Source organism: Cryptomeria japonica, chromosome 8, assembly GCF_030272615.1.
Source record: "Cryptomeria japonica chromosome 8, Sugi_1.0, whole genome shotgun sequence".
Taxonomy (NCBI): Eukaryota; Viridiplantae; Streptophyta; class Pinopsida; order Cupressales; family Cupressaceae; genus Cryptomeria; species Cryptomeria japonica.
The window spans coordinates 254,221,722-254,293,810 of record NC_081412.1 but is presented as its reverse complement, the minus strand read 5'-3'; positions in this window follow the sequence as shown (position 1 = coordinate 254,293,810).

Genomic DNA, 72,089 nt, shown 5'->3' with positions numbered 1-72,089 from the left:
TAGACCTAAATAAACCTATATCTCAACATGCCTCACTCCCTCCAGTCAAAATTTTGTCAACCCTGCCTGTGAGCACTGTTCCAGCTAATAATGGTCCTAATGTGAGAATGAACATGGGAAATAACCCTACTAGTAACCAATTCCAGAGAAGACCCATTAACTTGGAATTATATAGACAACTTTTCTTTGAAGGAATCCAAGGGTACCCTAACCATGTTCCTACCGAATTGAGGGATAGGCTTCACAAGTTTGCCGGTAAGAATGCTATAAGTGCAGAAGAGCATCTAAAATATTTTGGTGACCTGATAAATGACTATGAGATAGTAGATGAAGATGTTATCATGAAACTATTTGTACAATCCTTGGTGGATGATGCAAGGGATTGGTATAGAGGTCTGCCTATGAATAGCATTGGCTCTTGGGAGGATTTTAAGAATTGCTTTCAAGAAAAATATGGTGATAAAACAAATGTGAGCTTCATGCTCAATGAGTTCAATAACATTAGGAAGTCTGATAATGAAATTATCATAGATTTCAATGCAAGATTCTAGAAAGCAATGCATAGGCTTTACCAAGTGATGAGACTAGATGATAAAACGTGTTTGAACACTTATTATAATGCTTTTGATTCTAAAATGGCTTACCTATTGAGGGATAAAAACCCGCATAGCCTGAGAGATGCTTTTAGAATCGCCATCAATGTGGAAAGTAATAGGAAAACATCTAGAAAGGTGGGAAGGAGGACCGATGGAAGACTATGGCAAGCATCAAAACAACAACCTAATAAAGTTGCCAAGGAGGATGACAAAATAGAAAAGTTGACGACTGCCATGAAAGATCTTACTGCTAAAGTAAGTAAAAATAATAAGCCTCATTACAATTGGAAAGATAGGCCTCCTAGATTACATGATATGCCTTACAACACTACTTGGAAAGATGGCAAACCACAGAATGATAAGTTAAAAAACACTCAAAGCCAAGACACCCTGGATCCTTTGAAAGGAGGAAATATACACAATATGGAAAATACTCCTTGGTGCATGGTCTATGATGGACCACATTCTCCTCATCAGTGTGTTGTAGCTCAAGCTCTTGAAGAGTCCATGAGAAAAGAGGGTGAGCCTAATATTAACATGTTTGACACTGTTATTGAAAGTGATAATGAGTCTTCACAAAGTGAATCTTGTTAGAATATTTAATCTTTACTTAGCTTAGGTTTATTTGTATTTAGTTTAGGATATTACTTTGGAATTCCTACATATAATTTGTCCTCTAGTACATGTGTGAGGACAAGTCATTTCTTTTATTTTCCTTTATTAAGGAATATTAGATTTCCTCCATAAGAGGATGTGGACACATGGCACACACATTTTATGAATGGTGGCATTCATAGATTTGGGAGTTACTTTGTAACTCCTCTCCTCATCTCTATTTAAGAGATGTCTCCTCTCTCATTTCTTCTTAATGACAATATTGTAAAGAGCTTCTTGCTCTCTCTCTCTCTCTCTCTCTCTCTCTCTCTCTCTCTCTCTCTCTCTCTCTCTCTCTCTCTCTCATTTTAGGCATTGCCTCATTCATAATATCACAAGGGGTTTTTCTTTGCTTTTCCCCTTTCAAAAGTTCTTGTGCCTCCTTCTTCAGATTTGGGTGATGCTCCAAGGTGTTTGCTTTTCTCTTGGTAACAATTACTTCATCATAAACTTTCTTGGATTTTATTTTCCTTTCCTTGCTCTTGTATTTCCTTTCATGGTATCAGAGCAGGTTTCTAATCCTTGTTTTAAGTTGACATTGATGAAGGTTACCATTCTGTGGAGTTCACCTTGTTGGAGGCATTCTTGAGAGGAGAAGAAGTTCTTTTTCTAATATTTTCTATTGTGCAGGTTTTGGTGTCAAATTTTAACTTTTTTTTCAAACTTGTTAACAAGTTTGCCTGCAGGTTTAATCTTCTATTCTAGTTTTTTTATTAAAAAAGGGCTTTGGAAGGCTTGCCGCCAAAGTTCCTTCTTTTTAGTTTAAATTTGTGTCTTTGGAAGGCTTGCCGCCAAAGTTTCTGGTTTTTTTTAGTGTGCATAGTTTGGAAGGTTTACCGCCAAACTCAGTCTCCTTAATCTATTTGGTCGGCTTGCCGCCAAATCTGATTTATTATTACATTGCATTAGTTCGCATAATTTGTTTCTTTGAGAGGAAAAATTTAAGTTTCTAATAGTCGTTCTTATCAGAATAACCATTATCTTTAGCTTTGATAACTGTGTATTCTTATATCTCTATTATATTTTGTCTCTTCTGTTTATATTTCAAATCTAATATGTAACTTTCAAATCTAATCTGTAACTTTCTGTTTATATTTTTTTAGAGATACTTTATCTAAAACTTCTACGTCTCTTCACCAAAAGGATAATCTTTATTTAAACTTAAATTTGTTGAGGATTAAGCTCAAACTTAAATTTGTTCTTCTCATTGTAGTTATCTTTGATTGCTTTCTTGAAAATCAATCTCAGATCAAAATCATTCTCAGATCAAAATCAAACAAAATAGTTTCATCCCTGGCTTAATCATTCCTGGATCAAAATCAATCTCATATCAAAATCATTCTCAGATCTAGACTAGTGTTTCCAGGGGGTACAACCACGTCAACTGGAGCAACCAAATCTCTTATCATCACCCTCGAAATAGTGTCTATTAGACTTGCTGCAGTCTTTGGGTTTATTCAAAGACACCAAACCAACTCGTGCTGCAGCTCCAACCTTATACTTTGCAAGTCCTGTGAGATTGTAGCCGAATTAGAGACCTGTTTTAAGCTGGTGGCGAGTCCTGTGAGATTGAGCTCCTCCATGTGCCTCTTGTTTTCTTCCAGCCGCTGCCTGCGAACCTCTTCATAATCGTTCTTAGGACCCATTTGGTTTCGCCTGCAAAGTCAATAAGCCCGCGCTTATTCGCTACGAAAAAGAGGCGCTGATACAGAAGAAAAAGGCACACCAACACCTGCGTGTAATCCTCCAGTATATCGCATATTTTCTTGTCGTAGATTACTTTCTTCTCAGCCTTAGTACCCTAACTTCTTTCCTGCGTTTTTAGAGCCTTTGGAGAGCGTTTTTTCTTTGCACCTCTGTCATAACGTCTCTGCACTGTAAGTTAGTTGGGGTAGGATTTCTCAGGGCACTGTAAATTCCCTGCAAGAAATCATTTGTTTAAACGACTTTGTTCTCTTTGTTCCATATTCTCTGCAAAGTAACGTCTCTGTTCTCTCTGCACACCTCTACCAATCTGTTTGTCTTCCTTTCACATCTCTGTACTCTGTGCCATATGTTTGGTAACTTCAAAATCTTCAAATAAAATAAGTATAAGTTTCAGTTAAGTTTAACACTCATATTAAAAAAAAATTTCATATATAAACTTTTAATATATCTAACATTCACGTATCAATTTTTTTTATATTAAAGTTTATAAAGTTAAATAGTTTTTTTTTTTCAATGCTTTTAAAAAGTAAAGTTTTTAAAAAAAAGTATTTTTCAAATAATTTTTTTTTTCTTACAATATAAAGTTTTTATTTTAGAATTTAAAATTTAAATTTGTTCTTGAATCTTTGAAAATAACATTTCTTGATTAATTTAAAAAAAAAAAAAGGTTATTATTGAATTTTAGTTCAATTTTTAATCAAGGAGGTTAAATTTTTTTTTATTTTTATCCAAGAGGGCATTTTTTTTTCAATATTAAGCATAATTTGTTCATTATTTTGCTATCATGTCTACATTAATTCCGGAAATTAAATTAAATAGTTCCAATTATCATTCATGGAAAACACATATCTTGTTTATTTTTCGTTTCAAACACCTTTTGGATGTTGCGACTGATAAAACCTTTGAACCCGCTACAACTGCTCCTCAAGCTGACCTAGATAGATGGAAGGCTCAAAATGAGGAAGCACTTGGTTTAATTGGTATTTCAATGGTTCCTGATTTGTATGTTTTAATTGGAAATTGTACAAAAGCGCATGAAGCTTGGGAAATTTTAAAAACTACTTATGATAGCTCAAATGAATCCCGAAAAATTCAACTTCAAGATCAACTTGAAGATCTAAGGTATACGGATTTTAAAACTATGGATGAATTCTTATTAAAGTTTGATTCTGCTAATAGTCAATTAACTGGTTTAGGAGTTACTCTAGCTGATTTACGTTTAATTCATCTTATTCTTAAAAAATGTCTTCCTCGTCAATTTCAACAATTTATTACGAATATTCATGCTCAACTTGCTATTCCTAGCTTAGCTACTCAATTAACATATGATATTTTTTGTAATTTATTGCGTCAAGAGGAAGCTAAATTAATTCAATTTGGTACTCTTAAAAGTAGTGAACATGCTTTTATGTCTAAAAATCAAAATCATAATAATACTTTTAGATCCAATAATAATAAACATAATCATAATCATAATAATAATCATAATAATAATCACAAATCTTCTAATTATCAATCTCATTCTAAATCCTATCATAACAATTCTCATAATAATAATCATAATAATACGTACAATAATCAAAGGAATAATTCTCAAACAAGACCCCATTGCACATATTGTGGGAAAGATGGACATATTACTAATAATTGTTTTAAGAAACAAAATGGTAAAAAGCCCATGAATCAAAATAATCAAAATAATCAACATAAACCTCATTATAAGAAAGGTAATAATAATGGTAATTCATCTCGTCATGCATTTACATGTACTTATAATGTTTCTCAACCACTTGAGTGGATTATTGATTCTGGTGCATCTCAACATGTTACTTCTCATAAAGAATGTTTTGAATCTTTGCATCCCGATACTTCTAATATTCTTGTTCAATTAGCTAATAATCATAGCTGTAAAGTTGAAGCTATTGGTGATGTGAATGTTCCTAATGGGAAATTACATGATGTTCTTTATGTTCCTGAATTAAAATCAAATTTGATTTCAGTTCCTAAACTTTGTCAAGATTATAAGATCAACTTTTATAGGGGCATATGTTATATCATTGATCCAAACACTAATCATGTTATTGCTACTGCTAAAATGGATAGTGATAACTTATTCAAGTTCTATGAATTTGCTCCTCCAAAGTATTCTTTGCTTACTACTGTTGATTTTACTATATGGCATGAAAGACTTGGCCATCTCAATTCTGATTATATTTCATTGATGCAAAAAGCAAATATGGTTGATGGATTGCCTAGTATTGTTCCTTCTCAAATTGTTTGCAATGGTTGCATGAGTGGTAAGATGCATAGGGAACCCTTTCCTCATGGTCAATCTTGGAGGGCATACACTAAATTACATCTAGTTCATAGTGATCTCTTGGGTCCCATGGAGAATCCCTCCATCCAAGGTTCAAGGTATGCACTTACCTTTGTTGATGATTTTTCAAGGAGAACATGGATATATTTCCTTCATAGTAAGGATCAAGTGCTTGATGTGTTTATTGAATTTCATATGTTTGTAGAAAGGCAATCTGGTTCTAAAATTAAGATTCTTCGTACTGACAATGGAAGAGAATATGTCAATAATGCATTTAATGCTTATTTGAAATCTTTTGGAATTAAACATGAGCTTACCATTCCTTATACACCACAACAAAATGGTGTGGTAGAACGGAAGCATAGGACAATTGTTGAAATGGCTAGATGTTTATTGCATGCTAAAAATATGGATTACAAGTTTTGGGCTGAAGCTATGGCTTGTGCAACTTATTTAATTAATAGAACACCTACCAAATCCTTAAAGGATAAAACTCCTGAAGAAGCTTGGTCTGGTAGAAAGCCTAATTTGCAGAATTTAAGAATTTTTGGTTCCATAGCTTATGTTCACAAACCTAAGGAGAAACGAAAAAAATTAGATGCTAAATCTTCTCCTTTTATTTTTGTTGGTTATGATGAAAATACTAAAGGTTATAGAGTTTACAATCCTATTACTAACAAGGTAAAAGTTGCAAGAGATGTTTGTATTGCAGAAAAAGGCATTCATGATTGTTCTAAAGTGGAGGATGATGAACTTGGTCAAACCAAAGTTGTGCTTGTGGAGGACCAACCTCCTTCTCTTAACCCTACTCCTAATGCATCTCTTTCTATTCCTTCTAGTGATAGTGATGATGATAATAATAACTCTACTCCTCATGACTCTTCTTCTAGTGATGAATCCATTACTTCTAAAAGAAGACCTAAATGGTTTAAATCTTTAATTCAAGATAGTGATGAATACTTAGCTAGAATGGATAAACTTCAAGCTAGGAGAGTTAATTATTATAATTATGCTTTAATGACTACTATTATGAATTCTAATGATCCTAAAACATTTGATCAAGCTAAAAATCAACCGCATTGGCAAAAAGCAATGAAGGAAGAATATGATACTTTAACTTCTAACCAAACTTCGGATTTAGTTCCCTTGCCTCATGGTAAAAATCTTGTTTCTTGCAAGTGGCTTTATAAAACCAAATTGAATGCTAATAATCAAGTTAGTAAATTTAAAGCTAGATTAGTTGCTAGAGGTTTTTCTCAAATTGAAGGCTTAGATTATACTGAAACTTTTGCTCCTGTTGCTAAAATGCCTACAATTAAACTTGTGCTTGCTTTAGCTTCTAGAATGAATTGGCCTATTCACCAAATGGATGTTAAAAGTGCTTTTCTTAATGGTGATTTACATGAGGAAATTTATATGTCTCAACCTCCTGGTTTTATTAAAGAAGGTAATGCACACTTAGTTTGTAAATTAAAGAAATCAATTTATGGATTAAAGCAATCTCCTAGGGAGTGGTATTCAAAGATTACTGAATTCTTTCTTTCTCAAGGGTTTATTAGAAGTAAAAATGATCCTAACTTGTATATTAAACATAGTGAAGATGATATTATAATTATTATCTTGTATGTAGATGATTTGATTCTTACTTCAAGTTCCAATACTTTGATTTCTGATATTAAGTTTCAACTTAATCAAAAATTTCAAATGACTAATCTAGGTCTTCTACATTATTTCTTAGGAATGCAAATTTGGCAAACCTCTAAAGGAATTTTCTTATCTCAAAGTAAATATGCTCAAGATCTCATAGATAAGTTTAAAATGAATGATGCTCATCATGTTTCAATTCCTATTGAATTAGGTACTAAGTTAATGCTTGATATGCAAACTCCTCTTGTTGATCCTACTTTGTATAGACAATTAGTTGGAAGTTTAAATTATTTAACTCTTACTAGGCCAGATATTGCTTATAGTGTTGGTTTGGTTTCAAGATTCATGTCTAAACCTCAACAAACACACTTTAAAGTTGCTAAAAGAATTTTAAGATATATTAAAGGAACTATTAATGTAGGTTTGTTTTATGATGCGAATTCTGATTTTACTTTAAAAGGTTTTACTGATTCCGATCTAGGTGGAGATCCCAATGATGGGAAATCTACTTGTGGTTATTGTTTTTTTGTTGGTTCAGGAGCAATTTCTTGGAATAGTAAAAAGAAACAATCTACCTCTCTTGGATCCACTGAAGCTGAGTACAAAGGATGCACTAATGCTTCCAAAGAAGTCTTGTGGCTTAGAAGACTACTTGAAGATTTGGGTCTACCTCAACACGAACCAACTCCATTGTATTGTGACAACCAAAGTGCCATTGCCTTGGCTAAAAATCCAGTTTTCCATGCAAGGACAAAACACATTGCTCTCCAACACCACTTTATTAGAGAACAAATTGAAGACAAGCAAGTTTCACTCCTCTATTGCAAGGGGGAAGACCAAGTTGCAGATATTTTGACCAAGCCACTTTGTAAAGAAAAATTCCAATTTCATTGTAAAAATCTTGGATTACAACCCATTGAAGGGTTTGATGTAAGCTCCCCAAGTAAAGCTTAAGGGGGGGTGTTAGAATATTTAATCTTTACTTAGCTTAGGTTTATTTGTATTTAGTTTAGGATATTCCTTTGGAATTCCTACATGTAATTTGTCCTCTAGTACATGTGTGAGGACAAGTCATTTCTTTTATTTTCCTTTATTAAGGAATATTAGATTTCCTCCATAAGAGGATGTGGACACATGGCACACACATTTTATGAATGGTGGCATTCATAGATTTGGGAGTTACTTTGTAACTCCTCTCCTCGTCTCTATTTAAGAGATGTCTCCTCTCTCATTTCTTCTTAATGACAATATTGTAAAGAGCTTCTTGCTCTCTCTCTCTCTCTCTCATTTTAGGCATTGCCTCATTCATAATATCACAAGGGGTTTTTCTTTTCTTTTCCCCTTTCAAAAGTTCTTGTGCCTCCTTCTTCACATTTGGGTGATGCTCCAAGGTGTTTGCTTTTCTCTTGGTAACAATTACTTCATCATAAACTTTCTTGGATTTTATTTTCCTTTCCTTGCTCTTGTATTTCCTTTCATAGCGAGTGTGATGTGCTAAATTGTAATAAATATTACCAAGGGCATCTGATGGTTGACTAGCATCCCACTTTGAATGTGGTAACCATTGAAGATGAAGAAGTTCATCTCTGAAGACCCAGTGATGAAAAGGTAAAAAATCTTACCAAGGCTGCCATAGCCAAAGCCAAGAACAATTACAATCTGAGAAGTAGTAGAAGGGATGGAGATTAGGGTGAACCTGGTTCCTTTTTTATGAAAGAAGTATCTCAAAAAAGGATAAGAAGTAATGGCACCTTGCCTCAAGATGGTCAGGCAAAAAGTGACCAACCCAAAGATGTAGCCAAGAGTGCAGATAATAACACTACTGGTGATTCACAAGGGACTGTGACAGCTAAGAAGGCAAATCAACCTAAAGTAGAAAAAGCCAAAATGAATATTGAGTTAATTAACAGTTCCACTTTTGATATGACTCAAGCTCTGACCCAAATTAAGGTTACAGTCCCATTGGTAGAATTACTGAAAATAAAAGAACATAGAGAAGCTACTCTATCTTTATTTTCTAAAATATCTAATAATAGTGCAGCTTTGCCTTCAAGTACAATGAAGGATGAAAAGGATCTTGAGCTACAAACTCCAGAGGTATATGTTGGAATAACCATTACACAAGAACCTTCACAAGTTGATTCTTTCTATGTAACTTTGTTAGTGAATAACCAGTTAATTAAGAACTGTATGATAGATTCTAGTGCTGCTACAAATGTGATGTCATATGATGTCATGAAAGAATTGGGATTGTCAGTAAGTATAGTGTATGGGAAGTGTTATGCTATGGACAACAGAGAAGTACTAGTAATAGGTACAATGAATGATATAGAGGTAAAGATAGCAGCATTTCTTGAAGCAACATATAAGATGGATGTCATAGTATCTGATACAAAACCTCATTATGGCATGCTATTATCTAGACAATGGGCTACAGCAGTGGGGGGAAATGTTTAGTTAGATATTTCATATGCTACAATCCCAATAAATGGAAGTCGTGTCAAGCTGTATAGAGAACCACGTGCTCCTAGGGTACTTGAGAAGATAGACCCTAATATGTTGAATTGCATGATTGATGTGGATCTTGATAACTTCAAAATACAACCAATTTTACCTCAGCTGAAAAATATTGATCCTATTATTGGTGAATTGGAATCTCAGCAATAAGGTTTGTGGGACATGTATTTTGATGGAGCTTTCTCTAAGGAAGGATATGGAGCAGGAGTTCTTTTTGTGTCCCCATCAGGTATAACTTTCAAATACTCTTTTCTGTTAGCTTTTCAGTGTACAAATAATACTGTTGAGTATGAAGCCTTGTTATTGGGGCTTGAAGTTGCAAAGAAGCATGGGATTCAGTTGTTAAGAGTATTAGGGGATTTAGAGTTGGTTGTTTCTCAGGTTAGATCTAAGTATGCATCTAAAAATGATCGCTTGAAAAGATATAAACATGCAGTTTGGGATGTGATCGAGCATTTTTGTGCATTTTCTATTAACTGGATAGAAAGATCAAAGAACATCATGGCTGATTTCTTAGCTAATGTTGCATTAAAAAATGATGATGTAACGCTAACCAGTGTATCTATAGTTGAGATAAAAGCTAGGCCTGCTATTCCTGATAACATATATAATTGGCAAGTGTTTGCGGATGATGAAGATATTCTTAAATTCATAGTGTGTTGATGACTATGATGGACAGAAAATTGATTGCAATGCGTTAGTAGAAGTGGTGGAAAATAGAGAAATAGTGTTTGGTAATGACATGGTCCAGTTGGAAACTAATGAAATCCCCAGAGGATTGGTATAATTGGAAGGTATGTTCAGTCATAGTGATAGCCATCTGCATCAATAGTCAACCACTAAATTAGAAGAATTGGAGGAAGTAAATTTAGGGACAGAATCATTCCCTAAGTTGGTCTACATTGGAAAGAAATTGTCTCCTCACATTAAAGCTAACCTTATTAATTTATTGAAAATTTATAAACATTTTTTTGCTTGGTCTTATGAGGACTTGAAGGTGTATAAGCAAGATCTTTTTCAACATGAAGTCCCTTTGCATCCAGATGCTAAGCCTTTTAGGTAGAAGAAAAGGCCTATTAACCCCCTTTTGGAAACTAAAATGCAACAAGAGTTAACTAAGTTGAGGGAAGAGGGGATCATCAAGCCTATAAGACATTCATCATGGGTGTCTAACTTAGTCCCAGTTAGAAAAAAGAATGGGGATATAAGGCTCTGTGTTGATTTCAGGAATTTGAATGTTGCTTCCCTGAAAGACAACTATTCTTCTCCCAATATGGAGGCAATGTTGTAGAGAGTAACTGGTTGTGACCTATTGTCTATGATGGATGGCTTTTTCAGGATACAATCAGGTATTAGTGAAGGAGTACAAACAGTTCAAGACTACTTTTACTACCCCTTGGGGGACTTATGTGTATGTAAGGATGCCATTCGGTTTTAAAAATGTTGGAGCTACCTTTTAGAGAGCAATAGATGTGGTGTTCAAGGAATTTATCAACATTATCATGGTTGTGTACCAGCATGATTTAACATGTTTCTCCAAAAGGGCAAATGATCACTGTGGGCATTTGGAAAAGGTTTACAACAAAGCTCTAGAGTTTGGTGTCTCTTTAAATCCAAAAAAGTATCATTTTGTTGTTACTGAAGGGAAGCTTCTTGGGAACATTGTATCCAAGGAAGGGGTTAGGATAGACCCTGAGAGGATTGAAGCCATAAACAATGTACCTGAGCCAAAGAGTGTCAAAGGTATCCATTCTTTCTTGGGCAAGGTGAATTTTGTTAGAAGGTTCATTGCCAACTTTGTTGAAATAGTCAAGCCTATTGTTAGATTGCTTAAGAAAGACAAAGTTTTATTGGGATGAAGAAGCTGCTAAGGCTTTTGGTCAAATTAAAAGAGCTATTTAGGAGGCACCAGTGTTAAAATCCCCTAATTACAGTAAGCCCTTTTCTCTTTTTTCTTTTGCTTCTTATCATACAGTGGCTACAGTCCTTCTTCAAAAGGATGTTGAAGGATATGAACACCCTATTTCTTTTTATAGTAAATCTCTACAAGCTGCAGAGCTTAAATATGAAATCATGGAGAAACAAGCATATGATTTGGTCAAGGCTATAAAAGCATTTAGGCCATACCTTGTAATTGCACAAGTAGTTGCTTATGTCCCACATGCAACTGTCAAGGACATTTTATCTCAGTCCGAGGTCACTGGTAAAAGGTGCAGATGGATAACCAGAATTCAAGAGTTTGATCTAGAGATTAAGATTACTAAATTAGTAAGAGGTTTAGGTCTTGCTAAGTTAATAGTTGAATCAAATCTCCTTGATGTAGAGGTTAATAATGTTGAAACTGAGAATATCCTAGTCACAAGTATTGAGACACAACCCTGGTATTCAGAGATAGTACATTTTTTAAGGGATGTAACATACTTAGAGGGAATGACTCCCAATCAGAGAAGGACATTGAGACTAAAGTCTCAAAAGTATGTCCTTATTCAGGGTGATCTATATTGGCGAAATAGAGATGGGGCATTGTTGATGTGCTTAGACAAATCCCAAGCTAAAAGGATGCTAACTAAAATGCATTATGGAGTGTATGGAGGCCACTACTCTGCTAAGACCACAACTGGCAAGATAGTCCAGGCTAGATACTATTGGCCTACTTTGTTCAAAGATGACCATGAGCATTTTCGAAGGTGTGACCCATGCCAAAAAATTTCTTCCAAATTAAAGTACGAAGGAGCTTTGCCTCTCAACTCGGTTATAGTGGAAGCCCCTTTTGTCTAGTGGGGGATTGATTTTATTGGGGAAATAATTGAGAAGTCAGGAAGAGGTCACACATGGATCATAGTGGCCACTAATTACTTCACTAAGTGGATTGAAGCTATACCTACTAAAAGAGCCACTAGTAAAGTTGTCATTAATTTTTTTATGGATAATATTATAACAAGATTTGGTGTTCCTGTGAAACTGATAATGGATAATGCCATGAGTTTTAGATCAGAAGAGTTCACTAAATTCTGTACCAGTCATGGAATAATCATGTCTTATTCTTCACCATACCATCCACAAGCTAATAGACAAGCAGAATCCAGCAACAAAAGCCTTTTGAATATTATCAAGAAAATCCTTGAGGAAAACAAAAGGTCTTGGGATCAGAAATTAAAATTGGCCTTATGGGCAGATAGGATTACTATTAAGAAAGCAATTGGTGTATCACCATTTGAATTGGTTTATGGCACACAATCTAGGGTGCCAGTCAATAACCTTCTTCCCTTATGCAAGTTCCTACAAGATGAGGATATGGAGTTGTCAGAACCAATGTAAGACAAAATGATTCAAATGGTGGAAGTGGAAGAAATCAAGAGTTTAGCCCATAAAAGAAATTTGAAGATTCAGTTGCAATCCAAATATCTGTTTGACAAAAGAACCACATTAAGGAAGTTTCAAATTGGTGACATGGTTCTTCAATGGAATGCAAGAGGGCAAGATAAAGGAAAACACAAACAATTTGAGTCACTATGGATAGGCCCTTCTATTGTTTGTGATCATAATAAAAAAGATTCATATTTCTTGCAGACATTGGATGGTGAAGTAAAGGAATTCCTAGTGCATGGACAATTCTTGAAGCATTACTTATCTTAAGTCCATGCATAGTAGGTTTTAGTCTATATATAATTAGGTTTGTTTCTATTGGTTGCTTTTGGGCTTGTTTTTGGTCTGTTCTCCAGAGTTTTTTGTGTTCTTGTGTTGATCTTGCAATCAACCATCCCCAATCAGAGCCGTTGTTCTCACTATTTTTACTATTGGGTGATTTTATTCTCTAAGTCCATTATAATCTGCAAAAAATTGTGCTTTGTACTTCATTTTTTGCCTTTGAGGGTTTTTGGTCTAAGGGTTTAAGGTTCTACAATTTACCCTTTTCTATCTGAAGTCCATGCATTTTATTTCCATGTTACTTTTTCCACTTAGGTGGAAGGGTCGCTCCACTATGAAAAGAGGTCCCCCCTTTTACATTTATCCTAGGCAAGTCCTTAAATATTATTTATTTTTACACCTTCCCCTAAGTTTTATTTCCTTGTCAGGTTTCCTAAAGATCATGCAGGTTCTAGTTGATCTGACGGTGCGTGCGATCTCACGAAAGGAAGATGTGCAGAGCTTACCCTTTGTGAAGTAGCGAAAATGTAGCGGGCCCAGGTAAAGTGGTCACAAGGAAGGCTAATGGATGAGTATCTCCCAGAAGATCTAATGGACCACGTTGTTTCGTAGCCTAGAGATGGATGAGGTTTATCCTTCACGAAGCAGTGAAAGAATGGTGGACCCAGGCAGGTGAGTTAAAGAATGAAGTTAAAGACCGAGCACCTTGCTCAAGATCTAAAGGTCCGCATTGATTTTCAAAGCAAAGCTATTAAATACTTATCTTTCACAAGTAGTGAAAGCCTGGCGGGCCCCAAAAGGTAAGTGAATCCTCCGGTTAAAAACCGATCATCTCCAAGAAGATCTGGTGGTCAGCACTTTTTTGCTTCGTGAAGATGTTCAAAGTTTATCTTTCGCGAAGTGGCAAAAAGGTAGTGGGCCCAGTGAAAGGGTTGCTTGTAAGGTAAAAAGGGTGCATCTTAAGATAGATCAAATGGTTTGCGTTATTTCACTGGGCAAAATAGCATGAGGTTTATCCTTTGCAAAGTAGCAAAAGGTTGGTGGGCTTGGCAGATAGACTATTCCTGGGTTTTAACAGTTGGATGCCTGGCTGAGGTTAAAGGGCCCACTCCGATTGAGTGGTGATGGTGATGAAATTCATGGCTAGGTAAAACAGGTGGCAGTTCAGATGTGGAGTCCGATGAAGTTCTTGAATTAATGAATGGTTGACATGTAAGAGCTATCTGTCGGCAATCAATAGGGAAAGTGGATTTCATGCAGAGGGCCTACTCTAAAGGTTAAGGGATGTTAAAGGCCGCACATCTCGAAAGTGATCCAATGATAAGCGTTGTTTCGCAGCCTAAAGATGTAGGGTTTTTAACCTTTGTGAAACAACAAAAACCTTTAGCGGTGATGGTTGTGTGCGGTTAGTGAAAAAGATTAGTGATCATCATGGAGAGTAAAGATCGAGTGGATGGTAGAAGATCCAACGGCCAGCGTTGTTTTGCATGAAAGAGATGCACGAGGTTTATCCTTGGCGAAGCAACGAAAGGAAGGTGGGGCCCTTTTTTAAGTAGGATGACCTAGGTAAGGTAAGAGACGTACATGTTCTTCAGGATTTGATGGATGGCATTGTTTCACATGGCAAAGATGTGAGGTTTTTAAACTTCATGAAACAGCGAAAAGCCGAGACACTGAGAATTTCTTTATGGTCCCTTGGAGCCTTTTTTCAAATTCAATTGCAAATTGATTGCTAAAGCATGTGGATTAATGTCTCAATTCAAAGCTCTATTGCCATATTAAGCCTCACATCAATTGAATTTTAGTGTCATTTCAAAGAGTTTTGCAGAGGAACCATTGCGCAGAGTGAATTTATTCAAGCAATAAGTTCTACACATTGTTTAACTGTTACAATTCGAATTGATATCATTGGGTGCTTAAATTCTCATAGGTTTTTTTGAGTTTAAATTGAAATAGTTGTAATTCAAAGATGGCACCTCGAAGAGATTTCATAGGAAAGGTAAATTATCAGGATAGAACTATATGTGATGATTTCCTAGAACAATTAACCATGTCTACAAATGTCGCTGCTAAAATAAAAGAATTAGTGCCCAAGGTCCCCCATCTAAGAATTGGAGATGGTTGATATGACAAAGGGAATTCGTTCAGGGATTCTCAGATAGGGATATCAGGTCTGGGGCTCTTCAAAGTGGGATTTGGCTAAAGACATTCCTCTACTCCAATGAACAGTATATGGGAGTTAGATGTGGGAAAACTCATAGTCCCTGGGGTTTTCATGGATGTGGATTTGTTAACTTAGATTGCAAATAATTATGACCCTATTGCCAGATGTGTTAGAAATGTGAATGGGGGGTCATTGATTGAGATAAATGATGATGAGTTTAGGAAGGTGTTTAAACTCAGTGAGGTATCAAATTATTTTGAGCCAATCAATTTTGATACACTTGCACAGGTATACAATGTGCAGAGAGATCACCTCAGAAGTGACCCTTTGAAATAATTTTTTGTCAAAATAGGAGGATTAACTGTTGTAGGCCCTAGTACCATGAAATCCTTCTCTCTAAATCTTTTTACTCTAAGGGCTAAATGGATGTATTGGTCACTATGTTAGATTTTTCAGGAAGATGCTGAAACCACCATGCCAACTCACTACATGCTAATGATAGCATAGATTTTGAACCCCTCTTTGGCAGTAACTTTTGATTTTGCACCTTATCTCACTGATGCAAATCATGCAAGGCTGATAGGGATTAAAAATGGTAAGGTAGACAAACCTTTTGGGTGGTACTCTCTTCTTATGTACATGCTTTTATTTAAAGGTGCTAATTATTTTACAAAGGAAATGAACCTAGTTAAGGAAAAGGATGGTGAAGAGATGCCTGTGCAATTGTGGAGCACAATTTTGTCCTAGGATAGAGAGGATGATAGTTACTTGAAGTTTCATAGATGTTTTGCATCTAGGATTAGGATCCTCTTATGCCCACAAAACCCTAGGATCCCTAAGGCTCTTTTAGAATTCCTTAGGCCTAAAGAATTTGCTGAAGGTATCAAGATTGTTCACAATTGGGGTGATATATATTTATACCCTATCTCTACTGTGTTCAGAGTCTATGGTTTCAGAGGTACCCCATACTTAATCCCCTATCAAGTCCCATTCAAGATAGGAATTGTAGAGATCCTGAGGCAAATTGTGGGTGTGCAAGAGGCAAAATTAACAAATAGGGGAAAAGGGACCATTTTCCCAACTGTCACCATGGCTCACCAATTTTTAATCACCAAGGGTGGTTGGAAACACTTTGATGATTTATTTCAACCATATAGGTTGTCTACTGCAGTACCAAGGTTTGCTGACCTTGAAGATTTCTTCAATGGCATGTTCAAAAAGAGAGTAGTATGTAAAGGCAGATCTCACCAGTTCCATTTTCCTGAGGATCTAATTATAAATGAATTCAATCTAGATGAGTAGGAATTGAGAAAATAAAAATGGGTAGCATACAAAAAGCCTCTTGATTTTATTCACCAATTTGATAGTGCTTATGACCGTCTGTCTAGTTTTACTCCCTCTAAGGAAAAAGTTAAATTCTTAATTCTTTATTTTGAAGACCTAATGCAAACAATGAAGGAGAAAAGGGAAGCTATAATGATAAATGATCCCAAAAAGGCTAAGCTGGTTCTAGCCAAGCCTGCCTTTGCTAAGGCCATCTCTCCGAGTGATTATGTGATGCATAAGAATCCAAGGTATAGTGTGCTAGTACCGGTAACTGGTGAGACCTCTACTTCAAAAGGGAAGAGAGCAATTGAAGATGTCATTGACATCCAAGACTCCCCAAAAGGCAAAGGGTGGGAAAAGAGGTGCAAATAGGTGAACCTTTATACTCTGTATCCCAATCCCCTATCAATGTGGGAGATGAACAGGAAATGGCCGAGCAATTGTTGCAGTTAGGGAGTCTCGAGGAGATTGCCTACACATATGAGGAAACACAAGAGGGAATTCTTGAAGAGCCACCTAGTGCCAAGATGAACTTGACTGCAAATGAGTTCAAAGGAAAGGAGTTAAACCCTACTATCAAACAAGCTAGTGAGGAGTTCCTGGCTAATAATAATTTTGTTACAATAGGGTCCTTTATGCAATTTGTTTGGAAACAAAACATTGAGAAATTTAAGGCAAGATGTGAGAAGAAAAAGAATGAGCAACCCCACAAAGATGCAACTCTAGTGGAGGAAGAGGTGGAGCAAGAAATGATGGCAGAGTTCAAATCCATTACTCTTGAAAAGGGGAGAGAAATGGTATCAAAGTTTGGTGTGCTAATCCTTCCTGAATGGGACATACTAGATGCCTTAGTGCTTGAAGCAGTAAGGAAAGAAACCAAGCCCCTGGAAAGAGTGACATTCAACAAGGACAATGCTGATTTAGTCATGTGGTCCTTAAAGAGGGATGAAAGCAGAAGGAGAAAGGACACCTCAGAGTCCAGCTACCTTGGAGGTATGATTGTAAAGAGAGTGCAAGACATAGGAGTGGTAAAAGTTGCCTACACAGTTCTAGAAACTACAAAATTCAGTGTGGCAGTGGTTGAGAAGGAAGCTAAGGAGAGGTCTGATCTCCAAGTAAACCTAGAAACAATTTTAGAGGTGTATAATGAGGCCAAAGGAGAGATATCCAACCGAGATAGAATCATTGCTAAATTACAGAGTCAATTGGCAGGGCAATACCAGAAAGGTGAGTCATCTACTTTAATGATTGCATCTTCTCCAGCAAGACCCCCACCCACCAGTCCTATCATCGAATTTCCTCCTTCTCCTATGTCTTTTGGTTTTCAACCAGCTGAGACCATATAACATAAGTTAGAAAAGTTGAAGCACGCTCAAGCCCTATTTGCAAGTAAATATGAGGAAAAGGTTAGGGCCACAATTTTGATTTTTTTTGACATAGTAGAAGCCTCCATTGTGCATATGAACATGAAAAGAATTTTGGATATTTTGATTGAGCTGAATGGAGACAAGGCTACTTTGGAGCGAATTTTGAATAAGTGGATGCCTAGAGAGGTGGATTTGGAACTTATGTGTACATCCTATGATGAGGCAGGGTCTAATGCTAATATTACATCCACTTATGAGTTAGTCAAAGGCATGACCAGGTTGGCAGAAGGAAGAGCTGGTGTAGAGAGGAAGGCTGACTTATACAAGAAGGAATACACTAAACTTAAGTTTGAACTGTTTCCTGGGGGTTTTGTTAGTCCAAATCAGTTGAAGGATAAACAAGTGTGGCTTGATGAGCTAGGAGTTAACTTGTCTCAGAGGGTGAATGAAGTTATCAATACAGATGACACATCTTTGTTTGTCAAGACAATTGAAGAAATGGAGAAGACAAAGTCACATTATGGTTTTTTGGAATCAGAGGTTAAGAAAATTAGAAATACTTGGAAAAGGTTGGAAAAATTGAAAAAGAAAATTGTTAGCTTCTCCTGGCCTACTGATGACGTGTTCCAAGAGTGGACAAGAAAATATGCAGTGCAAGAAGCAGAGGTTCAAGAAGATACTGCAGTGGAATAACAAACTAAAAGGCCGCTAGGATTGAAAATGACTTGTAACTTCTTTTTGAAGAAAAATTATAGTTGTAACAAACTATTCTTAGCAAAGTCTGAAGCTTGTGTTGCATCCATATTATTATAAATGGATAGTAGGACTTAGAAAAAAAATCATCACAAGAGTTTGTAAAGAGACTCTGCCGAAATATCTAGGGTTTTCTAGTTCTCTCTGAAATTACCTTGAGTTATGGAAAATTTTCAAAATGAATATGAATATACAGATCAAAGTTTTTTAGGCCTAAATATTCATTGTCTTCTGGTGTTCATTCATTAATTTTCTGGTTTCATTTGAATAATTTAGGGTTATTCGATTAAGCATGGATTGTAAGGCAGTCTTATAGATATATTTCTGGCTTTTCTCTTTAGGAGAGGAATTAAATATGTGTGAAATATTTTTGTCAGTAAATCAATTGTTTGCTGCTTTGAATTTGATAAATGGTTTTAGTTTAAAGGTAAAGAACTTATATATATGTCAGGCATGCATAGGGTTCATGAAAGCTAAAGTGATGAAATGTATGAGAATGTTCAGTTTTGGAACTCTTGCTTGATTTAGATGACTCTGTAGCCTAGATAAGGCACTAATATCAGTTGTGGAATTCTTTCTATCTTTCTTGGGATAAAATACTAAAAATGAGCATAATTTTTCTTTAATGTTTGAGTTTTATTGAGGTGATGAAGGCCATAGGTTTTTAGCATTGGTTTACTGTGGATCTCAATTTAAAAGTGTGAAAGTATTCATAAAAGGTATACCCACCTGAGCTTTGGATAAGTTCAAAGTGTATAAGGTTTTGTTGAAACCTTGTTATATGTTATTTTGGATTTCTATTTTCTTGGTGTCCTCTTCATATGAAAACAAAGTTATCAAATTTTCTTACAGGGAGGATAGGAGGGAATCAAAATTTGAGAACAAGAAAACCTAGAGACCAAATTAGGCCATGGGGTTCATGAAGTGTAGGAGGAATGTTGATAGGTTGATTTAAGTTATTTTAGGCCTAGGATAGCTCTACTAATTCTATTAGGGACTCTAGAACATCCAAAGTGTCAATTATGCAAAATTGTAAAAGTTGCTAAGCAACATTTCCATTGATTGTAGAAAAGAGGTTCCAATGGCCATAACAATAAAACTTAGATTTTGCCCAATTCCTGTAGTTTTTTGTACCAGTACGATCTGATAGAGGATTTGGTTTAATGAAATTTTGAATTTTTTGTGTAGTGGTGTGAGTTTAGGTTCTAGTAAAAGTGGTCTGACTCCATTTGGCATCATTTAGAGTGACTAGTGGCCAGTTTCCTAGAAATTATCATTCAAAACCCCGATTCATATGGTTTCACCCAAGATGTGGCCCTAACATGCAATTTCCATTGTGGAATTCAATGGCCTCTTTTATAAATTCAAGTTAGGGGAGTTTACATTGAAATTCCAAAAGAGTGGAATCAGGGAGTGAGGGTTGGTGTGATCACCACCAAGCCCTAGGCTAAACAAGACAATATGTTTAGTCTAGACTACAAGGAGGAATGAACAAACAGTCACCAAGGGAGTGTATGGAGACCAGGTTGATGATGGATTTGGTCCATTAGAGGATAGGGGAACATGTCCAAGTGATGAGTTTAGTTTTGTAAACCCATTCTCAAGTGGTTGCTTTGGAAAACAAGCCTAATTAGGCCTATTAGGTCTGTATCCACTGTAGGTGGTTAGGGGTGCTAGAGAAGATTCAAGCCTCAATCTCTTGAGATTGGATATAAATACCAAAAGGGTACTCAAATATTCAAATTTTTCCTAGGGTTCTTTAGAATAATTTTAAACAAATTTGGAAATACCGGTCTGACAGGGCTACTAGAACTAGGCCTAAATAGAGGTTCCTTGACCCAGGTGCACAAAGGAGACTTCCAAAATTGATTGGAAGGTTAGGGTGAGTTATCCTAGTTGTGAAACAATCAAAACCCTCCCTTGGAAGTGCAATTGGTGACTATTTGTCATTAGTGTGTGTAGGACCCTAGTTGTGGGGTTGTATTAGGCCTTGGATTAGGCATAGAGGGGTGATTTTGGGTCTTCTATTCTTCTAGTTGACCACTCTGCATCAGGTGGTATTAGAGACATAAATTTTCTTGAGGGTGGAAGAAGAAGATTGAAAAGATTTCAGATGGAGAAGACACTAGTGATGGGAGAAGGATGACCAACATTGAATTGGCCAAGTTGGTAACAGAGTAAACAACAACAAACAAAGAGATGAGAAAAGAATTGGATAAGTTGAAGGGTAAGCTAGACAAGAAGCAAGGAGAATCTAATGAAGAAGAAGAAGGGAATGATGAAGATGCCCTTTTTCAAGTAGAGAGAGGATACCTGCAGATCAAAGAAGTTTCCTTGAAGCCCTTGAGAGAGTAGGGATCCAAGATGACAAAGCAAGCTTACCTATGTTCACTGGGAAGATGAACCTAGAGGAAGTAATGGATTAGTTGGAGGCCTTAGAGAACCACTTTGAGTGTGAATATGTGCCTGAGAACCAAAAGATGAAGACTGCTAAGTCTAAGATGAAGGGATCCACCCTTAATTGGTGGGACTTCTTGCAAAATGAGAGAGTAGACGAAGCAAAGAACCCCATCTCATCATGGAAGAGGATGGTTGCAGAGGTGAAAAAGAAATTTGTACCAGAGGATTACGAAGTGACATTGCACAAGAAGTTGCATAGCCTAAGACAAAAGGATTTGGATGTGAGTGGATACACTAAGGAGTTTCACAAATTGTCCTTAAAAGCAAAGGTGTTGGAGAATAAGAGGTAAAAGTTGGCAAGGTGCATGAATGTTCTCAAATATGCCATTCAAGATGAACTAAGTCTCTTTAATCCTTAGATAGTTCATAAATGTTATCAAATGGCATTAAGAATTGAAGAAAGGTTCAGAAGAAAGGGAGACCAACAAGGTAGAGGAAGAGGAGGAAACTTTAGAGGAAGAGGAAGATTTGGTGGAAGAGGATCATCTCCTAAACTACAAGGAGAGTCAAGTAATCAGGAATCAGAAGGAGAACCAAGTCACAAGGGTAGTTTTAGAGGAAGAAGACCAAATGGCTGAGGTAGATTTGGAGGTAGAGGAACCAATGTGTTCACTACAAGATGCTTCACATGTAATAAAGTTGGCCACCAATCATTCAAATTCCCAGAAAAGAAAGGTTCTAACAGTCAAGGTGGAGAAAGAAGAGTTCATTTGGCACAAGAAGAGGACACCCAAAGTGTGAACTCACCTTCAAGACATGCAGATCCAGAGCAAGAGGAGTGTTTGATGTTCAAAAGGACCCTCTTGAAGGTACCAACTGTCAAGGAGCCACCACAGAGGAAGTCATTTGTTTAGAACTACTTGCAAGGTAAGTGGAAAGGTATGTAGAGTCATTGTGGACTCAAGGTCAACTAATAATCTTGCTTCAACAAAGATGGTTAGAAAACTTGTATTGGAGATAATTCCTCACCCCTACCCCTACAAAGTCTCCTAGTTGAGCAAAGAGCATCAAGCTTTTGGAAGTGAACAAGTTTGGGTTGACTTTTAAATAGGTGAATATAGAGACAAGATTTTGTGTGATGTTGTAGAGATGGATGCTTTGCATTTACTCCTTAGGAGACCATGGAAATATGATGTAGACTCAAGGCATGATGGGAAGAAAAATGTCTACAAGATGACCAAAGATGGTGTGCAATACACTATGACCCCACTATCGGATGATGGTAAGGACAATCATGTTGTGACTAGTGTCATGTTAGTAGGTAGGGAGGAGTTTATGGAGACAATCAAAGAGAAGGATACCCCATGCTTTGCCATAGTGGTGAAGCCAAGAGAAGAAGTAAGGAAGAAAGAAGAAGACAAGGTACAAGAGAGGACTACAGGTCCTAGAGAGGTGAAAGAATTGTTGGAAAGATACAAGGGTATAGTTGCAGGAAGCAAACCTGAGATCCTACCACCTTTTAGAGATGTAAGTCACTATATTGACCTCATAACAGGCTCTACATTTCCCAACAAAGAAGCTATAAATTGACCCCTGATCAGAATGAGGAACTTGCAAGGCAAGTACATGAGTTGTTAGAGAAAGGATATATAAGGAAGAGTATTAGCCCTTGTGTTGTCCCTGTAGTATTGGCCCCAAAGAAGGAAGGTACATGGAGATTATGTACAGATTCAAGAGCCATCAACAAGATCACAATCAGGTATAGGCTCCTGTAGCGTCGTAAATTGTACGCACTTGCTAGGGTGGTACAATTTCACACCTAGTTTAGCACCCGCCTTGGCGCATTTTGTATTTTGAATTGAATTTCCCCTTTAGCACTTAATTAATTAAATTAATTAGGTCTAAGGTCCTATTTTATCATTTCCTACATCATAAAGTTGGGCCCTTTCATTAAAGTGTGCCCTTTTCATTTTATTCCTCCAATACATCATTTAATCAAAAACCCTAATTAGGTCCTATTTTGAACTTGGGGGCTTGATTTCGGGGGTCAAAAAATCTCGCAATCACCTGTAACTTCGGGATTCTCTCTAAAATCATCATATCCGATAGTCCTAAAAATTTGGTGAAAAGTTGTCGGGACCATGGCGCCCGGAGTGCAACATGGTCCCGGACATTTTTCCCGAAATTTTAGCAGCGAAATCTAATCATAAAATAAAGCTTAACCCCAAGAAATTGGTGGGAGATTCAATCTCTAAGTCGGCCTAAAGTTGAAATTAAGACCTAGGGTTTCATACATAAGAGCTCTCTTTCTTCATTTGAAAGGATCCGATTTTTGGCTTTGAGGGACCTTCTATGCAGCGAAAGAGCAGATCTTTGAAGACTTCAACAACATTCAACATCCTTCTATCAAGCATTTATCAATTTCATTCATCCATTTAGGGCTTGGAAGACATTGAAGAACAATAGGAGATTACTGACTGAAGATTGGCTTGTACTCCTCCCTTGAGGGTTGGGTATGATTTCATGTTGTTTTCATGTCTTTGCATAAGCTTCAATATATCCCTTATTCATGCTTTAGATCACTTTGCATCTTGATTTAGAGCATTTACATTATCATTTACAAGCAATTAGGGTTTACTTTCTAGGTTGCTCTAGTTTGCTTTCTTGCATTTTAGGACCTTGCACACACACTAGGTCTGCACACACAATACATTTTACAATACAAATTGGCTATTCGTGGAGGTGGAAATCACCGAAGCGGGGGTTTGACTAAGGCAAAACCCTATATAGCCACCCAAACACCTTTTCAGATATAAGTGTAGGTTTCGGGACTCAGACGACGCCGCAGGTTGCAGATCCGGGAGAAGCAGACTGAGACCGACGTTCCCACCAGATTTCAGAGAAAAAGACCAGGACAGGGGCGTGGGGCACCCTGGTCCTACCAGGACAGGGGCGCTGGGCGCCCTGGTCCCTGGGACAGGGGCGCTGGGCGCCCTGGTCCTCCTGACAGATAGCATTTTCAGCATTTTTGACAGCTTTTCCAGAGTGCAAAACAGCAGTTTTCGGAGCAGTTTCAAGGGCAGATTCAGGACAGTGGCGCCCGCGCCCCCGTCCCGAACATTTTCACTCAGATTTTAACTCCGGGTACACATTTGCATTCTTGTCTCATCCTTGTATTTACAGCTTTCCATCATTTAAGTTCAATTCTGTAATCTTGTTATTAGTTCATACTTACACTTTGGGGTTAGGGATTGAACTTGCATCATTCTATCTATCATTTGCAACAAGGGAATAGAAATCCTAATAGGTATCCCATGGCTCTCTCTTCCACAAAAAGAAGTAGCCAATTGTGTGATACCTCTAGGCTCTTTCGTATTCCACAAATGTGTGATTGAAAGTGAGATTAGGGCATGTTTGCTTAGTGTCACTTTTTCCCCCACACATTTTGGTGAACCCGACGTGAACTCCAATCTTCTCTAATTCTGATTTATGTTTTCAAATTTGAGTGTTTTCAAATTCAAATTTGTATTTAAAAGTTTTAATTTCTTGCAAGATTCAAAAATTTAGAGGAAATTTTTGCTAAAACCCTAATTTTTCAATTCAAAGTTGAACTTGTGGATAGCTTAATTGGGATCAATAATTTCAAATCTGATTTAGGAACTCATTTGAATCATAAATTTCATTTTCTAAATCTACATTCTAAGTGCTTGCATTGGTTAAAATTGAACATTTTCTTCTATTTTGCATGTGTTATCATTTGAAAGAGGAAAATTGTTGTCATGATGCATTCATTCCATAGATGTGATAATGGGTTAGCTTCCCTTGTTTCAATTTTTCCTTCTTCTAAAGAATCTCCCCCCATCTATAACAACATTTTAGTGCCTAAAAGAGTTTCTACCAATCCCTTTGAGACTCTCCCATGCTCTAAGGATGAAGTCTTTAAGAGTGATCTTGATAATTCTCCTAAAATGTGCCCTTCCTATTTAGCTATCCTAGAGGAAGAGAATGATATCATAAACACCTTTCTTAATGTTACTTCACCTTCCCTCCATGATGCCTCTCTAAGTGAAAAGGTATTGATTGACATTGAATTATTTTCTCCTAAATTTGGTCCTTCCAATGGGGGCATGCTAGTGCAACAAGAGGTTATGAACACTTCTTTCAAAGATCTCCTTCCTAAGCATGAATCTTTGGAGAAATATGTTCATGTTCCTCCTAAAAAACACTCCCTTCATGAGGATCCTTTTGTGCAAGAAGATGACATTATCCCTACATTTCCTAGTGATGGCATTTCCTTTTCCAACAAAATTCCCACTAGAGATGATGAATTAATGATAAATGCTTACCCTTCTCCTAAAGTTTGTCTTACCCATAAGTATCCCTTAGAGAAAGAAGATGAAATAATAAGCAATTTCCTTAATTCTCTCTCCCCTAAAGATCATATTGAAGATATTTTGAGGAAAGAGGATGAGTTTAACACATCTATTGATGCTCTCCCTCCTAAGGATGAGGAATTAATAAACAATGTTATCTCCTTTCCCGAAATTGACAATACTTCAAACATTCCTTTCAACAACCTCACTATTTGGGATGAACCATTAGAAGAAGGTATAGATTATTCTCTACCTCTAGCCAAAGGGGATGAAATCAAGATTGAAAACTCCCTTGATAGCTTCTCACCTTCCTTGAATCTCAATTATTCTCCCTCTAAAAATAAAGCATCTCCCTCTCCTCAACCTAGTTCTACTCATAAGGATACCCTAGTTCAAAGCAAGATGGTTAATATCTCTTTCAAAGATCTCCCTCTCAAAAGTGAGACTTTAGAGAGTAATGTTGATCCTTCTCCTAGAGAGTTTATTCCCCATGTAGATCCTTTGATGATAGAGGATGATATGACCTTTCCTAGTATTACTCTTCCTACTAGAACATCAATGCTTACCCCTTGTCTCTCTCCTAAAATTGATTTGATCCGTGATAAGATTTTAGTGCAAGAGAAGACTATCAATAATTCTTCCAACACTTTTGTTCATTCCTCTAAACCATCCTCAATCAATTTGATACATGTGAATGAGACACCTAACAAACCTCTCTTCACTGTCCAAGGTGCTTGTCCTTCTCAAAATTCTCAACCTTTAAATAAGCCTATCTTAGTGGTTCAAGGTGGTTATGCTAATGATTCTTTTTGCACGCCTAAGAAACCTATTATTACTGTGCAAGGAGGTTATTTTTCTAAGAGCCCTTATGAGTATGCTAAGCAACTAACTAGAGAGAGTTATCATGCGGTTGCCCATACTTATAACACAAGAAACAATAGGCAACCTAATCCTCCTCTAGTTATCCCAACTTCACTTCTTCCTTCCCAACCTATTCTTCCTCAAGCTCCTCATATTTCACAAGTTCTTGGTAAGGAATATGATCTCATAGAACAACTTAAAACTACTCCGGCTAAGATATCCCTTTGGGATTTGATTCAAACTTCTTCCGCTCATCATGGAATGTTACAAGATGCCTTGAAAGATTTGAATGTTCCTCCACCGAATACATCTAGTAATATAGCATCTTTAGTTAACTCTGTGATGAATCCTAAAGCTCAAATTGTGTTTACCCAAGATGAGTTGCCTACTAGTGAAATTCAACATCAATATGATCCCTTGATGATTGTGGTTATCATAAATGACACTGCTATAAGACGAACACTAGTAGATAATGGCTCTGGCCTTAATGTGTGTAGCATTAATCTATTGCATAAGATGAATGTGGATACATCCCTTATTGAGCCTGACTCTCATCCCATTCGAGGCTTTGATAATGTGGCTAAGTCTTCATTAGGTATTATCACCTTACCCATCATAGTGGGACCTGTTACTTTGTCTACTCCTATCCATGTTATGTCGGGGAATCTAACATACAACTTGTTATTAGGGAGACCTTGGATTCACAGTATGCAAGCTGTCCCCTCTACATTGCATAGACAAGTTAAATTTATTTATAACAATAAGACATATACCTTGATAGGTGATACTAATCTTCAGGCTTGTTTGCAAACATCTACTTCCAAAGGGAGTTCTTCTAAATCTTCCTCTTCTAATGATGACTCTTTAAACAAGATACCTATGAACAAATCATTACCCTATGATAATCAAAATTCTTTGGATGAGTCTGGAGCTCCTGAAGAAGATTCTTCTCAACTTGAATCTACACATGAAAAGGCTTTTGATCCTGAGAAGGTTCTCGCAGAAGACGATTGGGGATCTCTTGACTTTAATCCCACCTTTGTAGGTGAGTATAGGGTTCCTCCTAGAGTGCTTAAAGTTAAAGAGAAGGAAGAAACTAGAGATCAATCAGTCTTACCTGAACCTATGAGCAATAATTTTGTGGCCACCTCTCAAACTTCTTCTCCTCACACCTCTAATTATGAAGAGTTTGATTCTTTGTCTTATGAAAAACCACCCTCTCTTCCTAAAATGGCTGATCGTTATGGTCGTGGTTTTCGCATTTTTGCTAAGCATGGGTATCATGGAAATGGTTGTGGTGCTCATGAACAAGGGATAAAAGTTCCTCTAGAGACTAATTTTCACAATTATGCCTTTGGACTTGGCTATAATCCCCGCAAACACACTAAAGCATCTAAAAGACCATCTCTTAATGTGAATGCTATATTTAGTAGTGATGATGATCTCACTTCAACTAAATCATCTTCTACTTCTATCAACTCTCATTCCCCTCATAAGGAAATCTTGGCGATGAACAAATCTCTTTATGACTCCCCTCAAATTTCTAAATCCACTTATGAATCTTTATTTCCTATTCATCATAAAGTCCTTTCCTCCAAGGATAAGGCTCTAATAAATTACACTCATCCCTCTCCTAAGATTTCTTGTGACTTTTCTTGTTCAATTTTTATCATTTTACACATGTTTTTGATCTCACTTATAGTTGAGCATTTAGCATGTCATATTCAAATACCTCATTCAATCCATCATGTCTTTAAATAACATTAATGGCTATTATGTTGCTCATCATTATGTGACATTGGTAGCTCATTTACTGGGGGCTCATTGTCATTCATGATGGTACAATTTCAAGTGCAATCATATTTTTGAAGCAACATAATAGCCTAATTTTCTATGTTATCTCTTGTTCCTATGGGGACAAGAGTGATTTCATACATCTCTTCTTTTTCTTATGTCCAAATCTCTTCCTAGAAGATTGTGTAAGTCCTCATTGAGGCAATGATCTTTCCTTATTTTTATCTAAGGATACACTTTTTCCTATTTCGTGGATGGTGTGAAATTTATTACTTGATGTTATTCCTTGTATGCATTTGTTGTTGTTTGTTCAAGGATTCTCTCTTACAAGAGGTGTAAGTCCTTGACTACAACCTCTTTTGCACTTGGTAAACTACATCCATAATGAATTCACTCTCCCAATTGGGTTAAAAAGAGTGTCATCCTTCATTAAGAATCACTTTCACCTCGCAAAAGAAGGAAGTATTGCATTCTTATTCTCTTCTTTGTATTATTCTAGAAGATGTTATATTTGTCTAAGACAATTCCTCTCGGGGATAGGTGTCTTTTGTACAAAGATCTCTTCTCCTCTAAGGATCTCCTTTACACATACTACAAGATATCCCTTTTCAACTATCTTATCCTTGCTTAAAGAGTGCAAAACTCTCTTGCTTGGATTCATGACATTGTTGCATTTTTGGGGTATCTTCTTTTGTGATGAAGGTAGGTATCCTTGTTCTACTTTTATGACATAAACATTACACTTTTTGAGCAATGGGTCATTCTTGAAACCAGAGCATAGACTCTTAGAGCGAGATGTCTCCATTTTTCTTTTATGCAAGTTGATTATTCTCGGAACCAGAGCACAGACTCTTAGAGCGAGATGTCACGCTTTTGTACTATACATATACAGGTTGTAGCATACTCGGGCATAGACTCCTATGAGATGCTTCTAACCTCACTTACACACACATGCACGAGGTTGAGTGGAACTAGCGGCATAAGGCTAGACTTTCTCACTCTCCTCCCTTACATGGATCACCTAGACAGACTCTAGGGGCTAGTTTTCCATGTCCTTTTTCCCATGGATCACCTAGACAAGATCTAGGGGCAAGAAGTCCATGTTTTCTCTCTCACTATTCTTCTCATGGATCACCAATGTGTGTATTCATGCTTTTTTTCCTTTCTTTTCTTCTCTTTGCATTTTGTTTCCATTTACATCCTTCATCTTGTGTTAGAGAACTCTCAAATCCTCACACTCTTTGTTTTGTTGGAATTGAGATTTAGTCCTCTTTCTTACCAAATGATTCTCCATTACTTTGTGATCTCATATCAAATCTTCTTGTGAGCATTTGTCATCAATATTTCTTTAACAATTCGAAGTGGTAAACATGATACCCTGTTTCAACTCACTAAAATTAGCAAGCCGAAACAGGGGGGGCATATAGCTACCCTCGAATTTTCATCACCTTCCTTAGTAAGCATTAGGTGATTTTGTGATCTAACGTGTGTTTTGTAGGGTGCGGTTCCTAACTGTGTACTGCAGATACCGCTGGGGGCTTCGTTCGACAGACTTATGGATATATCCTTTTTCAAATAATGTTTACTTTTCTGTACTTTAGCTTGCATATGCACGTAGTGTTCATATGACCGCTAAAGTGGGGGCTAAATGTAGCATCGTAAATTGTATGCACTTGCTAGGGTGGTACAATTTCACACCTAGTTTAGCACCCGCCTTGGCGCATTTTGTATTTTGAATTGCATTTCCCCTTTAGCACTTAATTAATTAAATTAATTAGGTCTAAGGTCCTATTTTATCATTTCCTACATCATAAAGTTGGGCCCTTTCATTAAAGTGTGCCCTTTTCATTTTATTCCTCCAATACATCATTTAATCAAAAACCCTAATTAGGTCCTATTTTGAACTTAGGGGCTTGATTTCGGGGGTCAAAACATCTCGAAATCACCTATAACTTTGGGATTCTCTCTAAAATCATCATATCCGACAGTCCTGAAAATTTGGTGAAAAGTTGTCGGGACCATGGCGCCCGGAGTGCAACATGGTCCCAGACATTTTTCTCAAAATTTTAGGAGCGCGATCTAATCATAAAATAAAGCTTAACCCCAAGAAATTGGCAGGAGATTCAATCTCTAAGTCGGCCTAAAGTTGAAATTAAGACCTAGGGTTTCATACATAAGAGCTCTCTTTCTTCATTTGAAAGGATCCGATTTTTGGCTTTGAGGGACCTTCTATGCAGCGAAAGAGCAGATCTTTGAAGACTTCAACAACATTCAACATCCTTCTATCAAGCATTTATCAATTTCATTCATCCATTTAGGGCTTGGAAGACATTGAAGAACAATAGGAGATTACCGACTGAAGATTGGCTTGTACTCCTCCCTTGAGGGTTGGGTATGATTTCATGTTGTTTTCATGTCTTTGCATAAGCTTCAATATATCCTTTATTCATGCTTTAGATCACTTTGCATCTTGATTTAGAGCATTTACATTATCATTTACAAGCAATTAGGGTTTACTTTCTAGGTTGCTCTAGTTTGCTTTCTTGCATTTTAGGACCTTGCACACACACTAGGTCTGCACACACAATACATTTTACAATACAAATTGGCTATTCGTGGAGGTGGAAATCACCGAAGTGGGGGTTTGACTAAGGCAAAACCCTATATAGCTGCCCAAACACCTTTTCAGATATAAGTGCAGGTTTGGGGACTCGGACGACGCCGCAGGTTGCAGATCCGGGAGAAGCATACTAAGACCGACCTTCCCACCAGATTTCAGAGCAAAAGACCAGGACAGGGGCGTGGGGCGCCCTGGTCCTGCCAGGACAGGGGCGCTGGGCACCCTGGTCCCTGGGACAGGGGCGCTGGGCGCCCTGGTCCTCCTGACAGACAGCATTTTCAGCATTTTTGACAGCTTTTCCAGAGTGCAAAACAATAGTTTTCGGAGCAGTTTCAGGGGCAGATTCAGGACAGTGGCGCCCGCGCCCCCGTCCCGAACATTTTCACTCAAATTTTAACTCCGGGTATGCATTTTCATTCTTGTCTCATCCTTGTATTTACAGCTTTCCATCATTTAAGTTCAATTCTGTAATCTTGTTATTAGTTCATACTTACACTTTGGGGTTAGGGATTGAACGTGCATCATTCTATCTATCATTTGCAACAAGGGAATAGAAATCCTAATAGGTATCCCGTGGCTCTCTCTTCCACAAAAAGAAGTAGCCAATTGTGTGATACCTCTAGGCTCTTTCGTATTCCACAAATGTGTGATTGAAAGTGAGATTAGGGCATGTTTGCTTAGTGTCACTTTTTCCCCCACACAGCTCCCTATGCCTTAAATAGAAGATTTGATGGACTGTCTAACTAGAGCCAAGTACTATTCTAAGGTAGATTTGAAGAGCGGCTACCATCAAATCAGGATAAGAGAGGGAGACGAGTGGAAGACAACCTTCAAAATAAATGAAGGACTTTATGAATGGCTGGTTATGCCATTTGACCTCTCAAATACGCCTAGTACATTCATGAGACTCATGAATAAAGTCTTGAAACCCTTTATCAATCATTTTGTTGTTGTGTACTTAGATGATATCTTGTTTTTTAGCAATAATAGGGATGAGCATCTATTACATTTGGATTTGGTGTTGAAAAGGTTGAATGAAGAGCAGTTGAAGATCAATTTAGAAAAATGTGTTTTCTTTTAGGAGTTAGTATTTCTTGGTTTTTTAATCTCCAAGAGTAGCCTCAAGATGGATCCATCCAAGGTGGAAGCAATCCTCAATTGGCCTACACCTAGAAATGCAAGTGAGGAAAAGAGTTTTCATGGTATTGAAAGCTTCTATAGAAAGTTTATTAAGAATTTTAGTGGTGTATGTTCACCTATGATTGACACTATAAAGGAAGGTAGAAAATGTCAGTTTATACGGACTAGTGAAGAAGATAAGTCCTTTGAGTATCTGAAAACAAGGGTAGCAAAGAAACCTATATTAGTTCTACCTGATTTCCATAAGGTTTTCACCAAATAATGTGATGCAAGTAACAAGGTAGTAGGAGGAGTCTTGAGTCAAGAAGGTAGACCAGTAGCCTTCTTTAGTGAAAAATTGAATGAAGCAAAAAAAAAGTACTCAACCTGTGAATTAGAGATGTATGCAATGGTTCAATCTTTGAGGAAATAGAGGCATTATCTATTGCCCAAGAAATTTTTAGTCTATACTGATAACCATGCTCTAAATTTCTTGAATAGGTAGGACAAGTTGAATCACCGTCATATGAAGTGGATGAAATACCTTCAAGCATTCACTTTCACCATCAAGCACAAGAAAGAAGTAGCAAATAAGGTAGTTGATTCCCTTAGCAGGAGGAACTTGGCAGTGAGGGAGATTAAGTTGGAGAGCATAGGAATCACTTCCATGAAGGATATATACCAAGGAGATGAGGATTTCAAAGAAACATACCAAGTATGTAAGGAAATGGGTGACAAGTACCATAAGGATTTCTCAGACTTTATTTTGTAGGAAGGTCTAATTTTCAAGGGAAGCTAGCTTTGCATCCCTAAAGGCTCCATGAGAGAAAACATTGTGAAAGAGAAGCATTGTGGGGGATTGGCAGGTCATTTTGGGATTGACAAGACCCTTGAGTTGGTTAGAAGATTCTATTTCTAGCCTAAGATGCAGACTGAGATCAGAAAGTATGTGGAACATTGTATGATTTGTCAAAAGGGCCAAGGGTAGCAATTCAAATGCATGTTTGTATACTCCTTTTCCCATACCAAACAAGCCATGGGATTCGGTCAACATGGACTTTGTATTAGGACTCCCCAAGACTAAACAAGGTTATGACAACATCTATGTAGTTGTTGATAGGTTTTCAAAAATGTCTCACTTTCTACCTTGTAAAACCACACATGATGTATCTAACATAATAGGTATATTCTTCAAGGAGGTTGTAAGGTTACATGGTTTGCCTCTGTCAATCATCTCAGACAGAGATTCTAAGTTTATTGGGAATTTTTGGCGAACTCTTTGGAGGAGGCTGGGTACCAATTTGTCATTTACCTCAGCTTATCATCCCCAATTTGATGGACAAACTGAGGTCATCAATAGGTCACTTGGAAACCTATTAAGGTGTGTAACTAAGGATGAAGGAGCCACATGGGATTCAATACTTCCTCAAGCATAATTTACTTATAATGACTCGGTGAATAGGAGCACTGGTCATAGTCCCTTTGAAATAGTGTATGGGTCACACCCTAGAGGTGTATTGGAGTTGAGAGATGTGAAGGATTTGGATAGAAGAAGTGCACAAGCAGAGGACTTTGCAGAAGTGATGAAAGACATACACCAACAAGTAAAGGATAGGTTAGAATAAACCATAGACAAGTACAAGCATGCAGCAGATATGAAAAGAAGAGATTTGCAGTTTAAGGTTGGAGATATGGTGATGATTCATCTCAAGAAGGAGAGACTCCCTAAGGAGAAATACACTAGGTTGATGATGAAGAAGATAGGTCATTTCAAAATCATTCAAAAGTGTGGCAGCAATGCTTACAAGATTGATCTCCAACTGGATATTGGTCTCTCTAACACTTTCAATGTTTCAGATATATATGTATATAAAGGTCTTGTTACTGATGTGTATGATGCACATCAAGACAATTCTAGCAAGGAAGAAATGGTACAAGACCTACCTAAGAAGCCTAAGCTTGAATTTGAGCATGTACTTGACAAGAGGGTGAGTAAGAAAATAAGGAGGCATACCTACTATGAGTACTTGGCCCAATGGAAGGACAATCCCTTAGAAGATGCCACCTGGATGATAGAGCAGGCTTTGGAGAAGGTTGGATGCAAGGTTCCAGATTTGCCAACTTAAGAGCCTTGAGTTTTTTCTAGCCCTGGGAGTATGATGCAGGGCACCCTCTTGGTTTTTGGTTTTCATTTTTTGGTTGAGTGTTGGATAGGTGGTCTTATATCCTAGGTTGGTGTGTTGGATTAGTTTGGATCCTCTTGATGTAATAAGGAACCCATTTGTAAGGCCAAAAGGCTCTAAGGTCATTTATAAACCTAGAGACCAAATTAGGCCATGGGGTTCATGAAGTGTAGGAGGCATGTTGATAGGTTTATTTAAGTTGTTTTAGGCCTAGGATAGCTCTACAAAGTCTATTAGGGACTGACACATCAAAAGTGTCAATTATGCAAAGTTGTAAAGTTGCTAAGAAAAATTTCCATCAATTGTGGAAAAGAGGTTCCAATGCCCATAACCATTTGAAAATAGTTATAGCCATTGGGGGAAGGCCTATTTAGGCCTCTGAGATCATCCATGTTGGGGGGTGATATATGTAAAGATTTGGTGGATTGGGCAATAATAAAACTCATATTTTGCCCAATTCTTGTAGTTTTCCGTACTAGTACGATCTGATAGAGGATTTGGTTTAATGAAATTTTGAATTGGTTGTGTAGTGGTACAAGTTAAGGTTCTAATGCAAGTGGTTTGACTCCATTTGGCATCGTTTGGAGCGAGTAGTGGTCATTTTCCTAGAAACTGTCATTCAAAAACTCGGTTCATAGGGATTCACCCAAGATGTGGCCCTAACATGCAATTTCCATTGTGGAATTCAACAAACTCTTGGGAAATGCAATTTAGGGGAGTGTACATTGAGATTCCAAAAGGGTAGAATCAGGGAGTGAGGGTTGGTGCGGTCACCACCAAGCCCTAGGCTAAATAAGACAGTGTGTTTAGTCTAGACTACAAGGAGGAATGAACAAAAAATCACCAAGGGAGTGTATGGAGATTGGTTTGATAATGTATTTGGTCCATTGGAGGATAGGGGAACATGTCCAAGTGATTAGTTTAGTTTTCAAATCCACTCTCAAGTGACTGCTTTGGAAAACAAGCCTAATTAGGCCTATTAGGTTTGTATCCACAATAGGTTCTTAGGGGTGTTGGATCAGAGTCAAGTCTCAATCTCTTGGGATTGGATGTAAGTCCCAAAAGAGTGCTTAAATCTGCAACTTTTTCCTAGGGTTCTTTGGAATATTTTTAAACATATTTGGAAATACCGGTCTAGGAGGGCTACTATAACTAGGCCTAAATAGAGGTTCCTTGACCCGAGTGTACAAAGGAGACTTCCAAACTTGATTGGAAGGTTAGGGTGAGTTATCCTAGTTGTGAAACAATCCAAAACCTCCCTTGGAAGTGCAATTGGTGAATAGTTGTCATTAGTGTGTGTAGGACCCTAGTTGTGGGGTTGTATTAGGCCTTAGATTAGGCATATAGGGGTGATTTTGGGTCTTCTATTCTTCTAGTTGCCCACTTTGCACCAAAAATCACTTTGCTTGGCTCATTAACATGTCTCACTAAACTCCAATCTTATACCAAAAAGTATCTTATCGCCAAGACTAACCCCATGTCTCATCGAAATTGGCATATTGGCCTAAAAACCATGACCTCGACAATCTCCTTGGAAACTCTTGTTGAACATTGATGTCACACCAAAATTAGGTCATGTCACCAGGACTCATCAATTGTCTTACCAAAATCTTATTAGGTTGCCAATAATTCACATTTGTCTTACTGATATCGAAGAGATCCCCAACTTCTATCATCAGCTTAATCTATCTCAGTGAACTTTAATGTCACAACGACAAGGGACTCCTATTGACAAGACCAATCAATCATCACATCAAAATGGTCTCTTTTGATAAGACCACATCAAAGTCTCACCGAAATCTAACTTATCACCATGACAACATGCCTTTCACTACCAACCTCAGGAGTCTCACCGAACATCAATATCACATTGAAATCCATCATTTTCACCAAGACTACTTCAATGTCTCACTAAAACTTGAAAGCTTTATCAATGTGACATGCAAGTTTGGTGAGATAGAAATGTGACTTCATAGAGAGTGCTTCTCTGTCTAATGTCACCTAGGCTGATGTAGAGTCATACCAAACTGATCTTTGATGTTGCCCAGATAGATCCAAAGTCACATCGAACTGATCCCTGTAGAGCCTAAATGCAATCCAATTGAGATTTCAACAAACAAGTGAGACACCCATTCTTAACAAAATTGCAATATCAGCATGCATCTCATGAATTAAAGATTCCTAAATATTTAATTGATCAAATATCTTCAACCAATTCAACAAACTTGGAGAGACACTTGGCATTTGTAACCAACTAAGGACACTTGGCATTCCATTTTTCTTCTCCATCCTCCACATAGCACTGGTTCTTCTTAAGGATGCATGATCCACAAATTTATCTAACTCCATCTCTGACCATTCATTTTCTCAAATTGAATCCCATTTGTTCATCTTTGCCACCTAGGATATGAGCTTTGGAAAATCTATAAATAACTCTCATTTGCACAAATCAAGGTCTGCTAGCTAGAAGTTCATTTTGCACAAGCATTTCTCATTTAAGAATTTTAGCAATCTTTGAAGCATTTAGCACAACAGTAGCATTTACCATTAGATCAATTGAGTATTTCAATATCATGTATAATCAAGCTTGCATCTCATCTAGATTAATCTCATACAGTTGTAGGAAAGTTTCTTTCATTTGTATTCAATCTCGTTCTCTAGGTTGTCATTTAGAAAGGCAAAAGTGCATAAATCCGAGAGCAAGCATGGCTGAATAAATTGTTCAAGATAGAGGACAATGGGATGCTCAGAACAAGGCTAAATTTGAGTTTCATTTTCTTAATTTTATTTCAACATTTAGTCTCATTGATGTGTTTAGGATTTAAGTTGATTGACACGTAATTTTGGTACACACATATTATTCCTCCTAAGGATAGACCTATTCCTCCTCCTCATGAAGGACCTGGTCTTCTTCCTACACCTTCTATTCCTCCTTTATATGTTTTGGTTTTGCCTCTTGCATCATACAAAGGGAAGCGATCGATATCTCCTATTATCCAATCTAAAAGGCCTTCTCCTATCCATCCTTCCTTAAAAGAAGAAAAGAAGTCTATGCCTACTAAATGTAAACCTCCACAACCTTCAGCAAAAACTAAATGAAACCATTATGCATGAGAATGTCAATGAAGACATTGTCCTAGGGCTTGTGAACTTTCTTCTCAAACCATTTCTTCCCCGAAGACACCAACTGTTGACATAACACCATTTTCTCACCCTTCTCCTAACCAAGAAGTTTAAACTAAATCTCCACAATGTAAAATGGTTTAGACAAATGATGGTTCAAGTTCTATTCCTATTAGAGCTCCTATTTTTATTAATCTTGATGAAGAAATAGGTGAGAATGTTGTTCATGATGAAAATGTTGATGTTAATAATTTAGGTGATGAAGATGACTATGTTGATGTTGACAATGATTTAACTAAACAATTTTCAAAATCATTAATCCTATCTCCAAGTAACAGACAAAGTGACTCATCATTAGAGCATGGTCCTTGTTTGGAACTTGTGATAGCTCCATCTACCATGCTTGAAGTGGCTCCTCTTGCATGTTGTCCACCTTCCCAAAACAATGATGACCAAGATTGGGAGGTGGATGATTTGCATGATTATCTTCATTCGTGTCATACATTCTCTCTCTCTCTCTCTCTTCTCTCTTGCTTGTTTGTAACCTTCCTCTATTTGTCTCACAATTCTTCTATTTTTTGTCCCTAGTGTTGTCTTCTTGAGGATGATGCAAAGCATTGAGATCTCTTTTGGTCTCTCCCTTGTTGACTCAAAAGACATGTGTGCCCTTCTTCCATAGTGGTTATGATGAATACTAAGAGGGGGGGGGTGAATTAGTATACCTAAAAACTTAACCAAACTCTTAAACAATTTCCAGCAGACCGATGTAGTAACTTAACTAGTAAACTGGTTAAAACATAAACAAACCAAATAGCAAATAAAGAATTCACCCATAAAAGCACAATCACCATAACAGATCCTATTAGGAATCTAGATCTCTGTTAGGAGATAAGTCCTATCATAAACTACCCTGTTAAAGGATTTCAGATCCACAACTATGAACCACCTTGTTAGAGGATTTACAATAGGCTTGGCTGGGCCTACCCATATAAGGGTTTCAAACTCGTCGAAGATATTAGTAATCAACAAGTGAGTGATCTAGATAGGAGCACAAAATGCTTGATTAGATCCCTGATAACTCATTATTAATGCATTCAAGCATTACTTCAGTCTTCTATGCTTTGCACTATTCAATCTCAGTCATGAGATACCTTTTCTCTCAAAATATTCGCAAATAACTACTTCTATTCTCTACTTAAAACCCTAGACATGATGTCCTTAAATAGGAACTTGATTTCATGTTGGTCTAATAGGATTAGATTACAATTTTCTAGGTACAGTGCATCTAGACGCATTTGGTAACATGGCACAGAAACACCACTAAAGTGTCGTTGGATGATAACTCATCACACATTGCATATATATACCAGTTAATTACATATACTAATGACCGCTTAATAGGTGAAGATTGGAAAACTTGATCATAGTCGATCTGCTCAAAAGATTGACTGTCACTCGAGGTCTCTATTCTGCTTGAGGTCTTCATACCACTTGACTAATAAGCTTCTCCTTTAAAACACTGATAGTCTTCAATCAAATAAAGACTATTCATACAATACCGGTTAGAACAGTTATCGGTTGAGAATAATACATTCATCAAATAAGTGTGTATCCATCAATGACAATCATAACTAAACATCATCAAAATACCAACAGGTTCTACTTTCTTTATGGGATGAGGAGAATTCTATACAAATAAATATACATGATATACATTTTTATCATAAAAGCATACTGACCCTAGAGCTAAGTAAAACCACTCCATATTTTATATCTTATGATCATTATCCTTTGATTTGTCCTTTCTTGGGGGCATATTATTGTGATAATGTGCTTGTATTTTTTGGTGTATCTTGTTAAGTCCCAGAGACAACTGAGATAGGGGAGGTGAATCAGTTATCCAATAAATTCAACCAAAATTAACTTAACCAAAACTTAATGCTTAATGTCGGTAAACCAAACTTTATGTCGGTAGACAGTTTTATCAATTAATTGCAGTACTAGTAAAGATTAATGCATGAAACAAAAATACAATAACATCCACAACACATAACACAAATATTTGTACGTGGAAACCCTGTAAGGGGAAAAACCATGGTGGGAAGCCTTACCCAAAATCAAATGATACTACTGCATATAGTATGTATGTACAATATGGAGTCTGCACATGCAGAAAGGCCAACTTCCTAGAGCTCACTGCTCAATCACAAAATGAGAGTCACACTGACTATAATTGGATGGTTAAATCCAATGATAATGTACTGCATAAAATAGCATCTTCATATGCTGGATTCAGTACCGGTTTAGTTTTGATTGCCTTCACAAAAACCTTCCTTCAACCTTCAAATGATGTCTGCGTGTATAGCTCTACTTATTTTTGTATATACCTTATTACAATTCTTATTCCAATTGCATATCAATCTCACAAATGAAATCTTACATTTATACCATAACCTAAGACCAATTGAATAGGTAGGCTCACTAAAAGATATTACAATAAAATCAATTACAAATAAATCAATATCTGATGCATGATGTCAGCTCAATGCATTTACAATAATAATGAATCATCTCCATAATGTGTCATGCTGATCTGGAATAGATATGCCTACCGGTATATATCTTGGACCTATTTCCCAGTAATAACAAATATGCAAACCCGAATAAACAATTAACCAAATCGCCAAAACCAAGAGATCGAATAATGTCTTCGACATAACCAAGTAGTCTCCAAGTATTTCCAAGTGTCGGTGAACCAAATACCGGTGACTATGCATAAGTCTCTGACTTGCCGGTGAACATAACCAAATTTCTCCAAGTGCTGATAAGTGTTGACAAGTGATGACAGGTGATGACATCAATGACAAAACCATATCAACATACCCAAAATACCAACATATCCTACCTTAAAGTAATTTCTCCTGATGAGGCATACATAATTGCTTTAATGTGGGGGCATACACTCCGCTCAATGATCTCTCTTTTGCATATCTTGATACTTAAGTTACTTAGCGAACTTAGTCTTATGCTTCATAATTTTTGTATTTTTCTTTTTCACGACTCATAGTAAGAGAACCTTACTAGTTTTGCAATCATGGTTTTCTCTTTCTCTTTCTCTCATGATGTCCCTTTTGTTGAACACAAGATGCCATTGAGAGGTGGGGGTGAATTAGTGGTTTCCAAACTTTTTCCTTTTCTATCCTATGTGTGCATACTGGTTAACTGATCTAACATAAAGTAGACATACCGGTTAGATGGGATTATAACACAAATGCAACCACACATAAAATGGATATCTCATAACATTAGATGTACGAGGAAAACTCAAGATGGAGAAAACCTCAGTGAGAAGTGTTGTCGGAGACTACTGCTCCAATCCAGCCTCACAATGAAAACCTCGGTTACAACATTTAGGGCACCAACCCAAGGAGTATCACTCATGCTTTAGGGAACCAACCCAAGGAGCACCAATCCCTGATTTTAGGGCACCAACCCAAGGAGCACCAACCCCTGCACCGAGCTCAAACTCAGTGATTACAAGATCATATAATAAATACAAACTTAATATCCTTGTTATAAAGGAACTTTGTAACTCTCATGCAAATCTCTCCACCAGTTCTCCTCTCTCCAATTCACTACCGGTTCTCTGCTCACCTTCTCACTGTTGCAACCTTATCTCCTACTGTAACTCTCTCTTTGTTGCAACCTTATTGGTTCAACCTCTTCTTCTTCTCTATCAATTCTCCTCTCTGAACACTACTGGTTATAAGATTTTTGATTACTTTAGTTGTAGGTTTAACTCTGCACTGATCTCTGGGTTGTCAGATCTTCTCAATTGGTGGCACTTTTAGAATTTTGATGATGTTTTGATTGTCATTGATGGACACACACTTTATTGATGACAGACACACAATTTATTGATGTATGAGTTATGCTCAACCGATAATTGTTCCAACTGGTATTGTGTATTATTGTATTTATAGTCTTTAGACTATCAGTATTTTGTAGAAGATGTTTACCGGTCACAGATTGATTGAAGAGCTCAAGCGGTATGAAGACCCCAAGTAGTACAAGGAGCTCAAGCAGTACAAAGGGCCCAAGTAGTAGTTAACTTTTGATCGGAACACTACAATCTACCAGACTTTATTTTTGACAACTGGTATTCGGTATATTGTATTAATTGGTATTACTCTGTGATGAGTTACCAACTGGTACTTTTGTAATGTGTGATGAGTTATCATCCACTGACACTTTGGTAGTGATTTTGTGTCATGTTACCAAATGTGTCTAGATGTACTGAACCTAGGAACTTGCAGTCTAATCCTATTGGACCGACATGAAATTAGTTTCCTTTATAAGGACATCATGTCTAGGGTTTGTATGTATGTGATATGTGTGATAGAAAAGGTTATGTGCGATCATTGAAGAGAAGATTAGGTCTGTGTGAAGAAATAGAGTGTGGAGATATTGAAGACTAAAGTAATGCTGAAATGAATTAACAATGAGCTAACAAGGATCTAATTAAGTATATTGTGCTATTGCCTAGATCATTCACTTGTTGATTACTAATATCTTCAACAAGTGTGAAACCCTTAACCGGGTAGGCCTAGCAAAGCCTTTGTAAATCCTCTAACAAGGTGGTTCACAACTGTGGATAAGAAATACTTTAACAAGGTAGTCTTTAAGAGGACTTATCTCCTAACAGAGATCTAGATTCCTAATATGATTTGTTCTGGTGAAGAACATTGTATGACCTTAACCAGTCTGACCTTAACTGGTCTGGTTTCTATTCTGCAAATAGTTACTTGTGAGTTTCTACTCACCGTGGTTTTTCCCATTTGGATTTCCATATCAAATATCTTGTGTTATGGTGATTGTGCTCTTGTGGGTGAATTCTTTGTCTGCTATTTGGTTTGCATTTATCTTAACTGGTTTATTAGTGAATCTGTTGCATCGGTTATCTGTTAAATTGTTTAAGAGTTTGTTTACAGTAATTTTTGGTATACTAATTCACCCCCTCCTCTTAGTATTCATCAATTGGTATCAGAGCCAACCTTTCTATAATTCTAACCACTTGGAAGGAGATATGGGGGAATACAGTGTGAGGGAACTTACTCATCATCTCACTTAGACTGAGAGAGCCTATGATGAACTCAAAGTCAATTATAAAGCCTCTTTGGCCAAAAGAAGAGAGAATGCTAAGAAACTGATGGAACTCACTGAAAATAGCTCTTCTGATGAAGCAAACATGTATGCCCTAGTTGAAGAAGTTGAAAAATTGAATGAATATAAAGCCAATCTAAGAAAAGAGTTGGAAGGACTGACTATCAAAATGTGTCAAGAGCTTGAGAACAGAAGGAAAGCTGAAGATCTAGTAAAAGACAAAGATCATGAGATCTCCAAGATGAAGCAAGAAATTAGTACCCTTATCGCTCATCTCCAAGAGAGTAAAGTGGAAAAAGAATAAATGCAAGGTGAACTAAACATGGCTATTTCTAAGAATGCAACCTTGATGGAATCGAATGCTGCTATCTCCAAGGAACTTACTGAGTCAAAGGAGATACTTGCCAAATTCAATAAGAGTACTGTTAATCTAGAGCAAAAGCTAGAATCGACAAAGCTAGTAAAGAATACCACTCGACTCGGTTTCTTTGGGTATGAGGAAGGTGAGATCTCTGGAAAAAAACCTAAAGCATCAAAGAAGCAACCGACATCCAAGGATAAAGGTAAGCAAAAATTTAAACCTATTTGCTTTAATTGTCTCAAAGAAGGACATAATGCTAATGTGTGTAGAAGCAAGGCCTACAACAATTTTCCTTATTTTCTAAACAATAAGCCTAGATCTAATAGATTCAATGGAAACTGTTATGCATGCAACAAGTTTGGGCATAGAGAATTTGAATGCAGGTCTATTTTGCACAACACTGGGAGACATCCTCCAAGGACTCAAGGAGTTATCTCGGAACCTTCTCTGAATCGGAATCCCAACTAGTACAATACCTATGACCATCGGTCAGTTGGTTATCAAGTGGTAACTAGTTGGAGAGCAACTTGTTTGATCTATCGTTGTAGTGGTCACACTGCTACAACATGTAGAAGGAAGAATGGAAGTATGAATAATGGACCATGGAGAACACCTGGAATGGTATGCTATCATTGCAACAAACCAAGACACACTGCCAGAACTTGCAGACTAAGAAAAAATGTATCAGATGATATACCGATCACTCCAGAAGGGAAGATTGATGCTGAAACCATTCAAGTGGAAATGAATAAAACATGGAAAAAGAAATCAGAGGAAGGATCATAGGATGAACCTGTTTCTGCACCTAGTGTAGAAGTCTCTGAACTGGCAAACTGAGCTTCAAAAAAGCTTAGGGGGAACATATCGGTGAAATATTTCGAACCCTCGGTTTATATCAGTAAATACCTTAACTAGTATATGTTACCTATCAATCGGCAAAAGATGTGAAGCGGTAAAAGGCAAAATTATGGTTTGTCCCCTAGCAATGATGAATTTATTATGGTACGTGAGAAGTTGTTTAAAAGGTATTTTTGTCATCATTATCACTTATCAGTTTTCGAGAGAAGAATTTTCAAGAGTAGAGTGACAAAGAGCGATTCGTCTAGCGATTCAAAGTGAATTCAAAAATATTGCAGAGGAATCCAGCGATCTTTTTCAATCTATCAGTGAAGAACACTAAGCGACAATCTAGCAACTGAAGTGGTGTAATGTGAGCAACATTGGCAAACCCTAAATTTTAGATTGTGAAGGTATTTCTCAATTTTCTTTCTTATCATGGCTTCTGCATCGTACTCTAGTTCTAGTGCACCTGTAGATTTAGCTAAATTTCTTCAAAAGAAAATGAAATACAATGCCCTATCCCAAATACCCGCCAAAGTTATTGTTGAGGAAGACATTTCAGGGTATATTGATTGTAAATTGGAAGACCTAGGATCCCTAGTGATCCATTACTGGCTAAGTCTATTCTGTTGGAATGATAAGAAAATCAAACCTAAGTATAGTATCCTTGAAAAGATGAAACTGCACAATGCGGCATATTTTCTGGAAGAGTTCACAAAAGATCATGTTCGCATCATCCTTAGTAGAGTACATGGTGATAAGATGTGTCTCGAGTGGACACATGACATCACACCGGAAGTAATTCATTTTGTCACCGGTTTCTGCAATATTGGAGAGGTGCCAACTCTATGAAAGGTCACCAAAATTGAAATGACAAAGCTCACCAGTTCTATGAGTGACCAACGGGCAATGACCGTCAACACCATCTTTGATGATCTAGTGAAATATGCTTACATGGTGATTGGTTACCGGATGTTTTATGCTAGCAGAATGAACTCTGTCCCTGCTATTATGGTGAATGTCGCTTACAGGATGATCAAGGAAGACACTTCATTTGACCTTTGTACCTGTCTACAAAAGAAATTGCTGTTAAATCTGAAGTCCATCAAACAGGATAATTCTCTAAGGTTCAAATTTGGCCAACTTTCGGTCGGTTTATTCTTCTACTTTCAAGGTTATTTCCCTAAGGTAGGTGATGCACAATGGTCTACTGACCTACCGGTTTCTAGGCAAATCAAGGAAAGTCTTCAAGCAGTAGGAAGTGGATATCCTGAGGTGCTTAACAAGTATTTTGATGAATTCAAGAAGAAATTGAGCTAGAGAATAAGGATATCTGGTGATATTGTGAAGAAGTATGAAGATGACATTTGCTTCACAATAAGGATTGATGACTGCATAATGGAAGCAGTGGAACTGAGAAAGGAAGTAGTTGAACCAATGGGGTATGAAGTGATGTATGACATGTTGATTAGGTATGCCTTTACCCTACTTGCCTCACCATTGGATGCCAAGAAAAAGAGAACCAATACCTACTTAGAGAGGGTCACACCGGTTGAAGAACCAAAATAGAAAAAAGATAAAGCAGTGCCATCAGTATCTACACCAGTTATCTCTGCCAGTCTGAAAGTGACCAAGTGGTCACCAGCTAAGAAGAAACCTGAGGTTGTTCTAGCCAAAGTTTTTGAGAGGAAGCGGAAAACCAAAACCAGCTCACCGGAATCAGAGGACACTAAACCTAAAATTCAACCAAAGAAGACACTGAACCGGAAATACAAACCAATAAGACAAGGCAATCAAGTAATAAGGCAAAGTCTACTGGTAATGTACCTACAACTTCAGCATTGGTAAATATAGATATTTCCTCTTATAAGCCAATAACACATTGTTAGAGGACTCTAAAGAATATTAAGAGGAAAGTGCTTGATGATTTGAAGGAATATTTTGATTATTTTACTGATAGTGAGAAAGAAGAAGTAGAACAGGAAGTCATCAAATATTTATGTGTTAATGATCATTCGCAATCAGAGATTAAATCTATTACTCTAGATTCTTTATATAATTCTTTAGATAATAAATGGTGCATTGCCATTGAAAAGGAATAGGAGACCAAGGAGAAAATTTTTACACAATACTTTCCTGATGCCTCAAATTCAGAATTATTTGAGATAATTGATAAGAACAAAGGCATCTTCTTCATGAGAAGGAGAAGACTCAGGCTACTAGAAGGAAAATATTCTGAAGTGGAAAAGGATACTCACATTCATGTGAAAGTTGTTGTCAATATGCATCGAGTATTAGAAGCTGCTAAGCAAGCTGAACAAGAACCGGACCTATCATCAGGCCAACTAGATGAAGTATTTGATAGTAAAGGTGAAAGAGTGACAGAACAACCTATTGATGTTGATGCATTAGATAATGAGGATGTCACTCCTGACAAAGAGAAAGAGAAACAGGATAAAGAAAAAGAAGCGAAAGAGAAACAGGACAAGGAAAAAGATGAAAAAGAGAAATAGGGTAAAGAGAAAGTGGATAAAGAGCAAGAGGAAAAAGCAAGGCAAGAAGAAATCAAGAGGAAAGAGTCAGAGAAAAAGAAAGAGGAAGACAAGAGGAAAGAGGAAGAGAAGAAGAAAGAGGAAGAAAAGAAGAAAGAGGAAGAGGAGAAGAAAGAGGAAGAAAAGAAGAAAGAAGAGGAGAAGAGGAAAGAAGAGGAGAAGAGGAAGAAAGAAGAAAGGAAGGAGGAAGAAAAGAAAAAGCAGGAAGAGGACAAGAAAAAAGAAGAAATGGAGAAGAAACAAGAAGAGGAGCAAAAGAAGAAAGAAGAGGATAAGAAAGAAGCAGAAGAGGAGAAGGAAACATATAAGAACAAACAAGCAGAGACTCCTAAGGCAACCGGTGATCAAACCAAACAGGTTGATACCACCAGTCCTATTTGATATTTAATCAACAGATGAGTCTGAGCTACTTTGAAGCATCAAAGTTTCATAGGAGAAAGTGGAAGCATTGTGAAGGAAGAAGGAATAGGATGTCATAAAAACTGCGATTGACACCCTTACAAGTCTAATTCCTAGTACCAACCTCCCTAGTACCGATTCCTCTCTGTCCAAGCTTAAACTTCTTGTACCGTAGTGGAGGACTAGGTACAATGCTTGGAAGATGTTGTTGAAGCCACTGCAAAGAAGAACCAAGAAAAGGCACTCAACACTGTGTTAGTCAAGAAAATGAATGAGCTCCAGACACAACTACTAAAGCAACATAATGATATCAGTGTTTCTATGGGTGAAGGTAAATTACTGTTGAGTAAAATCTACCAACCCTATCTATTTTGTGACGATGTGCTTAACCAAAAAGCTAAACTCCAATCGGAGTTCTAGGCATATATCAGCCATTTCAAGATGCCATATGATTCATTCACTACATATGGGAAAACCATTCATCGTTATCAGCAACAAACTGCCAAGATGGACTTAGAGATCGACAACCAGTCTAAAGATTTGTAGGAGCTACAACTACTCCTATTTCCTAGACTACAGATTCTTCAGAAATGTTTTCTCAACCTGGAGGCTATCACGGTAACTCAAGAGATGAGTACCATTGATACAATGGAAGAACTGGTATTTCAGATGCAGACTGAAAGTGAGGTTGCTACCTCATTAATTGAGTCATGGACATTGGCCATGAAAACTTTTATGCAGGACTTTAAATCTGTTTTTGATAAATTTCATTCCTTATTGTCATGAACATCTACTCTATTTTATTATATATGCAAAAAGGGGTTACTTTGCATTACTTTGTCATTGTTGGGAAAGGGGGAGTGGTGTACTTAAAATTTTGGTGAATTTTACCATTTTATGTACTTTCATTTTGGAAGTAGTGTACATTGTAATTTTTGCAAAAAGGGATAGTGTATATACTAAGGGGGAGTAATTTTGATTATGGCAATTTTTGTTGTAAAAACACTTAGATGTCAAAATTTTCCTAAGTGTTGCCATCAATGCCAAAGGGGGAGATTGTTGGCATTTTGATGATTTTTTGATTGTCATTGATGGGCACACAATTTCTTGATGTATGACTTATGCTCAACCGGTAATTGTTCCAAACGGTATTGTGTATTATTCTATGTATAGTCTTTAAACTATCGATATTTTGTAGAAGATGTTTACTGGTCATAGATTGACTGAAGAGATCAATCGGTATGAAGACCCCAAGAAATACAAGGAGCTCAAGCGGTACGAAGGACCCAAGTGGTAGTTAACTTTTGATCGCAACACTACGATCTACCAGTCTTCATTTTTGACAACTGGTAATCGGTATATTATATTAACAAGCATTACTCCGTGATGAGTTACCAACTGGTACTTCTGTAATGTGTGATGAGTTATCATCCACTGACACTTTGGCAGTGATTTTGTGTCATGTTACCAAATGTGTCTAGATGCACTGAACCTAGGAACTTGTAGTCTAATCCTATTGGACCGACATGAAATCAGTTTCCTTTATAAGGACATCATGTCTAGGGTTTGTATGTATGTGAGATGTGTGATAGAAAAGGTTATGTGCAATCATTGAAGAGATGATTAGGTCTATGTGAAGAAACTGAGTGTGGAGATATTGAAGACTAAAGTAATGTTGAAATGCATTAACAATGAGCTGACAAGGATCTAATTAAGCATATTGTTCTATTGCCAAGATCATTCACTTGTTGATTACTAATATCTTTGACAAGTCTGAAACCCTTAACTGGGTAGGCCTAGAAAATCCTTTGTAAATCCTCTAACAAGGTGGTTCACAATTGTGGATCGGAAATCCTTTAACAAGGTAGTCCTTAACAGGACTTATCTCCTAACAGAGATCTAGATTCCTAATAGGATTTGTTCTGGTGAAGAACATTGTATGACCTTAATCGGTCTGGTTTCTATTCTGCAGATAGTTACTTGGGAGTTTCTTCTCACCATGGTTTTTCCCATTTCGGTTTCCACGTCAAATATCTTGTGTTATGGTGATTGTGCTCTTATGGGTGAATACTTTGTTTGCTATTTGGTTTGCATTTATCTTAATCAGTTTATTAGTGAATCTGTTGCACCGGTTATCTGCTAAACTATTTAAGAGTTTGTTTACAGTAATTTTTGGTATAATAATTCACCCCCCCCTCTTAGTATTCATCAAGCACTGCACTACAACTCCTTCTCTACCTTATTGCAGGTTCTAGCACTAGCAATTTACACCACTGCAACTCACTTTCTAGTTTAGTAGTGTCTCTACCCTTGCTGGTTTTTCCTTTGCCAAACCCTCTCACCGATTGCACCTTCAACATTTAGTCTCTATGATCTTCGATGAAGTCTCTGATTGGTTAACTCTCTGTTGCACTTTCACACTCCACTCTTTAACATCCGGCTTGCAACATCATCAATTATCTTTAGTCATGAGTCGACATATTTATACTTGAGTTTTCTTGCCATAATTGACATTCAAACCTTTGGCTTGCTAGGGTTTCTTCATTGACCCCGAGGTAGACCAAATCCAATCAGATCTCTATCCAGAGATCGACCACCTATAATGAATCAATCAGACTCTGCCAATCCTACTTTGTTAAGAACACGGTTGCCCTATTTTGCAAACACGACATCTCTTTCGGTCTACACTTGTCAAACACCTATGAAGCGATCACACAGATAGCTTCATCTACCCTGATCAACACTTGGACACTCAGCCTCAATCATCAAGTCATCAAATCAGATCTATGTCTAATTGCAGATTTCTGAGTCAAGCTTGGCAATTTGATGGTGATAATGATGAACAGAGTGTCCATAGGCTATGAACAAATCATAGGGCAGGTTGAAATTGCCAATGTATTTCTGCAACTCAGTTTGTAATAGGGTCTTTTGCTTCAGAGCATCTTCATAGAACATGTGAGGTTGGCAGAGTTTACTTAAGAGTAGGTGACCTTCACCCATAGCTGACCTTATATTATCTTTCTGTTTAACCAGTTTTTCCCGGTTCTCATTCATGTGTTGTATTAAGGTAACTGTGAGTGCCTTTTCATGGCTTTTCTTTGCAGTGGCCTTGACAACATCTTCCAAACATTGTACCTGGTCATTGACTACTGTGTAGAGTAGTTTGAGCTTAGCCAGTGAGGAATCGGTGCTGGGGAGATTCGTACCAGGGATTAGATTGGAGAGGGTGTCAACGAAAAACTGAATGACATCCTGTTCTTTCTTTTTCCTTAGTTCTTCCAATCTCTCCTATGCTAAGTGAATGCTTCGTAGTAGCTCAGTTTCATCAGCCAATTGGGTCAGACAGGAAAGAGTCAAGTCAGTGGATCTAGTGGGATCAATCTACTTGGCTTGATCTCTAGTGGCCTTAGGAATCTGTTCTCCTTCTTTGTCTTTGACCTCCGCTTGTCTTCGCTTCTCCTCTTCATCTCTTTCTTAGGCTAGCTTGACAACCTTCTCCTCTTGTTTCTTTCTCTCTTCTTCTCTTTGTTTCTCCTCTTCCTTCTTCTTCTCTATTTCTTTCCTCTTTTCTTCTTCTTCCTTTTCCTTTTTCTCATCTTCTTCCTTTCTTTTCTTCTCTTCTTCCTCCATTCTCTTCTTCTCCTCTTCTTCCATTTTCTTCTTTTCCTATTGCCGCTTATTCTTTCTCTTGTTTTTCATTTTCTGGTTTCTCCTTTTCAAGTTTCTCATTTTCTGCTTTCTCTGCCTTTTCTTTCTCTAAACTTTCTATTTCAGCTTGCTCCTTATCTGGAGTGATATCTTCTATTTCTAGTGCATCAACATCAATGGGTTCATTTTTTGTTTGTTGTTCTTTCACCCATACGGTCAAAGACTTCATCAGGTTTGGTTGTGGATAGATTAGGCTCTTGTTCAGCCAGTTGATTAGCTTCTTGTACTCTTTGCATGTCAACAACAGTTTTCACCTTCAAATGGGTGTCTTGTTCCACTTCAGAAAATTTGCCTTCGAGTAGCAGAAGTCTTCTTTTTTGCATGAAGAAAATGCCTTTTCTCTTATCAATGAGTTCAAACAATTCTGAATTGGAGACATCTAGAAAAATATTGAGCAAAATTTTTCTCCCTTATGTCTTGCTCTTTGTCAATAAAAATGTGCCATTTGTTGTCCAATGAATCATACAAGGATTTGGATGTAACAGATTTGATCTCAGATGGTGATCGATCATTTATGCATAGATATTTAATGAGTTCTTATTCAACCTCCTCCTTTTCATTATCATTGAAATCATCAAAATAATCCTTTAAATCATCAAGGAATTTTCTTCTAATATTCTTTATGGTTCTTTGACAATGTGTCATGGGCTTGTAAGAAGAAATATCTAAGTTTACAGGTGCAGAGATTGTAGGTACATTACCGATTGACTTCACTCTCTTGGTAGATTGCCTTGTCTTCTTTACTTCTACCTCTAACTCAGAGTCTTTTGGATCTGGTGAGTGATTCTTGGTTTTCCGTTTCCATTTGAACACCTTTGTCGGAATAGCCTCCGATTTCTTTTTAGCAGGTGACCTTTTGGTCACTTTTGGTTTAGTAGCAAATATAACTGGTGCCGATACCGATGGTGCTGCTTTACCTTTTATCCCTTTCGGTTCCACAGTAGATTTGATTCTCTCTAAATAAGTACCAGTCCTCTTCTTTCTGGGATCTAGTGGTGAGGCTAGTAGGGTTGGGGTGTATCCTGTCAATATATCATTTACCACCTCATAGGCCATAGGCCCAACTACATCTTTTCTTGGTTCAACTGCTTCCATTATGCATTCATCTATTTTGATGGTGAAACAGATGTCATCTTCATATTCTTTAACTAAATCACCAGATATTCTCATTCTCTAGTTCATTTTTAGTTTGAATTCACCAAAGTATTTGTTCAAGGTCTCTAGATATCGAGTTCTGACTGCTTGCAGACTCTCCTTTATTTGTCTAGTAACCAGTAGATCAGTTGACCATTCAACATCATCGACTCTAGGAAAGTATATTTGAAAGTAGAAGAATAAACCAATTAGTAATTGACCAAACTTGAACCTTTGAGTTTTATCTGATTTGATCGACTTCAGGTTCTCTAAGAGTTGATTCTTCATACAGGTACATAGATCACATTCTGCATCCTCCTTCATCATTTTGTAAGCGGCATGCACCGCAGCTAAAGGAACACAATTTATTTTGCTAGCATAAAATATTCTGTACCCAATTACCATACATGCATATTTCACTAAATCATCTTTAATGGAATTGATAGTCATTGCTCGTTGATCACTTACTGAACTGGTGAGCTCCGTTACTTTTGTTTTAGGGATTTTTTGAAGAACGGGCACTTCCCCAATATTGCAGAATCTAGTCACGGCATGAATTGCCTCCATTGTAATGTCATGTGTTTGTTCAAGGTACATTTTGTCACCATGAACCCTACTGAGGATAATCCTGATGTGTTCCTCGCTAAAATCTTCAAGAAAGTAAACAACATTGTGCAATTTCTTCTTCTCTATTATGCTATATTCAGGTTTAATCTTTTTATCATTTTCACATAAAAGACTCAGCTGGGAGTGAATTACTAGGGATCCTAGGTCTTCTAGTTTACAATCAATATATCCTGTAACATTGCCTTCGACAATGACTCCGACGAGAATTTGGGATAGGGCATTGTACATCATCTTAAGAAGTGTGTCCTCAAGTTTAGTAGAACTAGAGGGGATATTTGATGCAGATGCCATACTAAACTAATTCCAAATGATAAGAATGTTTCAAAGAGAAATACCTTTATTCTCTAAGCTTTAGGGTTTGCTGATGACAAGAAAAACACACTTCTCTGAACGCTTGATTACCACTCTGACTTTCACACTAATAGTATGAAATGGTTGCAAGATTTGAGCAAGATTTCTTTCTGAATTGTTTCAAATGCGAGATGAAATGCTCTGGTTGTTCTACTTAGCTTAAACAAAGTTTCTTGGCAGCTAGGTAAGTAAAAATGACAACAAAAGTCACTTTTAAACTTGCTCCCACCTACCATAATAAATGCATCACTTATTAGGGTTCAAACCCTAATTTTACTTTTTACCGCTTCAATTCTTCTGTCTGTTGACAGGTAACAACTATCGATAAAAGTGTCTTACCGATATACTCTGGGGGTTTCTAAATATTTATACTGATATGCTCCCCCTAAGCTTTTTGAAGCTCATTTTACTGATTTGGGGATTTCCACACTTGGTGCAGAAACTAGTTCATCATGTGACTTCACCTCAAATTTCTTTTTCCAAGTTTTGTCCATATCTGCTTGAACGGTTTCAATATCAATATTCCCTTCAGTGTTGATCGATATGTTTCTCGATGGATTCTTTCTCAGTCTACATACTCTGGTGGTATGTCTCAGTTTGTTGTAGTGATAGCATACTATTCCAGGTGTTCTCCATGGTCCAATAGTCACATTTCCATTCTTCCTTCTACATGTTGCAGCAGTGTGACCGCTACCATGACAAATTAGATAGGTTGCTCTCCAATTGGTTGCTGCTTCACAACAATTTGACCGGTAGTCGTGGGTTCTGTATTGATTTGGGTTCCAGTTTATAAGAGGTTTAGGGGCAGCTCCATTAGATCTTGGTGGATTATTTCTTGAGTGGTTGATAATTGACCTGCACTCAAAAACTCTATGCCCAAACTTGTTGCATGCATAACAGTGACCATTAAATCTACCAGGTCTAGCCATATTATTTAGAAAATAAGGAAAATTATTGTAAGGCTTTCTCCTACATCCATTGGTAGTATGTCCTTCCTTAAGACAGTTAAATAAAACAGGTTTAAACTTTTGCTTACCTTTACTTCCATTGTTGTCTTTTGCTGATTGTTTCTTCAGTGCATCACTCTTGGTTCTAGAGGTCTCACCTTCCTCATATTTAGAGAAACCAAGTCTAGTGGTATCCTTTGATGGTTTTACTGATTCCAGTTTTTGTTCTAACTTGATAGCACTCCAGTTGAACTTAGAAAGTATTTCTTTGGTCTCAGCAAGTTCCTTGGAAAGAGCATCATTGGTCTTCACCAAGGTTTCATTTTGAGAGATAGGTGCATTTAGTTCAGCTTGCATTTCTTCTTTCTCTTCTTTACCCTCCTACAGATAGGCAGTAATGGTGCCAACTTCTTGCTTTAATTTAAAGATCTCATGCTCCTTGTCCTTTACCAGATCTTCAACTTTTCTCCTATTTTCCAGTTCCTGACTCATCCTGATATTCAGTCCTTCTAACTCCCTCCTTAGGTTAGTTTTGGATTCATTTAGTTTCTCCAGTTCTCCAACTAGGGCATCCATGTCTACTTCATCAAAGAATCTATTTTCAATAAGTTCCATCAACTGCTCAACAAGCTCTCTTCTCTTGGCTAAAGAGGCTTTAAACTTGATCTTGAGTTTATCATAGGCTTTCTTAGATTCAGCCAAATGGTGAGTGAGTTCCCTCATTCTATATTCTCCCATATCTCCTTTTAGCTGGTTAGACTTATGGAAAGGTTGGCTCTGATACCAATTGATGAATACTAAGAGGGGGGGTGAATTAGTATACCTAAAAATTTAACCAAACTCTTAAACAATTTTCCAGAAGATCGGTGTAGTAGCTTAACCAGTAAACTGGTTAAAACATAAACAAACCAAATAGCAAATAAAGCATTCACCCATAAAAGCACAATCACCATAACAGATCCTGTTAGGAATCTAGATCTTTGTTAGGAGATAAGTCCTGTCAAAGACAACCTTGTTAAAGGATTTCAGATCCACAACTGTGAACCACCTTGTTAGAGGATTTACAATAGGCTTGGTTGGGCCTACTGTCATGCCCAAACTTTTGGGCTAAAAACGAAACAATTTTTTTTTTTTTGAAACACTTAAACTGTCAAAATAACCTACATATAAAGTGGAATCAAATAAGTCTTGTCTTAACTAGGATGTAAATAGAATTGTTTTCTAAAGTTGGTTTAATTATCCAATTCAAATAAGCGACCTTAATTAATGGAGATTAATTAATCCCAAGAGGGTTGTTGCAATTTGGTTAGTTAATTTAATTATCTTAATTAAGTTACCACTAATTAAAACTAAGGGATAATTAGATATCTCAAATGCATTTAAATCATTCCTGACCAAACAATGATAATGCTAACTTAAATATAAAATAAATTAATTCAAACGCACGCAAATTCATTATTTAAATCTAACCGATAAGGGTTCCAAATTCCACAAAGTCATTTGTCAAATAAATCCAATTTTATGCTATAGTCAATTTTAATTTCCCCTAAACCTTAAAATTTGACGATATAATTAATCTGGCCAACATTGGCCTCAAAGGCTAAAAATTCATAAAAATAATTAATAATTTTCAATTATAAATTTTCCCCAATTTTAAATATAACTTAACATCCATATTTAATCAAATATATCAAATAACTATATAGTTTCCCTAGCTGAATAAATTAAATCAACTATGCGATTAATGTATCCATATAACATTAATCCTCATTTTAAATTATATAAAATAAACTATATTAAAAATTAATTTTCTCCCACATCGAATAAGGAGTTTTAAATTAATAACACATAAGGCTAAAATTATATGGGGGGGAATCATTTCCAAAATTTGGAAAGTATTTCCCCCTCTTCTTATTTTAATTTATTATTATTTTTTTAAATCTCAAACCCTAACTAGGGTTGAGTAATTTTTCTTATATTTTATTTGAATCCACTTAATAATCTCTTTCTTTTATTGTTATATTATTAGCTAACCCTAATATTCTTTTGCCTTTTATTTGTATGCAAACCCTAATCCGGATTTGGATTAGGGTTGCATATTTTACCCAAAAACAAATCCTAAACTTAATGTATTCCCTTTACCCTAACACGAACTGGGTTAGGGTTTATCTTTTTTTTTGTGTGTTGTCTGTGTGTGTGTTATGCAGGGTTCGGTCGTGAGGCGGCAACCATAGAGGCACGGCGCCATCCGAAAGGGAGTCGCAGAGGAGACGGGTCGAAGTGGGTGGAGGCGTTCATAGGGAAACCACCATGGATGCCCATAGTGGCGGCCCTGATGCTGCCCACTGTGGACACCCACAATGGTGGTGCTGACGCCGCCCACTGTGGTTGCCCATAGTGGCGGACTCAGCTCCGCCCACTGTGGTGGTGCCAACGTCGCCCACTATGGATGCCCACAGTAGCGACACGACCCGCGGTGTCTCCCATAAGGAGGGGTAGGGTTTCGGCCCCCCAACAATCGTTATTTTTTATTTTTTTTTATTTTTATAAAATATAAATATATAAATATCAATCTCTAAGGGTTAAAAGCTCTCTCTTTTTTTTGACAGAACATGCAGGAATAATTTAAAATATAGATAGCATAGAAGATCTATATATTTTATTTCTTGCTAAATTAATGTAGAGTAAGATTTTAATTTTCACATGAATACCAATATTCTTTTAGCTAGGTTATCTAGGTTCTAAATATACAACATTAAATTTATTAGAACTGTCAGATTTAACAGTTAAATATATAAAAAAAAAAGGTTCATTTCTCTAATTTTCTAGATCTGTGAATGCTCCTATATCCCCTTTTTTTTTCTACAACAATACATATTTTTTTTGACAGTAATACTAGCAGCAAGCTAAAGACTATAATTAGGTTTTATTATTATTGGTTTTCTGCAATGTATAACCAGAAATAAAGAAAATGACAGAAATAACAATATTTAAATATTTGCAGGAAAATGCTTAAAAACACATTGCAATTCTTTTTCTGCATCTTTCATTTCTTTACAAAAATTGCAGAAATAAACAACAACAATTTTCAGTTTAAGACGGAATTAAATAAAGATAACAGCAGCAATATTTTACAAAATTTAAATAAAATGCTTTTCATATATGGATGGTTTGAACACAAGTTGTCAATCTTTACAAATGGGTAAAATACCCAAGTAGTCTCTCATTCCTAATGAATGAGGACTTAACTAAATAACACATCTCTTTCCTTCAAAATATCTACAATAATTACATTTTTATTTCTTACTTTCTACAACTAAATAAAATCTGCAACTAAAGTACAATTTGCTACTCCTAGCTTTCTTTCCTCTTTCCAAGCAACCTGCATACAAAACATAAGGCTATGACCATGGGGTGCTCACCTCCCAGCCTAGGCTTACTAGAAGCCACCCCTAAGATTGGAGAACCAAGTCCTAGATGGGTTACACTCAAGCAAACACAAACAAGCAAAGCGAAAACAAAACACAACAAACACATTCCCTTCCCCAGTTGAAACTTCATCACATAATGTGATGTTTTACTACGGTGGAAGTGGACCAAGTACCCTAGAGGAGATCTGCTAGATAGTAACTCACATCCAACTCATGGCATCCAAGAAAACACAACAAAACTCATCTTAACCCCCATATCCTTATGACCCCCAAAGGCAAACATGCCATATTTGCTCCCCTTATGACCCCCGAATGCATAAACAGAACTATGCAGCAAGGGTCACATGGACAAACCCTTGTGATAACTCTCATGATGAGAGCCTCTCACTCTAAGGCTGTCAAACTCCTTCCACCCCCAAGAACATTCTGCCCTCTCAAGGGTAAGATGGTCCTGGATACTCCCAAAACACAACAAATGCATAAACAGAAAATAGGAAAAGAATCACATTGAACTTTCACAAATACAATGCAAGATACAACATATACATTCAACCATCCTACATACAGATTTAAAATAACAAGTCAGAAAACACCAACCTTGAATCTGCCAAGGGTATTCTAGGGAAAGCTTGGAGAAGAGAAACCCAATCCACAAGACTTTTCTGCAACACTTAGCCCAATTTTCCAATTCTCAAACTGGTTTTCCCCCAAAAATTATCCAAAATCTCCAAATATGGAGAGTGGGTGATTAGCTCACTAAGCTTCAATCTCTAGCCTAAGAAGGCTTCTCTCACTCCTTCCAACCTCTTGGATAGAGTGAGGGACTCCCATTGGTTGGTCTTCCCTAGGTCTTACGCACTCCCTAACCAAGGTACCTCAAGAAGAGGAATGAAATGGGGAAAAGGAATTGCATCTATCAAGAAGGTTATCTAACCAAGGATGACACTCCTATAGATGGAATTTGTCCATCTTGGGAAAACCACTTTTTTGGGTGGTTAAACAAGCCCTAGGGGAAAGACACATGGCCAAATTTGGCCTTCACCCATAGGTACCCTCTAGGAGTTGATTTAGCCCTTAGAAAGTCCACCTAAAGTTAACCTATGGGTCAACTCTGAGGTGACCCTCCTTGTGGCTCACTAAGCTAGATTTCTTGGTACCTTCAAGGATAATTAGGAGATATAACAATTAAACAAAAATAAAACTCTCCAAAAAGTGACATGACAATTGCCAACACAACATACAACATATGTTTCAAGTGATGCTACAAAATAATTCCACATCACAAATACACACATGGCAATTATCCCTTGAATGATTTAAATAAATTTAATGAATACAATTTACACACATGCAAACAATTGCATTTACGAATAAAATACGATACATATGGGGTGTTGTCTCTCCAAATAGACAACCCCTGGTTTTACGAATGCACATAGGCCTAGGCTTGATTCTCTATAATATTTCCATGGTCACATGGATAATTTCCTGTGCATCTCAATTTAAACATTAGTACTTTCCGATATCCTCATATAGTATCAAACATGAAATCAAGAATACAATTCAATCACTCTACATAGAATTGACATTATACACTACAATTTGCCACATATCAAAGCAATTCACATAAGCAATTCATCATAACTCTCATAATTTAATCCATTCATAAGATATGCAAACATATTTCTAGCATCATAATAAAGTCTTGCAATTCAAATAATGGCATACATCGTCTCAATGTTACCCTATTCTAGGAATGAAATCAAGAATACAATTCAATCAATCTGCATAGAATTGACATTATACAATACAATTTGTCACATACCAAAGCAATTCACATAAGCAATTCATCATAACCCTCATAATTTAATCCATTCATAAGATATGCAAACATATTTCTAGCATCATAATAAAGTCTTGCAAATCAAATAATGACATACATCGTCTCAATGTTACCCTATTCTAGGATCATATAAAATTCTATATCCACAAATCATAGAAATGAAGCATCAATATATCAATGTTATCAAATTTGTGGGATCATATAAAGTTCTATATCCATAATGCATAAAAATAAAGCATCCATAATAGTTTGAACATGAAAATCACTAAAAAGCTAGGATGGGTCAGGGTAGGGCCTCACACCTACCAGCTTAAGGGTTTCAAACTTGTCAAAGATATTAGTGATCAACAAGTGAGTGTTCTAGATAGTAGCACATAATGCTTGATTGGATCCCTGATAACTCCTTGTTAATGCATTCAAGCATTACTTCAGTCTTCTATGCTTTGCACTCTTCAATCTCAGTCACGAGATACCTTTTCTCTCAAAAGATTCATACATAACTACTTCTATTCTCTACTTAAAACCCTAGACATGATGTCCTTAAATAGGAACTTGATTTCATGTTGGTCCAATAGGATTAGATTACAATTTCCTAGGTATAGTGCATCTAGACACATTTGGTAACACAGCACAGAAACACCACTAAAGTGTTGGTGGATGATAACTCATCACACATTACATATATATACCGGTTAATTACATACACCAATGACCACTTAATAGGTGAAGACTGGAAAACTTGATCAAAGTCGATCTGATCAAAAGACTGATTATCGCTCGGGGTCTCCATTCTGCTTGAGGTCTTCATACCACTTGATCGATAAGCTTCTTCTTTAAAACACCAGTAGTATTCAATCAAATAAAGACTATTCATACAATATCGGTTAGAATAGTTACCGGTTGAGAATAATACATTCATCAAATAAGCTTGTGTCCCTCAATGACAATCACAACTAAACATCATCAAAATACCAATAGGTTCTACTTTCTTTATGGGATGAGGACAATTCTATACAAATAAATATACATGATATACATTTTTATCATAAAAGCATGTTGTCCCTAGAGCTAAGTAAAACCACTCCATATTTTATATCTTATGATCATTATCCTTTGATTTGTCCTATCTTGGGGGCATATTATTGTGATAATGTGCTTGTATTTTTTTTTGTATCCTGGTAGGTCCCGGAGACAACTGAGGGGGGGGGGGGTGAATCAGTTGTCCAATAAATTCAACCAAAATTAACTTAACCAAAACTTAATGCTTAATGCTGGTAAACCAAACTTTATGCCAGTAGATAGTTTTATCAGTTAATTACAGTACCGGTAAAGATTATTGCATGAAACAGAAAGACAATAACATCCACAACACAACTCAAATATTTTGTACGTGGAAACCCTCTAAGGGGAAAAACTACGCTGGGAAGCCTTACCCACAATCAAATGATACTACTGTAGATAGTATGTGTGTACAATATGGAGTCTGCACATGCAGAAAGGCCAACTGCCTAGAGCTCACTGCTCAATCACAAAATAAGAGTCACACTGACTACAATTGGATGGTTAAATCCAATCATAATGTACTGCATAAAATAGCATCTTCATATGCTGGATTTAGTACCAGTTTATTTCTGATTGCCTTCACAAAAACCTTCCTTCAACCTTCACATGATGTCTGCATGCATAGCTCTGCTTATTTTCGTATGTACCTTATTACAATTCTTTTTCCAATCACATATCAATCTCACAAATGAGATCTTACATTTATACCATAACCTAAGACCAATTGAATCTCAGTTGCAGGTTTAACTCTGCATTGATCTCTGGGTTGTCGAATCTCCTTAATTGCTGGCACTGCATTGCAACTCCTTCTCTACCTTATTGCAAGTTCTAGCACTTGAAATTTACACCACTGCAACTCACTCTCTAGTTTAGTAGTGTCTCTGCCCTTGCCAATTTTTCCTTTGCCAAACCCTCTCACCGATTGCACCTTCAACATTCAGTCTCTATTTTCTTTGATGAAGTCTTTGATTGGTTAACTCTCTGTTGTACTTTCACACTGCACTCTTTAACATCTGGCTTGCAACATCATCAATTATCTTCAGTCATGAGTCAACATAATTATACTTGAGTTTTCCCACCATAATTGACATTCAAACCTCTGGCTTGCTAGGGTTTCTTCATTGACCCTGAGGTAGACCAAATCCAATCAAATCTCCATCTAGAGATCAACCACCTACAATGAATCAATTAGACTCTGCCAATCCTGCTTTGTTAAGAACACATTTGCCCTATTTTGCAAACATGACACCTCTTTCAGTCTACACTTGTCAAACACCTATGAAGCAAACACACATATAGCTTCATCTACCCTGATCAATACTTGGACACTCAGCCTCAATCATCAAGTCATCAAATCACATCTATTTCCTCTGATCAATCTCGAGTCGTACCCTTCTGCTCTCAACTAGTCACCACCTACCTCACTGACAACCCTTCACCAACCACCGTATGCATGGCACCTATCTCATATGTGTCATCATAGTTGGTATCCACCTTTGCTAAATCTTTTGTGTCAGTCCAGACAATATCACCGACCAACCACACAATCGCGTTCATCTATCGATTCACAAACTTTGTCAATTTTACCCTAACCGGTTTGTCTTCACCCTTGCACTTTTCTTCTCTTCCGGTGGAACACCTAAACCAGTCAACACTCTTGCCAACCTACCTCATGCACATCTTCAATAGATGGGAGCCTTTTTCATGTATACTAGTAATATACTATGCACACCGGTGGCACCAAACTTCATCTATATTCTAGCAACATCCTCTATCTACAACTGCTCAACCTTGCCTTCTTCATCAATAGACCGGTTCTCCTATCAACTAGTTTATCAAAGTGACAAACATATCCTTCCTTCTCTATACCAGCAACTCATCATGTATACCTGGCTGATCCAGTGCATATCTCTAAGATCATGCACCTAAGGCAACTTAGGGTTTCACTGGTTGATCCAATGTGAGCCTTCAATCACCTATCTTTAATTATTTTGTCTTATCTCAGAGAGATATGTTGCATTCCATGCATAATAGGAGATAAGCTCCACTTACTAGTGGGAGTGGATCCTTGTCATTTGCATCTTGCAATGCACCAATGTGGCTTCCTTGTTTGAGCAGGAATATATTTAAACATGCACCTGTGATCTGGTTGGGCATAGTCACTTTCAGTCATCTCTTTATTTGGTGACTGCATCTTTATCTAGTGGGAGTACTGTTGTTTGACATCCAACAACATACCGGTGGCTTACACATACTTCACCTCTAGTGTTGATGTGATTTTTGTAACATTTTGTCTCTTCATCACAATCAACATCGCAACATCTTGCTTTCTTACAGATGTCATCATTTTTCCTCTTCATCAATTCTGATGCCATGTTTTCATACCGGATCGGTCTCTAGTCCTTATGTCTTTAACACAAGCCAATACTAGCTTGTGTATCGGTGAACCCAATGACCATTATGTTAGATGATATTATTGACACCATTTATGGTATACATCAATGACAAAACTACTCATCAATCTCTCATATTGGTTGCCATCCTATACCAGTTGACATCAATGACAACACAATGCCAACACCTTTTATCTTGTCATCAAAGTTGTAAGATCCTAAAGTCCACTGGAGGCTTGGTGTATCTATTGGTAAGAGACACTATTTCGGTGAAGATTGATGCATGATAAATTCTTAGGAGTTATCATTGAGGTCAACTCATCTCATAAATCATATCCGGTGTACATAGATTTGATTTACCAGAAGTTATATTATCATGAGGGATAAGTCTAGAAGGTGGAATACAATAACCAACAAAGTGTGAGTATAGTATGTAGATCTTGATTTTGGTTGTTTGAATTTGGTTGTGGTGATATAGGTGGATGATTTGAGGTTTGAGGTATCTTATTCCATAATTTTGATATCTGATGTTAATTCATGAGATATATTGAAGGTCCGGTATCTAGTAATTTAGGAAGAATAGAGATATTTTGATGTAATGTGTGATCCAGAATCCTTGGGATAATTTTGGTGATTGGTTTTGAGTTAAAAAAGACTGGGTCAACATATGTGAAGCTTCTTATCATCTTGATTAGGTCTGCATATGCATTTGTGGATGAATTGAGCCGACTTGTTGGTTACACATTTCATGTTGCGTGTTATGAAATTTTTGGAAGTTGACATGGAAATTAATTTGTTTTGTTGATGTGGATATATAAGATCGACTTGTATGATAATTTTGTCATGGCAAATTTATGGTAGATGTGTGAATGTCTATGTGTGATGAGTGAATGAGCATTAGTATGCAGATTTGGTGCTTCGGTATATGATTATGCAACAGAACAGGGTAAATAAGCAGAATAGAGGAAGACAGTCAAATTGTGCTTAATCAAAATTGCTATTGGCATTAGTAGATGCTATTCTTCACTTTAGACACTATTGTAATCATTTGTAGGACAATGAGTCCTCTGGGTTGTAGCTCTCTTTTGTATTTGAGCAGTGAGTTCTATCATGCCCAAAATTTAGGGCAAGAACAGAATAATTTTATTTTTTTAAAAAGATCATAAATTAGAGCGTTATATTGAATAAACCTATGTTGGGTTAACTTAACTATCCAAAAATTTAAAATCATAAACCGAATACTAAAGAACGTTATATCATTTTCTCAATTTTAATTCCTGGCTCATTTTAAATCATTTCCCTAAATATAATTGACGAAGATAGAATTAGTTCTTCAAAGTAGTTTACAGTTAAAAGGAACTAATTAAATTAGTCCTAGTACCTTTTTTAAAATGTCTAAAAGTTTATCTGAATCAATAATCATAAAATGCTTTAAATTAAATTGACAAGCGGGCCAATAAATATATATATATTTTTTGAATACTCACCTATAAATTAAATAGCCCCATAACCAAAATCAATACTACCCCATTTATTAAAAGAGCTCTATATGTTTAGATCTCGAACATATTATTATATATATATATATATATTAAAACATCCTTAAAAATATCCTTATGGCTTTCAAAACCCATTTCTAACCCATATATTTATTAAGGCAACTATAGTTTATAAAACTTAGTAATTTATACCAATCTAAATTTGTCTTAATCTCTTACATTGGGGCTCTATGTGTAAAGGTGCATCCAACTTATATATATATATATATATATATATATATATATATATATATATATATATATATATATAAACCACCATGCAAACCCTAACATTATTTTACTATTATTTAAGTGCTCTATCTTTTATTATTTTTTTTTATAACATCTTTTTACTCTTCCTAACCTAGCCCTACCCGACTAGGGTTTGTTATTTCCTTACAACCCCATTTTTGTGTAGGGCGTTTTGTGCGGGGTCGGCGACAGCCATGGAAGCTCACGAGTCAAAGGAGGGGTGACGGGAGTGCCACTGTGTGTCCACACAGTGGAACCCGTCGCTCCACTGTGTGTGCACACAGTGGCGGGCAAGGCACCACTGTGTGTCCACACAATGGTGGTCGCGGCCGACACTATGTGTCCACACAATGGAAGCCGCAGTGGCCCACACTATGTGTCCACACATTGGAAGCCACGGCCCACACTGTGTGTTCACATAGTGGAAGCCGTGAGGCCGCCCACTGTGTGTACACACAGTGGAGTCCGCGGCCGATCCACTATGTGTCCACACAGTGGCTTCGGCCCTTCGGCATTTTCTCAATTAAAAAAAAAACCCCTTTTTTTTATAAAGTTATAAATTATTTTTATTTTTATGTATTTTTTTTTAAATATAATATATATTTATATATATATATATAAATATATATATATAAATATATATATATATATATATATATATATATTGATATACATATTTATTTATATTTATATATATATATATAAATATTCAATGCATTTTATTTTATTTTCTTTTTCTTTTACATGCAGGCATCATTACATTATTCTTTGTGATCATTTAATAATAGTATTTTTTTTCTTTTTAAACATATTTATAATGATATACATGAAATTTGCAAGTCAATAAAATTATATATTTGTATGAATACATATATTCTATGTGACAGTCAATTAAAATAAATAGGCCCTAGTATTTTGATTTAGATGAAAAGGATACAGATGGATTAATAATTTTCAAACTTCATTTACAGCAAGGATATACTTTTCTAAGCAATAATTTAACAGGTGTTTTATTTCTACCTTCAGCTATATACATGTTTAGATTTTGATAGTTTTACCAGCAACTAATTAAATATAGATTTTCTAATAAATAAATAAAAACTATAATAGCTTCTGATATTTTTCTCCCTTCCTGTAATAAATAAATTTACTGATTTTGCAATTACTACAGCAACTAAATAGAAAATAACTTTTTTTAATCAAATCTAACAACAACTAAATCTCATATTTTATGCAATTACAATGAAGACAAAATCGCAGATAAAAAAGAAAACACAGAATTAAATAAAAATGATTTTTATATTTCAGTGGGCTATTGCATGCAATTCAAAAGCATTTCTTTTCAAATAGAAAGAAGAATATATCTAGCTTATTTCATTCCAAAAAGTATTCTGCAAAATTTACAAGATGTTTCTTTATCTAAATAACAAATAACTAAATCTCATGTCTTTATTTCTAATTTACAATTAGCTTCTCATGTCAACGAATGAGGATATATTTCTCCTTTTAAAACTAATAATTACAACTGCAAATAATTTCTGCAACAATAACTCCTGCAACCTTCCACTTGTCCTATTCTTTTCTCCCGACAATCCTGCATATTATATCACAACTATGACCATGGAGTGCTCACCTCCTAGCCTAGGCTAACTGGTAGCCACCCCTAAGCTTGGAGAACCAAGCCCTAGACAAGAAACAAACATGCAAACACAAAGAAGACATAATGCACATAGATTCAAACACACTCCCATCCTGGCTACACTGCACCACACTTTGGTGATGACCTTTTTAAGGGTGGTAGTGGACCAATACCTTGATGAGAACTGCAAGTATGGAAAACATGTAGCCACCTCATGGCACAACAAATACATCAAGTATTGCAAACCCTTATTCCTTATGCCCCCCAAGGCATTCTAGCCTTTTATCCCTCCTTATGACCCCCATTGCACAAACAGGCCATGTAGCAAGGGTCACACAAAAATCCCTTGTGATCGCTCTCATAACGAGAGTCTCTCACTTGAGGGTTGTCACTGCTACCACCCACAAGATCCTCTTCTCTCCCAAGAGTAAGAGGTCTTGAAGACTCCCAAAAACACATACAAAATATAATACAAAATACCAATTGAAATTCCCAAAAAAAAACATGCAAGGAAGCAATTTTCTTACACCAACATACTTTCAAACAACATGCAAAAGAAGCCATTTTAAGAAGAATGAAACCAACCTTATTCTGCCCAAAGGTAGGTTAGTATTGTTGAGGATGAGCTACCCAATTCCACAGATCTCCTCCTTCTACCCTTAGTCAAAATTCACTATTCCAAATCTATTCTATTCTTTTCAAAATTTCTCTTGTCTCCAAAAATGGAGAGTGGGTGATTACCCTCAAATTTTCAAATTCTTTCTTAAGAAGCTCATTGTGAGAGTTCTCACAAGTTTCTAAAAACTAAAGAGGAAGGTAAGATAGAATGGGAAAGGGACCTCTCATTGGAAAGTTTACAACTAGGTTCAATCTTCTAATTCCAATTTTCGCACAACTCAGAAAAGTCAAATTTTGGGGTGTCTATAAGGTCACTTAGGAGTAGAAACTTGCCTAAAATTACCCCTAACCCTTAGGTATACCTTATGGGCTTTAGGAAACCCTATTAAACTACCCTTAGGTGTTCATTTAACCCATTTTAAACCCCTCTGAAGTTTATTTTCGGGTCAAACCTATGCTGACCACCCCAAGGATTCTTTACCCAAGGTATTTATGACATCATGTTACATTAATTGAAAAAGCTATAGTTCAACACTTTCCCACCAAGAGACAAAAATAAAAATTTAAACTTAAATCCACACGTGTCAAGTGACACAAAGAAAACACTTTTACAATTTAATACATGAAATTGTCTCTTGTGGATTTTACACAAATCAATTAAATAACACTTAACACACATGCAACATATACTGTTACGAATAAAATACAACACAAACGGGGTGTTGTCTCTCCAAATAGACAAACCCTGGCTTACGAACATACATAGGTCTAGGTTTGGTTCTCTGTAATATTTCCATGGTCACATGTATAAGTTCCTGCACATCTCAATTTACACATTAGTACTTTCAAACATCCACATATGATATAATTCAAAGGAATAATAGTACACATCATCACTTGCATACAATTTACATCTGAACAAATTTAATACATCTTTTATCCAAGCAATTTCACATAAGCAATTTATCCTAATTCTCATAAACTTAAACATACATCATAATTCTATTATCATAGTAAAGTCCTGCAAATTCAATAATGACATTTATCACCGCAATTTCATCTTATTCAAAAATCATGTAGTGTTCTATCGCATTAAGCATATAAATAAATCATCAATATATAGCAATGTTATCCAAACCCTGAAATCATATAAGTTCTAAATTCCAAAGTGCATCAAAATAAAGTATCCATAATAGTCTCAATATAAAAACCATTGAAATGTTAGACTGAGTCGAGGTGAGGCCTCACAAGCTCTAGGTAGTGTGTCTGAATGCAAGTGCATTCCTCTTTTTGTAATATTATCATACTCCTGATCAAAGTATAATAATATTGTGGGTTAAAATCCCACCCTGGTTTTTCCCTTTTTGAGTTTCCACATAAAAATCTTGGTATTATGGTTTTGTGGTTGATTGGTTTATGTTTCTGCACTTTACTTTCATTATTATGCATGTAGTGGTTTAAAAATCAGTTTAATAAATTTGTGAATTGTAGAACATTGATTCACCCCCCTCTCAGTGTTCATTGATTCTAAAAATTGGTATCAGAGCTTAGTTCCTCAGAAGGAGCCTAACAACTTGAGGAAGATCCAAAAGATTGAATCAATGGACTCCGGTTTGCAGAAGCAACTTACTGTGGCACTTGAAGATCTTGATGTAGCTATGAAAGAGAAAAGTATCCTGAGGAGAAGTTCGGAAGCAGCTAAAATTTTTATTGAATCTCTAAAAGAACAAGTGAACACATTCAGTGAGAAGAGAAAGGAACTGATGGACAAAATCAAGGAGAAAGAAGAAAAGAGCTTTGACAATCAAGCCCTACAAGAAAAGACAGATGAATGTGAGAAGCTTGCCAAAGATAATGCAGTCCTGAAGAATGAGATGCAATCTATTGTGATGAAGCTAACAAACAAAATTGAAGACATAAAGAAGAATGAGGAAAATCCGACTCAGTCATTGAAGGATAGATCTAATGAATGTTGCAGATTGAACTATGAGAATGATCAGTTGAAACTTGAATTGGTGCAATCCAAGAATGATGGGCAAGAACTTGAAAGGCAGATTATAATTATGAGAGATGAACTTTCCACTGCTAATGTGTACAAAGAAAAATTCAAATCTAGCTTAGCCATGCTAGATGAGATGCTATAAAGTCAGAGAAGTGGAAAAGACATGTGAGGACTTGGATATGAGAAAGGAGAATCCTCTAGTTCTTGACAAATAAATCATTAGAAGAACAAGAGACCTTCGGTAAGACAACATAATGCTTATAAATTCAATGGTAAATGTTTTTTTTGCAATAAATTCGGTCATATGGCAAGTCAATGCAGAAATAGGATGATGAATAATGGTTTGACCTTTACCGATCAATGTTTCAAATGCAACAACTTTGGTCATAATTCAAACATGTGCAGAGTAGTGATGAATAATTTCCAAAATAAGAGATGTTATTCTTGTGGAATTTTTTGACAAATTTCTAACCAATGCAAGATGAGACAAAATCAAATGAACTTAAGACCTATGCAAGGAAATGTTGTTTTCTATGAATGCAAGAAATCTGGTCACATTGCAAAATATTGCAGAAGCAAGAATGTGAGAAAGAATGCTCTAGTAGACAAGAACAAATCAGATGAAAAGGGAAAAACAAAGGTTGAAGAGGTTAGAGAGAATCATAAGAATATGTGGGTTAAGAAGGAAGATTCAAATATTTATAATGGCTCAACACCTGATTCCGGTGTTGGAACCTCATCCGGTAATTAAGGCATTTAGGCCTTAGGGGGAGGATTTTCATGTTTATTCTTAAAACCCCCTTTTAGAGATCTATCACCAATTGAGGAAGGTTGAAAATGATTAAGATTAGTTGTGCAGTTGATATCCAAAAGATTTCATGATGATCTGAATATCTGGTAATGAATTATTGAAGAAATAGGGTATCTAGAAAGCCTTTAGGGTTGTGCATTTATTACAACTTAAAGTTAGGTTTTTGGAAGATAAAAAGGCAATCCTATCATTCATTCCTCACATTGTGAATGAAGAGAAAGAGTAGGAGAGTGAGGCAAACAAGATTAAGTAGTGAAAATAGAGCTTGAAGCGATCCGACAGTGATTCATAACATCCAGTTGAAATCGAAAAGGTATTTATCCATGGTTGAGCTATTTGTTTAAAACCCTATTTCAAAATGGCATCATCATCTAGTGTAGAAAATCCATTGGTAGTAGAAATCAGTGAAAGGACAAGGCCTATATTTAAGAAACATCCATTCAAATTGGTCAAAGATGATCCGAAAGGAGCATTTTCTTCTATCATCTATGTCATATGGCATGTTGCACAATAAGGATATTAGGGCATACATTCACTGTAATATCAAAGAGCTTCGGAATGCAGACATGATATCATTATACACCAAGCATATGATGGATGGAATGGGGAACCTGAAGCTAGAATTTAAATCTTTGTAAGACAAGGGTTTTATCTAGTTTGCTCACTTTTCTGTGTTCGATGAATCCAAATGGGTCAAGTATGTCTTGAGCCGAATCCATGATAAATTTATATGGCTAGATAGACCTCATAAGATCACAAAGCAATTCATTCAAGTGGTAACCTGTTTGAATGAAATTGGTGAGATCCCTAGTCTTAGAAATGTCAAAAACACAACAGTGACAATGGCTATCGGATCCCAGCATGATAACCGATCAATGACAATAAGTGATATCATTGAACATGATTTGATATTTTCCTCAATGGTGATAGGATATAAGGTGTACCAATCCTACAGACAAAATTTAGTATCTGGTATTGCAATATATGCAGCCTATCATATGCTCAAGGAGGACAAGAGATATGATCTGTGTGGAGTGCTTCTTAGTGAATTGATGAGGAATTTAAAGAAAATTAAGCAAGATAAGAAACATGTTTTTAAGTTTGGTTCTCTGATTGTTTGTTTGGCACTTTAAATTTTTAATGAAATCCTTGGTATAGGAAAAGTATAGTGGGCTTATGATAAACTGGTGGTAGTACATATTAAAGAAGGATTGTAAGGATTGGGTGACATGGTAACACATGAATTTTCTTTGTGGGGTTACTTCAAATCATTTCAAGCTATGATGCAAAGCAGAGAGAGAATCCCAAAAGACATTATTGAAAAAGAAGAAAGGTTCGGTACTTGTTGAGTAAACCGGTAGATGAAAAAGAAGAAAGGTTCGGTACTTATAAGGAGAAATACTTAGACCTGAACAAGGAACTCACTGATCCTAAAAGGAAAAGGATGAAGATGTTATAAAATTTGCAAGTGTAGAGGTGACAAAGAAGGAGAAAGGAGAAGAGAAGGATGATCAAGCTCTAGTGATAGTGGCAAGAGACATTGACAAAGGAAAATAGGTTGTCACTGACCCTAATGATTTCACCCAAGGACCTATTGACCTTAATTCACTATCTCCTATCCAATAATTGAAGCTTGCAACTCTTGCACAAGAAAAATCAAGTGAGAACTTACTCAAGTCTCACACCGCAGATAAAGAGTTGATAGAGTTAGCCATGAATGTGTTGGAGAAAATTTTTCCATCCTTCAAACCAGATACAACTGATACTCCCTCTGGTAAGCTTAGAAGCATGCTAAATTTAGTAGAATCTCATTTTGTGTCTTTGGAGAAAGCGGAAGATGCTAGAATTTTGACTCAATTTAATGATATGAGATTGAGGACAATTTTGAAGATGATTGAGGGAGATAGGGTGAGTTTGATAACTGCTATGAAGAATATACAAGATGCACTAGATGAAGGCAGCCAAATATACAAGTCATGTCTAATTTTGCCTAAGTTTACCATTGACATTGACAAGAAAATAAAAGAGTGTGAAGGCCAGTTAGCTAGCATATCACAATCCTATCCACCCCAATCAGTCCCAGCTAGCAATTTTGAAGCTCAAGTTATGAGTATATAGGATAAGATTAAGAGCTTAAATCAGGAAAAGGATAGAGTTTTGGGTAGAGTGGGAGAAGTGAGAAGCCTTATCACTCCCTGGATAGATGCATTGATCAGTAGGAAGAAAGATGCAATGACTGCTCTAAATAAGAGTGTTCTGGTAGATCGAAGAGGAGATGAGATGCATGCCTATCTTCTCAGTGGTCTTATGAATATTTTGGAAAATTTGAAGAAGGGTTGGGATGATCACCTGTTGTCCCTAAAAACAATTTTGTAAATATTTTTAAATTTTTGTAACTATACATATCCCTCTATATAAATTTTGGTAGATTCCTATCTCTGGCATTGTTGTCAAAGGGGGGGAGAGTGAAGTGAAAAATGGTGCGAATCCTTAGGGGGACCTTGTTGAGCTTGTGGAGTCTTGGAGATTTTTTGAAATTTTGAAGTTTTGCATCTTTGAGTGTACAATGTCATTTTTCACAGTGTTTCCATCAATGCCAAAGGGGGATATTGTTAGAAAGAGACACTATTTTGGTGAAGATTGATGCATGAGAAACACTTAGGAGTTGTCATTGATGGAAACTTAGCTCACAAATCATATCCAGTATACATAGATTTGATTTACCAGAAGTTGTATTATCATGAGGTATAAGTTCAGAAGGTGGAATACAATAACCGATAGAGTATGAGTACAATATGTAGATCTTGATTTTGGTTGTGTAACTTTGGTTGTGGTGATAGAGGAAGATTATTTGAGGTTTGAGATAATTTATTCCATAATTCTGATATTCGATGTTAATTCATGAGCTATATTGAAGGTCTGGTATCTAGTAAGTTAGGAAGAATGGAGTTATTTTTATGTAACGTGTGATCCAGAATCCTTGGGATGATTTCAGTGATTGGTTTCAAGTTCAAGGAGATTGGGCCAACATATGTGAATCTTGTTATCATCTTTTTTGGGTCTGCATATGGATTTGTGGATGGATTGAGCTGACTTGTTGGTTACAGGTTTCATGTTGTGTGTTATGCGGTTTTTGGAAGTCGACATGGAAATTGATTTGTTTTGTTGATGTAGATATATAAGATCAACTTGTATGATAATTTTGTCATGGCATATGTATGGTAGATGTGTGATGAGGGAATAAGCATC